Source organism: Dromiciops gliroides, chromosome 4 (assembly GCF_019393635.1).
Source record: "Dromiciops gliroides isolate mDroGli1 chromosome 4, mDroGli1.pri, whole genome shotgun sequence".
NCBI lineage: Eukaryota > Metazoa > Chordata > Mammalia > Microbiotheria > Microbiotheriidae > Dromiciops > Dromiciops gliroides.
This window is the reverse complement of record NC_057864.1, coordinates 76,047,543-76,110,248: the sequence shown is the minus strand read 5'-3', so window position 1 is coordinate 76,110,248 and position 62,706 is coordinate 76,047,543. Positions and strand designations below refer to the sequence as shown.

The 62,706-nt window shown below is 38.2% G+C and overlaps 1 protein-coding gene across 2 annotated transcripts; it reads right to left on the bottom strand.

The window, feature by feature from the left end:
- Positions 1–11,866: 11,866 nt before the first annotated feature.
- Positions 11,867–55,327, bottom strand: DHX9 (DExH-box helicase 9). 2 transcript variants are annotated; one of them, XM_044001966.1, is made up of 28 exons: positions 55,182–55,327; positions 53,646–53,773; positions 52,871–53,011; positions 51,658–51,760; positions 47,452–47,579; positions 46,672–46,820; positions 43,921–43,967; positions 40,501–40,637; positions 39,862–39,951; positions 39,603–39,764; positions 39,381–39,458; positions 38,812–39,003; positions 35,971–36,112; positions 34,583–34,665; positions 32,894–33,050; positions 29,227–29,327; positions 25,697–25,910; positions 25,399–25,493; positions 23,814–23,887; positions 23,230–23,382; positions 20,677–20,837; positions 20,129–20,240; positions 18,777–18,938; positions 18,508–18,635; positions 16,246–16,475; positions 16,011–16,126; positions 15,122–15,322; positions 11,867–12,454 (listed from the first exon to the last, which is right to left on the bottom strand). In XM_044001966.1, exons 2-28 carry the CDS (start codon positions 53,754–53,756, stop codon positions 12,148–12,150), a joined length of 3,774 nt encoding a protein of 1,257 aa, XP_043857901.1. In that variant the 5' UTR covers positions 53,757–53,773; positions 55,182–55,327; the 3' UTR covers positions 11,867–12,147. The 2 variants fall into 2 exon arrangements, with proteins under 2 accessions (XP_043857901.1, XP_043857903.1); XM_044001968.1 differs by lacking the exons at positions 46,672–46,820; positions 47,452–47,579; positions 51,658–51,760; ... (1 more) ...; positions 53,646–53,773; positions 55,182–55,327 and adding an exon at positions 44,797–44,925.
- Positions 55,328–62,706: the final 7,379 nt, after the last annotated feature.

Here is a 62,706-nt window from a genome sequence, read left to right as displayed (position 1 = left end):
TTTTTCTGTGGGACAATGAGGGTTAAGTGACTTGCCCAGGGTCACACAGCTAGTAAGTGTCAAGTGTCTGAGGCCAAATTTGAACTAAGGTCCTCCTGACTCTAGAGCCAGTGCTCTAATCCACTGCGCCACCTAGCTGCCCCCAATATGCAAGGGTTTTTAATCGGATTGAAACCCAGGATATCTTGGGGAAGATATAAATGGAAATCACCTATGAATAAGTGATCATATCATAGGAAGTGCCCTTAACATTATCTATTCTGACATCCTCATTTTAGATAAGGAAACCGAGGTCCAGAAATTGTAGAAATTGACACAAGTCCTACAGGTTTTGAGTAGCAAAGCCAGATTCAAACCGAGGTTTCCTTTCAAATCCAGTACTCTTTCTACTATGCCATGTTGTATGGTCCAAGAATATGAAATATCTGCCCCAAACCAGTATTTTCTTCTTTGTTTGACTTCACAACCATTAGGCAAACTATCATTCAAGATTGAAAAAGTCCTATTCTTTCGCAAGCCTGAATAAGGATATATCTGAGTAACTTGTAAGGATGGATCATAAAGGTACCTGCATTTAATTGATGGGTTTGGACTTATTTGTCCATATCTGTGAAATTTTTTTTTTAAAAAACCCAATTATTTCTTGAAAAATAACTATGCAAAGACTTTTTTTTTGTCTTTTAAAGTTCTTTTCCATTTTCCCTGATTACTTTAGAAAACAGACTTAATAGCTGGGTCAAAGGGTATATACAGTTTTATAACTCTTTGGACATAATTCCAGATTAATCTCCAGAGTGATTGGATCAGTTCACAGTTCCACCAACAGTGAATTTTTCCATATTCTCCAACATTTGTACTTTCTTTTAGAATTTTAGCCAATTTGATAGGTGTGCGACATCTCAACATTTTTTAAATTTGCACTTCTCTAATTAGTAATGATTTTGAGCATTTTTTCTTATATCTATATATAGTTTTGATTTCTTCATTGAAAAACCATTCATATCCTTTGACCATTTATCAGTTGGAGAATGACTTAGATTCTTATAAATTTGACAAAGCTTTTTTATCGAGTCTTTAAGGTTTACCTTATGTTTCTCCTAAATTTTATATGTCAAATTTTCCATTAAGTTCTCTTTTTGTCATAAATACATGAAAGTCTTTCAGTTAATTGAATGTACATCTATTTTCATTCAGGATTATACTCAGTTTTGTTGGGTAAGTTATTCTCGGTTACAAATTCAGTTCCTTCAACTCTTCAAAATATGTTCCAAACTCTTCAGTCTTTTAATGTAGAAGCTGCTAGATCTTTTATTGTAAAAGCTGCTAGCTGCTTGTTATCCTGACTATATCTCTACATATTTAAATTATTTTTTCCTTGTTGCTTGTAGTATTTTTTCCTTAACCTGGGACCTTTAAAACTTGGCTATGATATTTCCATGAGTTTTTATCTTGGGATCTCTTTCAGGTAGGGATTGATGGATTGTTTTTCTGTCCAATCCCATTTCCTCACAATTGTAGCAGCGTTGAGGTGGAAAGCAGAAAAAGCCAGAGAAGAACAATAAAAATATGACATAGGAGATATGATAAAGCACAAAACATTTTTGTTTTTGATTTGGGGTAATAAACAATATTTGTGTTGTTTGCTTTATACCCTCCTATTGTTAAAATAATACTACAAAACAAGGTTATTTTTTAACCTAGAGAAGTAACTTTAAAACCTTATCTCACAGTCTGTGTGTATGAATATAATCTGAGGGTTAACAAAGGAAGACAAATTTACTAGTTGCATGGGCTAGCAATATAAGAAGAGAGCCACTGGAGATAGGATTTACCAGTTGGTTCCTCTTGTTGCAGAAACAATAAAGGAATGGAGGAAAGTGTAAGGTTCTAGAAGATGAGAACCAGAAGTGTCCAGCAAGCAAAGAATATAAGTAAAGGACATAGACAGCAAGGTCAAAAGAAGCAAAGGTCCAATATATTCATATCACTTTTTGTGATATCAGAAGACTAGAAACAAAGTAGATGTTCATCAGTTGGAGAATACTTAAACTGTGGTATATGAATATGATGGAATATTATTATGTACCACAAAATGAATTTAAGAATTCAGAGAAAGTAAAATTTGTATGAGGTGATCCAGATTGAAGTAGTACGAAAACCCCCTCAATATATACAATTATTTTGACAATATAAAATAACAGATGTCTAAAAGGAATCCAATTAGAACAGAAAATGAAAAAAATCTTACCCCAAGAAGTGTACTCCCTGAAAAACATTTTTTGAAGACCATCTGCAGGGTGCTTTACTATGCCTTACAGAGAATACAGAAATTGCTGCCTCAAGGTAAGTTTGTTTAGTCCTTTGGGGGCAAATAGGGCAGAATTCAGATGGATAATAGATGTAGAATTGGAGGGAACCTCAGAAGGTAGTTTTGAAAAAACACTTTTTAGATTTGAAAACTGAGGTGTATGGTTCTTAGATGGCAGAACCAAGTCATCAGACCCATGATCCTCTGATTTCAAATCTCATGTCCTTTTCACTGTACTGTGCTGTGAATTTATCTTGGCTCTCTTCATAGTGGCACTCAGGACAATGTGGGTATTTTCCATGATGCTAACATTTTTCTTGAGAGTGACAAAAGCATTTTATGTCATGTCACTAATTCCATCCTAATCATCATCAGCCCTGCCAGGAACAATCCCCCTTCATTTCTCTTTTCTTTCTCTTTCCTCAATACAAATTGGGTGCCCTCCTTTTCCTTGGCCCCTAGGCCCTTAGCAGTATTTGCGGGGGACAGTTATTGGCTAGTGCACTTGCTGTGATTATTTCCTAGGCTGTATCCCTGGCATTATTAGTGAAGTTAATGGCCAAATGTTTGTTAAGAGTGGTATTACTGTAGTAATGATTTCTGATTAGATATCAATTAGAAATAACATTGATACACAAAGTATAGTTGCTTTTTAACTTCCTACAAATTTAAAAATTAATGTGCCTTAAATAATGTTTTTTCAAAGATAACACAAATATCATTTTCAGTCCAGACTGTTCTAATCCTTGTCTACCAATTTAACATGTGACTTTTTTCATTCCTGTAAAATAATGTACAAATATGAAGGCCATTTTTGGCAAAAACTTAAAAGGGAATATAGTATTCTTTGGAGGCAGTTTTCTAGAATGAATATTTCTAGGGTTACAGCAGACAAGTATGGGTCATATGATAAAAATGTTCAAAAAAAGCATTCATTTAAAATCAACACTTCACTTGTCAACGTAAATTGCAAAGTGTCTCATCGATGTCAAAATCACATTAAATCCTTGTAGAGTCTATGAGAGATAAACTATTCACCTAAAGTACTGATCTCAAGCCCTTACAGATGTGTATTTCCTAAAGGTGTTTGTCATTATGGAAAGGCAATCAATAAGGAAGCACTTATTAAGCACCTACTATGTGTCAGGCACTGTGCTAAGCACTGAGGATACAAAGAATTTTATAAGACAGTCCTTGCTCTCAAATTGTTTATAGTCTAATGGGGGAGACAATGTATAATTATACAAATGAGCTATATAATTGGAGACAACCAACAGAAGGAAGATAGTAGAATTGAGAGACATCTGCAAAGACTTCCTGTAGAAACTGCGATCTCATCATTGGCTTCAGTGAAGTCAGGAGGCAGAGGTGAAGATGGGGCGCATTCCAGGTATGGAATCAATACATGAAGAATGTCTGGTTTGGGGAAATGGAGAATGTTGTTTGAGGAACAAGTTGACCAGTGTCCTGATGCCAGAGTGACCGAACATAAAGGGTGTGAGGTGTGAAAAGACTTGGGGGAGGGGAGCTTGGGCTGTGAAGAGCTTGGAATACCAGAAGATTTTATTTTTCATCCTGGAAGTGATAGGGAATCACTGGAGTTTATGGGGGGGGGGAGGGGGGGAGGTGACTCAAAGACACCATAAACCCAGGCTAGTCTATCTTCTATTCAGCTGCTGCTGTTTCGTCCTTCAATCTTGAGGAGGACTATGACAGCAGGGTGACATCATGACTTGCAGTGAATTGGATTTAAGTGAGGGAGGGCTGTGCAAGGTCACCAACCTCATCCAGAGCCATCTGTGTCCAGTGGCAAGATATCAGGAAGGCTGGAGATGGCCCCAGATGATTAAGGCTATTGGGGTTAAGTGACTTTCCCAGGGTCACACAGCTAGTGTTTGAGGTGAGATTTGAACTCAGGTCCTCCCATCTTCAGGGCCAATGCTTTATCCACTGTGTCACCCAGCTGCCCATTCAGCTGTTAGTGTTTTTATAAAGGGTACCAGCAGGCTGTTGGAAGTCTGAGCTTGAAGAGATGAAAGCCTGCACTAGGGTGGTGGCAGTGTCAGAGGAGTGAAGGGAACACATGGAACACAATTTACCATAGAAAGGTAAATTGACAGGCCACAGTAAGATTTGATAAGGAAGGTGAGAGTGAGTCCAGAATGACAAGTAGTTTGTTAGCCTGAGTCACTAGAAGGATGATGGTACCCTTAACCAGTAATAGAGAAGTTAGGAAGATAAGAAGGCTTGAGGGAAAAGAGAATTCATTCATCTTTGGACATACTGAACTCAAGATGTTGTCCAGTTCATGATGTCCAGCATATAGTTGGAGAGGTCAGGGTCAGATAAGTAGATTAAAAAATTAGGGATGATAACTAAATCCATGAGAGCTGATGAGTTCACTATGTGGTAAAAAGTTTTAACAGTCGGTTAGATAATGGAGAGACACCAGGTTTTTTTTAGGACCACCCTTTTGGGGAGGAGACCAACAGCATGAGCTACACACACCAGTCCGCCTGTGACGCAGGCCAGACTGCCTGCTGAGCACTCGACTTCTGGGGTGCGAGCTTAAAAGGCAAGGAGAGAACGGAAGTGGGGCTTTTTTCCTGCTCCGCTGGTCTCCTGACTGGGCTACACAGACAGACGCGGACTGGAGTTTGACTCGGCCTGGCTCTCGGTTAACAGCATGTGCTTGACTCGGTCTCTCTCCCCAAAGGTGGCCTTGGGTTTTGGTGAGTTTTATACAGAATATAGACTAAGCCTAGACTTAAGACGATTTGTATTGTATTTCTACTTTCCTATCCTTCTAATCAACATCACCTTGTGACTACCATACAATAAAAGGTCTATCTAGAAAACCAGAAGCTTCTTCCATTTACTAGTCTGGGAGATAAATTAAGGGAAAGGTTAAGTAGGGGAGATTTATGATCTAATATCCAATTTTAATCTCACAACTACATGAAATAGAACAGAGAAGAGGGCCCTTCCTGCCTCCTTAGCCAAGAACCTTGCCTCATATTTTACTAAAAAAAATTGAGGCCATTCACTGTGAACTCCCTCGTCTCCTGCCTTCCTTATCTTACATCACACATGACTTCTCTCACTAAATCCTCCATCCATCTTACTGTGGCCTTAGAAGTACCCTTGCCAAGGTTAGCCCCACTACCTACATAAGTGATCCCATTACATCCTGTTTCCTCCAACAGATTGCTCCTCATGCAATCATTCTCTGTCTACTGGTTCCTTCCCTATTGCCTACAAACATGCACATGTCTACACTACTCTCAAAGAACCCTCACTTGAACTTTCTATCCCTGCTAGCTGTCGTTCTATGCCTATTCTGCCTTTTGTGGCTAAATTCCTTGAAAAGACCATCCACAATAGGTGGATTTTTCTCTCAACTCCTTACTTCTGATCTCATCATTCCACTTAATCACTCTCCGAAGTAACCAGTGTCTTCTCCTCCCCCTGTCTGCAGCTTTTGACATGGATCATCTTATCCTTAATATTCTTGTCTGTGTAATTTAAATTTCTAAATGTGGGTTCTAATCTGTCCCCCCAGTTTTTGGGAGAAACTGACTAAAATTACTGATAAACGAGTTTAGGTTTTTTAAGGGTTTATTGAAAGATAGTAAAAGAAAGAGAAAGATTGAGAACAGAATTCCTACAACCTGGCAATCCTATCTTTCCTCCACTCCTCTGTGAAGTCCTCTGCCGCCACCGTGATGTCAGGAACCAAAAAAGAGCCAGCTCCCTGCGCAGGCTCAGCTTCCCCCTTCCTGTCTCCTCCCAGCAATGGGAGGTTCTTCAAGTTGATTGGTTGACTGGGCCAGAAGGTGGTCAAAGTTCAAAATTGTTTGCTTCTGAGAACCTTGCTTTCTTAAGTACTCTCAAGTACCGGCCAATGTGCTTAGAATCTAGTTAACTAGAAGTCAGCCATTAATCCAGTCAACAGTCAAGTCCAATTAAATCAGTTTAAATCAATCTCCAGGTGGGCCCCTGAGTATCTGCTAAATCCATTATCTTAACACATGTCTAAGTTGTGAAGACACCACTCTCTCCTGGTTCTTCTACCTATCTGACCCCTCTTCCATATCCTTTACTGGATCCTCTCCAGAACATATCCTCTAACCATAGGGGGTCCCACAGGACTCCATCTTGGGCCCTCTTCTCTCTATATATACTACTTTACTTGGTGATCTCATCAGTTCCCATGGATTTCATTACCATCTCAATGCTGACAGTTCTCAAATCCACCCTATCCTACTTTAGCCCTTCTACTAACCTCCAATCTCAAACATTTCAAACTTGATGTCCAGTGGACATCTTAAACTCAACGTGTCCAAAATGCAACTCATTTCTTTCCCCTACTATAGTCCTCCCCACCTCCTGCTTTCCCTGTTATTGTAGAGGGGCAACAACAACCTCTCAATTTCAGGCTGGCAACCAAGGTATCATCCTCAACTCATCCCTATCTCTCACCCGTCCATATCTAATCTGTTATCAAGGCCTGTCAATATCACCTTTGCTACATCTCTCGAATATGTCCCTTCCCTCCTCCGACACTGCCACCATGTCTAGACTATTGCAACAGCCTACTTGTGGTTACCTCAAATCTTTGCTCATCTAATCCATCCTCCATTCAGCCACCAGTGATTTTCCTATAGTGCAGGTCTGGCCATGTCATTCCTCTACTCGATAAACTCCAGTGGTTCCCTATGGCCGCCAGGATAAAGTAGAAAACCCTCTAGTTGGCATTCAGGCCTTTCATAATCATGGCCCCTCCTACTTTCCAGGCTTCTGACACCTTATCCCCTTATCCTCTCCAATCCAGTGGCAATGGCTTTTTGCCTTTTCCATGAACTCCATCTCTTGGCTTAAGGCATTTTCTTTGGCTGTCCCCCCGGCCTGGAATACTCTCCTTTCTCCACTGTCAATCTTGCTGTCTTCCTTTAAGTCCCAACTAAAATCACATCTTTTACTGGAAGCCTCTCCCGAGCTCTCTCAATTCTACTGTTTTCTCTCTTTTCATTATTTCTGATTTATCCTGTGCTTATCTTGCTTTGTATATATTTGCATGTTGTCCCCAGTATTTGATTGTAAACTCCAGGGACTTTCTTTTGCCTTTTTGTATCCCCACTACCTGGCACATTGTAAGTACTTCATAAATGCTTATTGATTGGGAAGAACCAAGGGATGGAAGGATTGGAGTTCAGAGTGAGTATAAAGAGTAAGGTGGGCAAGGCAAAGGGAGCATGTGATCAGATTGTTGTTTGTCCTTGAAGAGGACTGACATCAAGGAGATGATGTCATGACTAGCAGTGAACTGAATTTAAGTGTAATTTAATTAAGTGTAATTAAGTGAAATTAAGTGTAATTTAAGTGAATTTAATTTAGGCTGTGTAAAGTCACCAATCTCTTTCCTCCAGAGCCATCCACATCCAGTGGCAAGATATTTATTGGGAGAACTGAAGATGATCCATTGTGATCAGATAAGGGAATTTCAGGGTTCATGAACTTGGAAATGGTGTAGTTGTGGGTGATGGTGAGATCAAGGGTATGATCATCTTTGTGTGTGGTTAAGGTGGGGTGGAGTAGGTTATATAAAATGAGTAAGTTGGGCAGCTAGGTGGCACAGTGGATAAAGCAACAACCCTGGATTCAGGAGGACCTGAGTTTGAGTCCGGCATCAGACACTTGACACTTACTAGCTGTGTGACCTTAAGCAAGTCACTTAACCCTCTGCCCCACTCCCCAAGAAATAAAATAAATAAAATGAGTAAGTTGAAGAACTATGAGGTTAGGGTGTAAACAGGAATATGGATACATTTTAGTCCCTTAGTATGAGGGCAGATGAGAGACTGGGCCAGGTTGCACACTGTAGAAGGGGAATGTCCAAGATGGTAGTAGACAACTACCAGAATTTTTATTGGATAGTGTAGATTGATTGAATCTCAAAGGAGACGTTATTGAGTGATGGGAGAAGGGGGGGAGAATGTGGAAGTGGCATTGGGGAGCAAGGTGTAATCTAGCTCTCTTCTACTTCGACCAGTGATTTCCGGGTATGCAGGAGTGCTGCAAAGGCAGGTTAAGAAAGTTGTCATCAGGAGGAAGCTAAGTCTCAGCGAAAGCCAGAAAAAAAAGTGATAAAGGAAAAGATTTAAGGTGAAATCAAGTTTGCTGCATATGGAGTAGGTATTCCAGATAGGACAGTAGGTGTGGGTAGCTTCAGAGACAGATATTAAGGCAATTGTGTTGATGGGGAAGGGAATAAAGGATTGGGCAGTAGGTGACAATCTAACAAACATTTATTAAGTGCCTACATTACAAATAAGAAAAGCCCCTGCACTCAAGTTTACAATTTAGTGGGTTAAGACAACACACAAAAGGGTGGGGACTACCAGGGTATACTCCACAGAGGGACATGATGTTCCTTGTAGTCAAAATATAACAGTTGCTGAAGGGAAAATTACCTGGTACAGAAGACTAGGTTTGAATGACAAAGAGTTCAGAAACACTAGAATAGGGACAGTAAGACCAAGAGGGGAGTTTGTTAATCACTGAGAAACTTCAAGTAGGTTTTTATTATCAATAAGTGTTTGGCCTCAAGGTGGAATTCATGAGGTTATCCATATGCAAATCACAAGTATTAACTTTATAAGACCCAGAACATTGTAAAGTTTTATTGAAATCCAGGACTGGTTCAACCATTCAAACAAAATGGATGAAAAATGTACATAGACCAGATTTTGAATACATTGTTTGAGAGGGCACCCTTTTAATTTGTCATTAAGTATTTCATGTACTGGCATGACAGGTAATATACCTAGGATTGGTATAGCTGGATTGATTCCATTTGGAAAATTGTGCTTTTTTTCAATGATCACCTAATAGCTGATAAGGCAATAAAAGCCCATGCTACGCGCCAAGAACACTGATCTTGCAAATCCTAAAATATGGATGCATTCTGACATTTCCATAGATAAACTGCCTCCATAGATAAAAGTCCCTCAACCTTCTAAGAACCTGTTTACTTATTTGCAAAATGAGGGTGATTATATCTATCTCACAGGGTTTTTGTGAAAAAATAAAGCATAGCAATCAACCTCACATATTAAAAATAACTCAAATAACAAAGGAAAGATGCATTGGTAGTGTTGGTATATTCCTGATGGCTTGAGTTCAAGAAATGTAAAAGTATAGGTGTGATCAAATTAAAAGGAGGTGCAGTGGTTAGGAGTGCAAAAATTCACTAAGGGGCAGCTAGGTGGTGCAGTGAATAAAGCACCAGCCCTGGATTCAGGAGGACCAGAGTTCAAATTTGACCTCAGACACTTGACACTAGCTGTGTGACCCTGGGCAAATCACTTTATCCTCAATGCTCACCCCCCCCTTCCCCCCAATTCACTAAATGCTGGTAGTGTCATACTGATGGGCTTCTAGCATATTGGGTATATCCTTCATGAAGATCTTGAGAAACAGATCAGAACCACAGGTGATGAATTCAGGGAAAGTTGCAGCTGAGCAGTGGAAGGAGTATTACAACCCAAGTATTCTTCCAAAAATCAAAACATGCCAGGCTTTCACAAAAGGAGAAACAAATGGGCTGTTACTGATCCTTTTGAACTTGTTACTGAAATTCCTAATGTCTTTTAAAACCCACAAAAACTCTTTTCTAATGCTACTGGATCCAGCCACTACCTGACTGTGGCTACTCAGGAACAGCCACACTAATGTTCATATGAGTGAAAGAGACAAGAATAAGCAATATTGTCCAGATTGTAGCAACCCATGACTACTACCCAAGGGATCTGGGGTTCTACTTCCAGCAATAGCTCTTGTGAAACCGACTACTTCTCTGGGAGAGTGATTCTCTGCCACACTGATCTTCCGGAACTGGCAAGCTAGGCAAGCTAATTCTTTGGAAAATCATCTTATCACTGCTGGACTGGCCTCCCCAGAGCACTTGAGAACATTCCAGGTTGCACATGGTGGCAATCACCTGTGGGCAATCTGGCTTCGGAGGCCCATGAGCCTGTCTAGCAAAACCACATCAGGCCTTCATCAGCAGCAGCAGCCAAAAGCTTCTCAAGTGGCAGGAGCTTCAGAATTCCACCCTTTTTCCCCCTACATTTAAAAACTATCCAAATCACATATGTACTTCCTAGCAGTCAGTCTCAGTAACTTTCTTCACAACATTTAAAACTAGTAAACTTTTAATACCTTTAAAAAAAAATTTCTCCCTAAACTGCTACCCCACCCTCCACAATTCTGACTTGTTTTTTCATCTCTGGCTCTGAGCATATTCATGATCTGTTCCCTGCCTGAAGTTCTCCCTACTCACCCTCCTTTGACTTCCTTAAAACCTCTACAAGCAGCTTGTCCTGATGCCTCCTCGCTGATCAGATCACCTCCAGTTGGTCTTGCCGACACGTCTGTACACTGGATGTTATTTCCCCCTTTGGTTCCTTGAGAATACGGAGCTGTCTTCTTTTTCTATCCCCAGTGCTCAGCACAGAATCTTAACAAATGTTGGTTGACCTGACCTCAACTGGGCTGAGAACTTTTTAAAGAATTTAAAGGATATGCTGATATAGTATTTTCATTTAAAAACATTCTGATACAGGATCAGTAGCCTTCACCAGTTTGTGTAAAGGATCTACAATCCACTACACAAAAAAGGTTAAGATCATCTGCTCTATCTACACTGTGGTCAAGTTAGTCTCTTGCAGATGTAAAAAATAATGTGAATGTTCTAGCTAGTAATATACTAGAAACATCTTTATTTTTTTATCTTAAAAGTATTTTATTATTTTCCAGTTACATGTAAAGATAGTTTTCAACATTTGGTTTTTTATAAGATTGAGTTCCAAATTTTTCTTCCTTCCTGCCCTCCCCCGTTCCAAGACAGAAAACAATCTGATACAGGTTTTACACACACACACACAAAATCACATTAAACATATTTCTGCATTAGAAACAGCTTTATTTCAAGGACATTTATGCTAACTCCCTGGTAACAATGCTTTGTATTTTGCTCTCCTCCAAAAATAAAATGTGAAAACCACAACATTTTTTACCTCTAATGTTCAAGAGATGCTTTTGAACAGCTTGTCTTTAAGTCCGAATTAGATTGTTTTGTTTTGTTTTGGGGGGGGCAGGGCGCCAGGGAGATGAAGGTTAAGTGACTTAGGGTTACACAGCTAGTGTCAAATATCTGAGGCCAGATGCTTAGATTAATTCTTTTTTTTTTTTTTTAGGCAATTGGGGTTAAGTGACTTGCCCAGGGTCACACAGCTAGTAAGTGTCAAGTGTCTGAGGCCAGATTTGAACTTGGGTACTCCTAAATCCAGGGCCAGTGCTCTATTCACTGCACCACCTAGCTGCCCCCCTAGATTAATTCTTAAGTTTAACTGGTAGAATATAGTTACTATTCCCCAAAGGCTTGTTTGTAAACATAATTCAATGTGTAAAAAACAATGATTAAACACATGACTTAGGTTCAGTGTAATATTTTTATTTTCCATAGTATTAAACTAAAGCCAAGAAAATATCACATTAATTTCAAAAAACAAAACTTACTTTATTAAGAACAAAATAATACAAACTGTGGTACTCTGTAATAGGAGATCATCAATATTTTACATAATAAACAAAATCACCAATTTACCTACATACTTAGTTTTCTTTAAACTACATTGAACAACACAGTGAGTGGAAAATAGATTTTAGCCTTAATGGCAGCAAACAAATCTCTTGGAAAAAAAAAAGTAACATGCATATTTTAGTATTGACTACTTGGGAGATGAAGAGAGCTCTGAAAGCAGTTGATTATTTCCTCAAAAGCCACCTCCAAAACCCATACCATAACCACCTCTGTTTCCTCGAGGGAATCCCCCAGACCCTCTGTATCCTCCACCCATTCCTCCACCGTATCCTCCTCCAGATCCTCTATAACCACCACCTGAGCCTCTGTATCCTCCTCCACTTCCATACCCTCCTTGGTAAGAATTAGAACCTCCACCATATCCTCTCCCACCATATCCTCCACCTTGATAGCCAGAACCTCTCTGGCCACCTCGACCTCTGAATCCACTTCCATTGTCATATCTAGCCATTTTGGGTGGGCGAGGACCATCTCCATACCTAGGAAAGGAAAAATACAATCTTTAACAAATGTAGAGATGTAAATAGTGGCTCCAATATGGTTGAGCTAATTCAATTAGTGATCCAATTAAAAAAATTTTAAATATACTAACGAGGCAAAAATAGAACAAAAACGTAGTAATTTTAATTTCTCTTCAGTTCAACGAAACTTAACAGCTTATTATTCTTGGTGCGCCTACTTGTCAATGCATTATTGGCAAGAAACAAGTATGGGTAAATAATTTTTTTTTTTGCTGGAAAAAAGCCAAATGAACATAGCAAACAAAATAATCTTGTTACTCAGTATCAGGAAGAGAGGTGGGATAGTAACCAGATCAGCCAGAGGGCTTTTTTCTTTTTATTAGGGCTGAGAGTATGAGTATGTAAGCACACACATGGGAAGGGGCCAGCGGAGAAGAGATTAAAAATGAGAGGAAAGATGACTGTCTGCTGGACCAAGAAGCAATGACTAGTCTTTCAGTAACTTTTTTTAAAAAATGTTTTACACTGTAAAATTGCAAGCTCAAATTCTAGCATTTTCTCAATAGAGGCTGGGATCAGTATAGCTAACAGTAAAGCTACAATTCAAATCAACCTTTTCTGTTGCCTATAAAAATACCTAGATCACACAATATATGCTTTTAGCGCTAGAATGAACATAAAATGCAATATAAATTTAATTGAATTCACTTGTTTGATGACACAAAAATTCTGATACTAATTAGCAGCTATTTAACAATTTCTAAATGGATTCTTATAAAGTCATTTGAATGGCTGCAATGAAGAGCATCTGGATTAAGGTCTTCAGTTAAAAGATAACTGAGGCTATATATAGTCACCCTACTCCTCAAAACCCTTTTCAGCATCATCACCCTCTCCCCACTTTCTCCTCAAGCAAAAGAGATCTTTACAATTCAGTCAAACTCCCATGTTCCAGATCCCATTCCTATCCACTTTCTTCTCAGGTGCCTACAACCACACTCAATGCTAAAAAAATTCTCCTTATTCCTCTGAATGCTTCAGCTACTTTCCTACCTGCCTTGTCATGCATGGTCACTGTTTCTCATATCTCAATACTCATCCTCTCTCCTAAGACCTTTTTCATTAACTTGGGCCCCACCACTCAACAGAAACTGCTCTTTAAAAAGACACCAATGACCCCTCATAGACAAATTCAATGGCTTTTAACTAGTTCTCATTTTCACTAATGCTTCTACCCTCCTCTGCTCCCCCTTCTACTTCCTTACCTTTAGAAACAACAATCTTCTATTCATTATCCCTCTTCTCATCTGGTTCCTGACCTCTAAAGTGGGTGGTTCCATTAAGGGTAAGATCACTTAAGACTTTTCTCCTTAGACAATCTGATTCAGTCACACCAGCTTCATCTACAAGTAACTCCACCTGTTTGTTTTTTTTTTTTTAACGGGGCAATGGGGTTAAGTGACTTGCCCAGGGTCACACAGCTAGTAAGTGTCAAGTGTCTGAGGCCGGATTTGAACTCAGGAACTCCTGAATCCAGGGCCGGTGCTTTATCCACTGCGCCACCTAGCTGCCCCAACTCCACCTGTTTTTTGAATCCTGACCTATACAACTAAGTTCCTCCTTCCCTCTAAACCTGTTGTTTGCTGCATGACTTTATGATATTTATCTGTAGCATCATCTAATTTACTTATACACACTGAATAAGGCAGGTGAAAGCTTTGATTTCTCCATTTTTTTCGAATATCCATTTAATTTTGGTCAATTCTACTTCCTGCTTTTGTGCACAGGGTCATCATGCTATATATATATATTTTTTTTTTTTGCGGGGCAATGGGGGTTAAGTGACTTGCCCACGGTCACACAGCTAGTAAGTGTCAAGTGTCTGAGGCTGGATTTGAGAACTCAGGTACTCCTGAATCCAGGGCCGGTGCTTTATCCACTGCGCCATCTAGCTGTCCCCTATCATGCTATATTCTTTATCATTTACCCAGACTATGACAATCATCTCAACAGTTAAGTTTTCCTACCACTTCCCCTCTTTTCTGACCCTTCATACGGTTGGCAGAATATTCTTGCCACCAATTGGGTACAACTGCAATCCCTGCAAATGCTTTACATCTTGTGTTCTGAACACCAACACTTATGTTTGTTGTAGTCTAACCTTCTGTTCCTGTTAAACAGCACTTTGTAAACAATTGCATTTGCTATAGGGCATGAGCTCTGGCAGGTCCTATTTAACTGCCAAGTCTTTGTGATAGCACTCTACAATTTACAAAAGCGCATCCACATACTGATGATACTGTTACCCTTTAACAGGGTAACTTCTTTAGCCAAAAAACACAAAATAGGAGCCTTGGATTAATGTATCAAAAATATAGAATCCCTTTAAAGAAAAACATTTGATTAATCCTAATATGCCCTACCAACTGAGAAAGCCATGTGATTTTGCGCAGACTTTCACTGTGCAGTAATAGAAAAGTACAGCACATCCCCAAAGGTCTAGGGTTTTAGTTCTCACCCAGTTACTAATCAATTTAGCTCTTCTGGGCCTCAAATCTCTTCAGGGTGGTGGCAGGGTGTTTAGTGGTAAGACTATATGATTTTTAATAAATGGCACATTAAGAGCTTTTTTAATTCTTATTTGATAGTTGTCATTACCTTAAAAGAAAAAAACATGGGACTTACCGTGCATTACCAATCATGAGACTGATGCCAGCAGCCGAAGGCCTGGATATTTGCCGAATCATGTTGAGCATGCGCTCATTTGAGGGATCCAAATTGCTGATTATTTCAGGCTCTTTGGTTACTTCAACAACCAGAGCCTCCATGGCTGCTCGGAGGGCAGTTATGCAAGCAGCAGCGTCATGGGACATCTGCAGTCTGATCCTAAATTAAAGATGGAATGGAAATTTAAAATGCTCTATGCAGAAAAAACCCTGGATTTTCACTCCCCTTTTTACCACATTATTCTAAACAGCCAAGAGTGAGACTAAGACTTTTGGTACATGATCTGTTATTAGTGGGGTTTTGGTGGGGAGGGGGGGACAGGCAGCAGGGGCGGCTCTGTGTGTGTATGTGTGCACACACGTGTGCTTGCTCATGTACAAGCACATGTGTACCTGCAATCACATCCCTCCAGAGCTTCTTTAAGCTTGGGGAAACATTTTATCATTTGTCAATGCTGTGAACATTGATGAAACTGAGAAACGTTAGATGGGGATTCCAAAGCTCCACTTATGAAGGGCTGACAACCACCCATCTACTTTTCCTCCTTAGAAGGGTAATGGGGACAGGGGGTGAAGGCAAACACACAAATGTGTTTCGACTGCTTCATCTCCAGAAGAATTGTAAATGACTATGAATTATTACCACTGAAAAAAGCGTATTATAAAAACTATGCTGTTTTTAACCCCACCCCCCAAAACTTGCGTAATCTCAGTAAAGGTGTCATTCTGCTACCTTTTCAAGCAGCAGACTGAATTCTTTAGTGGTTTTCTTTAATCTAATCTGAGGCAGACTCTTATTAGCCCTAAACTACCGACATTTAGACTTGATACAATCTGAAAGGTCGTACCAGTCATCGACCAACATGATCTCCCCGTCTGATTGGACCTTCTTGGAAGCGAAGAGAAGAAGCTGTAGGGGCGTCACTAAGGTCATGCCTTTGGCAGAAATGGCTCGAGTGCGGATCTGGAGATGGAGGACACTTTCGTTTAGGGGTGCTAAGCAATTTGACATGTGAGGAAATAATTCAATAGATCAAAACGAAGCCTGTTAAAAGAAACATTTAGAACATGCTCTTTTCTTACCTTTTCTCCAAATACAAAGAAAGGAGATGGGTACTTCATGTCCTGGCTACTGAAGGGGCAGTTAACAGATGATTTGTGGATAAGTGCATTTCGCCCTTCAGTAGTGAGAATTTTCCTCTTTTCCTTATGGTAGCAAACGTTAGGGTACACACCAAAGGCCAGAAGAGAGATGACAACATCTAAATTGTTATCTGGTCCCGTGTTATTAAATACTTGTGTCATCAGACATTCTGCAGGAAAAAAAAAAAATGAAAGGGGGAAGAAAATAAAGTTGGATTCTTCCCCATATTATTTACGTTGTTATCCAAAGTAGTAAAAAGACCTTGGACAATGTTTACCGATGTTATTTAGATGTTTCTTTATTGCAAGACTTTGAATTACAGACTAACTTATTATATAATGAAAAAATCTTGGGGAAAAGAAAATAAGTGCTTATTAATTTTTAAGTCTTAAAAAGCTGTTAGGTGCTATACTTTATCATCATTAATTTAAAAGGTCTCCAATGCTCTTAGAGCAAATGAAATTTTATAAGCTTTTAGCAAGTGCCTGGCACCTAGAAAGCATTTAATAAATGCTTTTTCCCTTTACTTCTCTGTTAGATGTCAAAGAAAATAATCCCTTCTGTTCTCAGAACAAGGGCTAAGTTTATACAATGAGAACCATAGTTAAAGGGCAGGGGTTTCTCAAGAAAAAGTTGATTTTACCTATCTTAGACTTAATAAGTATTATAACCCTGATTTTGAAATGCAATTATGAAACTCCAAGGAAGCTCATGCTTAAGTATCAAATGGTACTATCACCTAATAAATTATCTTAAAATCCAGAATATTTTCCCTCTTGCTTTCCTCTCATTCAAAAAAGATACCTTCCTTTCTATTAAATCTCACTATCAGAAAATTATTACCTTTTAATAAGGTCTCTTCAAAACAAGGCTCTTTTAAAACTAGATACAGAAAATGGTGAATGCCACACCATATGCAAATCATGTTTTGGCTTATTAAATTAAAAAGAAATGACTCCATGGCATTAGGAGAACCTTTTTCGATCAAGACAGTATTTATGGGGAAAGAGCCTCAATTTCACTAGACAACGATTTTTCTTTCACTGAAGAGCTCACAGCACTTTGGATCTCACTTTTGAATTCACATTATAATCCGTATGTATTTTTAGAATGTAAATTTATGAAGGTGGAGAGGAGTCATTTTATTTTCTATTTTCGCAAGACAGTAGGACTGAATAGTGGGATCATAGAATTATATTAACTGTTCAATGAATGTTCATTCTACAGAGTCAGAGTAAGCTCAGGTCCAGTTCAATCAATAAATGACTGTGGGGGTGTGTCATTATTTTGGCAACATAAACTATTATACTACTATTCTAATCCAGCCAACTATGAACTTGTCTGTATGTTTGAAGCCATTTAAAATTTAATAATAATATTTCAGTAAGTCTCAAACTTGGCAGAGAACAAACCTATCATTTTTCTTGGATCACTGCTGAAAAAGTGAGTTAAATTGTTTGCACCTAAGTTTCTGAATATCAAAACCAACGGTCCTCAGAAAAAGTAGTTACTGTAATACTGCAATTTGTGACAACTGGAGTGACGCCCCCTGCTGGAGAGACACTGTAGGAACGCTCTGCCACGAGGAGAAGGCATCTGAGGGCAAGCTATGTGGTTTGGAAGGTCAGTTCCTTGGTGTCAGGAAGTGACATTTGCTCGTGGGTACTGTCAATCAAAACTACCAGCCAATTACCTTGGGTGTGTGTGTGTGTATGTAGATGGGATGTTTCCAGTTTTCAGAGGAGGCTTATGGGGTGAGGCTCTCCCTTGTTCTCTAGCTCTTTCGCCAGGACCTCGTGGGGAGTGGGGCTGGAGATGCTGGCTCCTTGAGATAGACAAATGTAGGTACCTTGGCCTCTTTCTCCTCACCAAATTCTTACACTCCTTAATAAATGCTTAAAAGTCTAAACTCTTGCTAAAGCTTCTAATTCATTGGCGACCACTCATTAGGTTTTTAGACAGTAGAGCTAGGATTTTAGCCACCTCACAGAAACTATTCAGATGGTGACCATGAAGTATTCAAATTACTGTGGTGGTCTTTTAATGCTTACTTTCCACTTTGTCAGTGGGGCATGACTGTAAACACCTGCACTGAGTTCAAAACAGTTCTGAGAGGCAACCAAGCCTGAAGGCACAGAGAGGACTGTTAAGTCATACACATAATCACCCCAATATTTATCTTAGGAATTTATGAATCTTACCTTCTGGGAACCCAGAATTAACCAGAATTTCTTTGAGCTGAACTTTCGCTTCCCAAGTCATTCTGAGTGTGGCCATATTGAGTCTTTTGTGTTCACAAAAGCGGATCTCTGCCTCTTCTCCTCCCATTCTAAAAGGAGAAGAAAAAAAAAAAGACCCAGTAGAATGTGAAAATGGAACATTATTAAGATTATTAAGTTCCCACAATTAAGTTTTAGGACACTCTTCTAAAACCCCTTGCATGCACGGTCCTCTCATTTGATTAACATACCTGGCATCGTCCCAGGCTTGGAACACTGACAAAAGAGCCACATGATCTGAAAACCTGTTTCCGGCAAAATTGCGGTGGACATAACCCAAGCGTTTGCCTTCACTGATAAAGGGCTCTGGAAAGCAAGTGGCAGCAGAGATGGTGCATACAGCATCCCCCACGCTAAAATGAAGCAGAGAGAAATGGTTGGGAGCCTTGTTGTCAGCAGCCATAACAGAACTGTCAACAGTGGGTACATACAGTCATACTAAAGAATTCTTATTTTAACTAAAACAAGAAGTTACCTATTATCAGTGGCTACAACCTCTCCACATAACACTTACAATACTTGTACTACCCCCCTCCAAATACCCCTTGTTGTGAAGCTCAAATGACATAATTTAAGGCACTAATATGTAAAAAGGCAATGAGATATTACCAAGCATTATAGATTTCCTTTCTCATTTCACCTCTTAAGCAAAATGGACCTCCTCTACCACCCCACCATGACCTCTTTCTGATATAATTTCCGAATAACACCTCTACATCTCATTTTCCACTGTGCTACACAACTCCAGGCCATCCCTGCCTTCTCCACCAGGCCCTGGGAATATCCCATCAGCCCTGAGATGACTCTCCATCTCATCATCACCCTCAGTGTCTCTGACTAGAGGGTAGAACTATGATTTCTAAAACCTTCCATTTAAAAGGAGGGAGCCCAGGTCAGATGATCTAATTTTTTCTAGGCTGCACCCACTATTCAGAGCTATCCTCTGCCTTCTTCATCATGCCCTCAGATGGATTAATACCCTGGTCCCCCCCACCCCTTTTGTATATTGTCTTTCCCTATTAGATTGTAAGCTCTGTGAAAGCAAGTACTGAAAATAGTAGGTATTTAATGTTTACTGACAGATTAGCTTCTGCAGTATTTAGTATTCTTTTTGATGCAGCTCTACTCCAAATCAAATAATCCAGATCCAATTGGAGTCACTTATTTCCTCCCACTCACTGAATCTTTAAAAACAAAAACTCAAACCTATCACTACAGCCCACTTATATGGCGTTATTTATCCATATAAGCTATGTAACTCTATCTGTGTCCAATTATTTTTCCTCGAGCCTGCAACTCCCACCTCCCCCACCCTCCCAAGGTATCCTGTAATCCAGGGCTTCTTGAATTTCTTTCCACTTGCAACCTTTTCAACTCAAGAATTTTTTACACTACCCCGGTATATAAAATAGGTATACATAACCTTCTACTGTTGCCAAATTTTTCTCAATCCCCACATTCAGTTATGCAAGGACCCACAGTTTAAGAAATGGCTCTAACCTATTTTCCATTTAATTAACAGTGACAGGATAGTAATACTTACTAGAAAATACAACCCATTATCATCATCTTGCCAAGACGGGGCTCAATTGGGAGTTTAGCCAGGATTCGTCCAAGAGGTGTCAACTCATCATTAGCATCCAGTGCATCAAGCTCTGCAGGGATGATATTTTTGATATTTTGAAATAGGATTGCACAAACTGTTTAATGAAGCAAGATAAAAACTCTTCTGTGTAGAACAAAGGTTAGGGTTTTCTGGGAGAACAAGTTAAAATTCCTTCATTCCTCAAACTATCAGACACTTACCAAACAGAATGAATGTTACATTAACCTTTTATGCAAGTAGTCCATACTCCAGTACTTATTCTCTAAAGTGAACTGCCTTTCCTACACTGACTCATGCTTTATTTTTTTGACATTATGATACTTTTAACTCTTCATACCAAATACATATAAGGTGGCACAGGACAGTATGGCTTAGGACTACTGGTTTCATAGATTAATGAATGCCCTGAAAACTTTTGCCACTGATACTTTTCAAAGTTATTAGCTCACATAAAACTACCAATTAATAAGCATAGATACAGATACCTCTGAGGGTGTGCTCTGCTTCAATCACAGCATCCAAAGGTGGCGGTTCAATTGCTTTGGCCAGGAACTGACCAATTCCTCCCAGACGAAGCAGTTTGATACTCAAAGCAATTTCATGCAGTGGTGTTCGGAACATTTCAGGGGTCATGTGGGTTTCAAGTCTAGGAGAAAGCCAAAAGATGACCATTAACCTTTTGTCTATATGTGATCAACATTTTGGGTGAAAGGGCCCTCTTGCTACCTTAAAATTAACCACATCCCCATAAGACATTTAGTTGTTCATCCAGGGTAATGGGTTTGTCACGTGTGTAATAGTCACCACCTCAACCTACTGAAGTGATTCACGGGCTTTTCCAGATGAGGTTCTCATGGCAGGAATGATCAGAGCTTCAAGTCACTCCTAGAATTCTCAACACCAGAAAGGTGCAGGAGGTAAGGGATGTAGAAGGAGTGAGGACTATTTTCAAGCTTTGCTAGGTGAAATATCATGGGGTTCTGGAGACATCCTTGGAGTTAAATGCATTTTATTATTTTTTTTTTTATTATTTTTTCTTTCTTTTTTTTTTTTTTAGTGAGGCAATTGGGGTTAAGTGACTTGCCCAGGGTCACACAGCTAGTAAATGTGTGTTAAGTGTCTGAGGCCGGATTTGAACTCAGGTACTCCTGACTCCAGGGCCGGTGCTCTAACCACTGCGCCACCTAGCTGCCCCTAAATGCATTTTATAAATATCAAGTTTTCTAAGTAGCCTCCAGTTTCCACTCACAGTCTGAATTTACTAGATACTCTAAAAAAAAAAAAAAAAAAAAAGGCTAGAAAACTGATTTTCAAAACAACTGCTAAAAAACTACTGACATTTTAAGTAAACTGATTCTGATAATAACCTAAAAACCCTAAATTATCTTAAAACTTCCTCATGTTTACTATATTAATAGGAAACTTACAATTTCCTTTGTCATATTGATAGATTTTTATGAGTTGTAGCTCAAAAAATAAATCATCAAATGGTCAACTTTCTCGTAAAGTTAGGCTAGTATAAAGAGTGACTGTGATTCTAAAACAAGGAATAAGGAAAGAAAGAAGTTTCATTTTCCCTCCAAATAAAGCAATTCTACCTCATCTCATGTTTAAACATCCAGAGAACATTTCTAACTGACAGGTGACCAACATTTCCCTGGAAAAGCTGCACTGCTTTTTAGAGCTATACTCCCCAATATCACTAAACTGAGTATCTTTGCCCCAGGGGTAGTGCTACTAGGACCACACGCCAATAAAGAAATAAAATAAAAAGGCCCCATGTGTACAAAAATATAGTTCTTTTCAATGTATCACAGAACTAATTAGGAAAAAGTGGTAGATAAATATAATGAAATATCACAATGCTTTAAGAAATGATAAATGATGAAAATAAGTTGATGGAAAGTAAAGCAAGCAGAACTGGGAAAACAATATACATAATGCCTACAATTTAAGTGGAAAGTAGAACAGCAAAACAATCAAAACTGCAGCTAGGTGGCAAAATGTACAGAGCAGCCTGGAGTCAGGAAGACTGGAGTTCAAATCCAGCCTCAGATAGTAATTGTGTGACTATGGGCAAGTCAATCTGTTTACCTCGGTTTCCATATTTGGGAATAAAACAAAGACAATAGCACCTACCACCCAAGAAGATAGCAAATTTGAGGAGCAAATGAGATAACATCTGTAAAATGCTTAGCACACAGTAAGCACTATATAAATATTATTGCTAAATTATGTTTCTTTTTCTCATTCTTTATCATGTTTCTCTTGGAGCAGGGGGGGGAGAAAAAAGGATTACAGTAGGAAACATAGGTGACAAAAATAAAAGATTAATAAGAAAATGGGGTGCTGCCAAATTTTAATGAAACCTAACCCCAAGAGTTATCCTCCCCTTCTTCTTTGTGGGAGACTATGATGTGTAACATAAAATGTTGGACTTGGTTGATGTACAGGTTAGATCTGCTGAACCACCTTTTTTTGATTATTTTAAGTAATGGCACTGGGAAGGAAGACTAGACTGGCAAATATAGGTGGTATAAAAATAAGTTATTAATTAATTTTAAAATGATAAAACTGTTAAATCAGTAGCTGCCATCATAGAACTCACATGGATCCCTATTTTAAAAAAAAATCTCTCATTTGTGAGCAGTTTAATTTACAATATACTTTTATGTGACTTATTTGAGCTTTGTTGTGGAGACTGCTTTTCAACTGTCTCACTTATTCAATATGTCAGATGTTCCTTTTTGATTTTTTAGCATCTCCTGTCATATTTAAAAAACAAACAAACAAACAAAAACCGGGCAATGAGGGTTAAGTGACTTGCCCAGGGTCATACAGCTAGTAAGTAAGTGTCTGAGGTCACATTTGAACTCAGGTCCTCCTGAATGCAGGGCTGGTGCTTTATCCACTGCGCCACCTAGCTGCCCCCTCCTATCACATTTTAATGAAGTGATTTTATATCCCAGAGAAACATTAACTTTCAGGTATTAAAATAAATAGGAAACATCCTATCTAAACACAATGTATGATTTTACCGATCATAACGAGCTCTGCTGCAGAGATGAAAACAGAAGCCAGGTCGTACACGACCAGCTCGTCCTTTCCGTTGTTCAAGATTTGTTCTGGATGCCCATACGGTAGCATAGTTGGTCATATTATTGTGAGCAGTGAACAGTTTCACCTTCTGCCTAAAGATGAGAAATAACTGGGAGTTGGAAATTCTAGTTTTCAGAACATCACCACATTATTTATTTATTTGTTATTAAGTCATTGGATGTGACTTCCAAATAACCACAACTATACAGGATGCCATTATTTGATGATTCCTTAACTAATCCAAGACAGAATTAGGAAATTAATCCATTATTTTCACAGTACTCTTAAACACCAAACCCCATTTCCTGCAGATCTGTAGGCAAACACTTTCACACACCCTCTGGAACATACCGCTTAGAGAAAAATTAGGAACCATAATGGCAAATACTTAGAATACTAAAATGGCAATACAGCTAAGAACAATATGAGAAACTGTAAAGTGCCACAAATGGTGAAAATAATCTGTGTTCTAGACACATAGTTTATTATTTTTTAGGACAAACAGAATATATTAGGAACTCACTTGCAGGAGTCAACGACATAAACGACATCATTAATGGTAATGCTGGTCTCAGCAATATTTGTGGACAAAATAACCTGTGAAGGAAAAGTGGATTTTAGTTCAATGAACATTAAGAACCTACCATGTGCATATTACTTTGTTAGATATTTAGGTATGAAAATTAAGAGTCCCTTCTTGAAAAGAGAAGACAGAAAAAAACATAATATGAAATATAAAACAAGATTCAGTGTGACAGGGAAAATAAATCCAAAGAACTCTAGATCAGTTGTGAGAGATCAGGGAAAGCTTTGCAGCAAAAAATGGCATCTGATCTGAGCCTTGAGAAAAAATTCTGAAAATGACGAGGAAACACATTCCAAGGCATAGAAAAAAGCCTTAAAAATACACTGAAGTAGAAAATATCCATTTGAATTTGGGAAATAATTAGTAACAGTTTGGTAATAATAGCTAACATTTATATAATGCTTTAAAATTTGCTAAGTGCTTTGAAATATCTCATTTTATCCTTACAACCAGCCTTGGAGGTAGGTGCGATTTTACAGATATAGGAACTGAGGCACAGAGAGGTTAAGTAACTTAATCAGGGTTAAGCAGCCAGCAAGTGTCTGAGACGGAATCTGAACTCAAGTCTTTCTAACTACAGGCTCAGTGCTATCCATTACATCACTTGATATACTACACACCTCTGACAAGTGTTGCCTCCCGGTCCTGGGTAGAACAGAGTTCATGAAGAAAATTAACATGAAGCCAGGGCTACAAAAGTAGTTGGACCATGATAGTGGAGGATTTTAGATTTTAGGATTAAGTGTCTATGTTACCCTCTAGTAAACAGTTACAGCCACCAAAGGTTTTTGACCAAAAGAAACATCAAACCTTCACTTTGTATGTACTCATAATGTATGTATGTGTCTCTAGTTAGAGAGAGTTGAATGTGTACATTTATATACATGATATTTTCCTCCAGTGAGATATAAACTCATTAAGGGCAGGGACTTATTTCATTTTTGTCTTTTAATCCCAAGCATCTAGCATGGCATGGGACACACTAAGAGTTCAGTAAATATTTGAATTAAGCATTAGTATTATTTTTATCAAATTATACATCCCTAAATTTTGCTGCCATGTACACTGCCTAATAAGACAATTTTAATGTCTATATGAAGAATGGATTAGTGGAGAAAGCTGAAAGGGAACCGTTAACAAAAGTCTATAAGAGAGTCTGAAGTAAGGTGGGTGGCAGTCTACATGTAAAGGAGACAGATGGAAATATACCATGGAGGTAAAATCCCCAGCACTTGTCAACTGACTAGAGATCAAAGGATGAATGTGTTGAGAAAAATGTAATTTAAAACTAAATGCATACATATTTTAAGGGGCTAAAATAGACTGCTCCCTCTTAAAAACAGAAAAAATAACAAAACCGAAAATGCTTTGTTACTTACAGTGGACAAGACACTATGCTAGGACAGTCTCTAGCTTCCAATGAATGGTCTTGATCAAAAATCAAGCATAAGTATTGTATATATCACATAAGTCTATAAACAATGCTTACTGGATGCTGTCAATTTTATTATTTGATTTCTACCTTGGTTACTCCAGTCGGTACTGGATCAAACACTTTTCGCTGTTCCTCTCTAGGAATTTGAGAATGCAGAGGCAGAATCCGATACCGATGGCTTCCTAAAATACAAATAGCAGACCGAGTTGAAACCAAGAACACGATTTAAATTTCCTCTCCTACTACCTGCATTTTTGTACACAGTTTACAATCCCAACTTTGTCTTTTTTGCATTTGGTTCCCAATGCCTTTCCTACACTGTTTGGAATGCAGGCACACATATATTAACTACTGTGAGACAAGTGAAAAATTAAAACAGCCATACCAAAATGGGGATTCATTTCTAAATGCTTCTGCATAGTATATATCAAGTTCCAGCCAGGAAGGAAAACCAGCACTGCTCCAGGAACATTAAGTGTTTCAATGTATTTCAGAAGTGCCTCAATAAGTTCAAATGGCGTTTCCTTCTCATTCATCTGAGCCATACAACGCTTTGTTTCTGGACCATATTCATCACTGCAGATTAGGTTACAGTTTGCCTGAAAGATAAATATTTTTTCAAAATTGCAATTCATCAATATATCTTTGTCCTTTTTCTAGATCTAGCAGCTATCATAATCTAGCTAGTAAATTACACTCATCTGACTACAGCCATTAACTCTTTTTTCAATTGAAGACACTCATTTCTGAGGACTCGGATCTTTGCGATTTTTCAAACCTAGGCTGGTTCCTGTGAGAGTGAGGGACGTTTATAACCCAAAAGTTCTCTCTGCCTATTGGTTGATTCTAGTTTTTTTGAAAGGTGTTAAGACAAAAATTCTCCTTTTGGATTCAGTCTTAACTATGACTTCCTTCTACCAAGTAAAAACATATGCCCCTTTGAGGCTTTCTTCATGGAACCACTTATTTCTGTAATGTTTATTATTATTGTCCTATATCCTTTCCTGTTTGGGTTGTCTACAATCAGTATTTTCCTCTATGTCTTTGTAGTCCAGCTACAGACTTCACCATCATTCAATTAAAACTTGTTCCTCTAAAGTTACCCCTTATTAAATAAATTTTGACCTGTCTACATATTGACATTGTCAATTATCCTCTTCAGATTTTCTTGAGATTGCATCCTCTTGATTTGCTTCCTACCTGTATGACCATTCCATATCAATTTCCCATGATGGATATTCATCTAGACCATGCATGACTATTAAGTGCAGGTGTACCCCAAGACTCTGGTCCTAATTGTAATTTTTTCTCTATTTCTCTTGGTGATCTCTTCAGCTCCCATGAGTTCAATTATCTCTCTGGAAATGATTCTCAGATTTATCCAGTACTAACCTTTCGTGATCTCTAGTCATGCATCTCTAATTGCCTAGTCAACATCTTATACTGGATTTCCTATAGATATTTTACATTTAACATTTCTAAAACAGAACTCCTCTTTCACCCTAAAGCCTCCTTTCCATTTTCTTATTACTAGTGAGGCTCTCAAGTCAGCCAGGCTCAAAACCTAGTCATGACCCGTGACTTCCTGCTCCTACACCAAAGATCAAATTTGTTGCCAGGTTCTGACATTTTATTAGTAACATCTCTTTCCCCTCCCACACAGAGGTACAGGTCCTCATTACCTCACCCCTGGATTACTACACGTTGTCTTTTGCTCACATTGTGTGATGATCAACTATGAGAGACTTGATTTCTTTCAGCAATACAATGATCCAAGAAAATTCCAAAGGACTCATGATGGAAAATGTGCTCCACATTCAAAGAATTATGGAGTCTGAATGCAGACAGAAGCATGCTATTTCCACTTTTTTGGTTTTGTGTGTGTGTCTTTCCTTTTGTTCTGTTTCTTTCACAACATGACTAATGTGGAAATGTTTACATGACTGTAAATGTGTAACTATATCAGATTGCTTGCTGTTTTGGGGAGGGAGACATGAAGGAGAAAAATATTTGAAACTCAAAATCTTATGAAAAATGAATGCTGAAAATGATCTTTACATGAAATTGGGAAAAAATAAAATATTGTTTACCCACCTTCCCCACCAAATAGTCTTCTCTTCTCCCTGTCTCAAGTATCTCACCATCTACTACTCCTTTACCTATTCTGGAGCCAAGGTAAACTTTAAGTGTACTAGGCTAACCCCTTACTCAAACTCCAGTGGTTCCCTATTTGCTCCAAAATTAATTATACAATTATATTTAAGGAAAAGGACTTAGAGGCATAAAAATACTTATAGCAGGTCTTTTTGTGGTGGCAAAGAATTGAAAGTTGAAGGGATGCCCACCAATTGGGGAATGGCTGAACAAGCTACAGCATATGATTGTGATTGAATAGTACTGTGCTATAAGAAATGAAATGGGGATGGTTTCAGGAAAACATGGCCAGAGCTATATGTACTGATGCAAAATGAAGTGAGAACTGCGAGATTACTGGGCACAGTAACAGCAACGTTGTAATGAAGATTAACTGAAACACGTGGTCATTTTGATCAATACAATGAAACAAAACAATTCCAAAGGATTCATGATGAAAAAATGCCATTTACCTCCAGAAAGAGAACTGAATGATAATTTTCTCACTTTATTTTTCTTGCCTTTTTAGGGGACAGATGGAGAATTTGACTAATATGGAACTGTTTTTGCACTATTTCACAAGTATAACTGATATACTGTTTGTGTTCTCAATGGGTCAGGGAGGGGTAGGAGAAATTCTGGAACTCAAAATCTAAAAAGAAAGGAATGCCATAAATAATGAAATGAAAGGGGAAAAAAAAATCTTATTTAGCTTTTAAGGAGCCTTGCAACCTGGTCCCTTCCTAACTCTCCAGTTTTCTGACACCTTATGTTCCCCTCCCCAGTGATACAGTAACTCTGGGTTCTTTCCTTGGTGTTTGGAGAACAAGACACTATGTTTCCCAACTCTCTCTATTTTCACAGGCTGTCCCCCATACCTGTACTTTTGTCTCTCCACACCTCCATTTCCTGACCTCCTTTAAGCCTCAGCTAAAATCCAACCTTCTGTAAGAAGCCATTCTTAGCATCCCTTAATGTTAGTGCCTTTGTTGAGAGATTATCTCTAACTTACCCTCTCTCGTTAGTACTTAGTTTGCTTGCATGCTGTTTTCTCCATTAGACTGCTACTCAAGTTCCTTGATGGCAAGAAATATCTATTGGGGGGGGGGGTAGGGGGTGAGGGAGGGTTATTTCAGTCCCCCAGTTATCAGTGTCTGGCTTGTAGCAAATGCATGTTTAATGACTAACTGAAAAAAATATTTATTTTCTTGGTCAAGGTTATTCTGACAAAGTAAAACTTATAGTACATTATAAATAGGAATCATTGGTCTAGCATTTCTGGAAATCTGGTTGGAACTTTGGAAACAAAGTTACTGAACTATACATACCTTTCCTTTTCACCAATGATACCTCTAGATCTACATACCAAAGAAAGAGGATAAGAACCTTTGTGTGCAAAATCATTTATGGGAGCTCTTTTTCTGATGATGAATTGCCCATTATTTAATTGGGAAATGATTGAAAAAATTATATAAATATATATAAATATAAATTATATAAATATATATGATATAAATAATGAAAGTAATTTAAGAGAAACCTAGGAAGAAACCTAGTATGAAATGATGAGATAAATGAATAGAAGAACCAGGGAAACAAGTCAGAGATTTTGAGATTCTAACAGACAAAAATTCTTTTAACTGCTTATCTGTTATACAAGTTTGTCATATATATATTCCCAATTAAAATCTCCCTATATTTAAACTCTCTCTATATATCTAAAAATCTAACTAATCATTTCTATCTTGTGTAAGTCTAAAAACCATTACAAAATCCACTTACATCATCGTCATCACCGCCATCATCATCCTTGTCCTTTTTCTTCTTGTCTTTTGGTGGAGGAATGAACTGGGTCATCTGAATACAGTCTTCCAAAAAATATTCTGAAAGAACAAACAGTTACAGTATAAAATGACCAATCACTCTTCAACATGAAGCAGGTCTAGGTTAGCAATATGTCATATTCAATGTTCCTTCAATATCCTGCAATCCTAAAGCCAATTAAATTGGTTTGATGTCTGACAACTTAATGATTACTTCTCAGTTTTCGTCTCCCTGGAGAGCAAACATACATGTTTTATTTGACCCTAAATAAGGATAAATCTTAACGTAATTCTAAGGTGCTAAAGCTTAGAACTTCACTAAGACTTTTGGGACATATATTGGATTAAGTAGAAAGGTCTATAACAGCCAACCCTGACCAGCAATGTCTTTCAAAGAACAACTTGCCTTTTATTCAATTGAACACACTCAAGAGATACCAAACCATTTACTAAAGAAACCCTCATCAGTTACTCATTATTTATGAGTTGCCTTTGCCTGATTTTCTAGCAGGGAACAATTCTGAAGCACAATCCTTATCACCTCAGTTGGTCAAAAAATTCCTAGACTATCCTAATTGCCAAGGAGAGCTTTATATTGATGAATGATTCCCAAATATACTTATCCAGCCCTACACTCTTGCATCTCTAACTCCCTATTTAATAGACATGTCATACTTCATAATATATTTCATGCACAAGTATCTTCTGAGTGGAGTTAGCTCTAAGAATTTTTAATTTAAATTTAGATTTAAATTTTCAGTGAGAACATTTACACTTTGAAATTCAGAAAATCTTAAAAATCACGTCTAGTCATGACAGTGATGCAAATTAAACTTAAGTGTGTCATGTGCACATTTCCCCCCTGGACGGCTGATTGGTAAATATTTACTAGCACATCCTAGCTCATACAAGTCCTCTTTGTCTCCTTTGACCACGTTACCACTATGGTGCAGGTCTCCATCCATCACCTCTTGCCTAAACTACTGAAATTGCCTTCTGATTCACCTGTCTCTTTTTATACCCTATTTTCCTCCAACTACACGATGACACAGGCTTTCCATGTTGTTGCTCACAAGAAGACACTATCTTCAACTGCATTTTCACCGGCTATTTCTCTTAGATCTCCTGAGCTCTAATGTCCTAAAATTCCACCTTCTGTGGGGCTTTAATACCCTTTATAATGCTAAGGCCCTTTCCTCTGTTGCTTTTATTCAATATACCGTCGTCTATATATCTTGTCAATAGGTAATAAGCATTTTTAAAGTGCCTTCTATGTGCCAGGCACTATGCTCAGGGGTAGGGATACAAAAAAGGCAAGAGACAGTGCTTGACCTCAAGGAACTCAATCTAGAAGAGGAGACAAGAAGTAAACAAATATGTACACACAAGCTATATAAAACAAGATAAATAGGAAATGATTAAAAGAGGGAAGGCACTAGAATTATCTTGTTTTACAGAAATGTTTCTCCTACAGACTGTGAGCTCTTTGAGAGCAGGAACTGGCCTTTCTGGGAAAAAAAACAAACAACCTACTAACCAATCAACCAACTCCTTTCTCTGCATTACCAGCACTTAGCACAATGTCTGGCACATGATAAGCACTTAATAAAACCTTGTTAACTCAAAAGCATTCTTCTCTTTTTTATTTTTTGTATAAAAATCAATGGTTCTGAGAGGAGGAAGGTATATCATGGAAAATGAAGGCGATATAAAGCCACAAGCTTTTTTTTTTTTTAAGTGAGGCAATTGGGGTTAAGTGACTTGCCTAGGGCCACACAGCTAGGTAAGTGTTAAGTGTCTGAGGCCGGATTTGAACTCAGGCCCTCCTGACTCCAGGGCCAGTGCTCTATCCACTGTGCCACCTAGCTGCCCCCAACAAGTCAGGAGTCAGGAGGACCTGAGTTCAAATCCGGCCTTAGACACTTGACACTTAACTAGCTGTGTGACCCTGGGCAAGTCACTTAACCGTCATTGCCCTGCCCCCCCACCCCCCAAAAAGAAAGACTTGTTCAGGTTACCTCTGTAATTTACAATGAAATTTCTCAACAAGTTGGACTTCAAATTCCAATATGCCTACATCACTAATCTTTAAAAATCACTGTAGTTTTAAGATTTCATTACTTCACATATTCACCACCCTTAGTCTCCTAAATAGTGTAGTGTAGCAGAAAGAATATCTGACTCTGGAGACTGGTATCTCAGAGCCATGCTCTGTGCCATGCCTTTCTCCCTCTGAGAAGTCCAAGGATTTCTTTCATGGTTTCACTTCCCTTCCCCTGCCACTAAATACCTATCTTATTAAAAAAATAAAAAATAAAAAAATCTGACTGTAGCTAGAAGACCTTGGTTAAAACCCCTGCTCTAACCACTACATTACCCTAGGCTCTTCACCTATGCATCTGAACAAGAACGACAATAATACTCAAAGCTATTTCATTACACTATCTCACAGAGTTGTGAAGGGGTGAGGAAAAAATTGGGGGGCGGGGGGTCTTAAAATGAAATGCTGTTAACAGTACAATTATCAATTCTACTACGTGAACTAAATGACTGCTTCCAAGCAGTGGTTTGAGACACTCGTACCTAAGAAGCCTTTACTAAACTTTACCTCATTTCTTCACAGTATCCTCTACTTATATTTTTGTTGTCGTTCAGTTGTTTCAGTCATGTTCAACTCTTTGTTGACCCTATTTGAGGTTTTCTTGGCAAAGATACTGGAGTGGTTTGCCATTTCCTTCTCTAGATCACTTAACAGATGAGAAACTGAAGCAAACAGGATTAAGTGACTTGCCCAGCATTGCAACAGTATTTGAGGCCAGATCTGAACTCAGGAAGATGAAGCTTCTTAATTCCAAACCCAGTGCTGTCCACTTCGCCACCTACCTGCCCATGCACTTATGTGTGCTGGACATCAATTTGTAGTCGAGAATGTTGGTCTACAAATAGAAAGCTCTGGTTTTTAAGACTTAAGAAATTTGTTGAGACTATTAATCTAATACTTTTTAAGAAGAAACTGAAGCTTTAAGTTAGCCAACTTGCTCAAAGTGACACAATAAATCAGGAAGAGCTAGGACTAAGCCCCAGGTCTCATGAATCTTAAATCACTGGCACTTAGACATTAGACCACACATGCTCCTCCGTAGTTTCACAAGTCAAAGAAAGTTCTGCTGTCAATGCCAGGACTGCATCTTCAAAACTTCTCTTACTGTAACAAGTATTCCAGAAATATTATTCTGCAACTAAGATAATTAACCTCTAACACTGTTATTTTGAATATTTATTATCAGCATAAAGGCAGCTGGGTGGTGCAATGGAAAGAGTGCCAGGCCTGGAATCAGGAAGACTTTTCTGAATTCAAATCTGGCCTCAAACAATTACTAGCTGTGTAACCCTAGGCAAGTCACTTAACACTGTCTCAGTTCCATCTGTAAAATGAGCTGGAGAAGGAAATGGCGCACCACTTCAGTGTCTTTGCCAAGAAAACTCCAAATAAGGCTGTGAAGAGTTGAACAAGACGAGTTGAACAAAATTTTGTCAGTATCACTATTTAATGAAAAGGTTTTTAAAAAAAAGAAACTTCACAAAAAGTAGGACCACTGTATATTTTCAACTTAGTAATAACTAACCTTGAACTGGATAAGTTCTTCCAAAGACTTCGATGATAGGACAATTGAAGAAATATTCACAGAACATGCTGGTATCAATGGTAGCAGACATGAGGACAATGCGTACTTCAGGATAAGCCTGTACAACATCCCTTAACACCACCAGGAGAAAGTCAGTCTGAAAAAATTGGGGACAGAGGGGAAAAAAACAACATATCAGTCATTTTAGTACCAAAAAATCTTTAGTCAGTCGATTCCTCACTTAATTTTCTCAGTATTTCTGTCACTAGATATATGTATTATTTCTTGAAAAAAGTTAAAAGATATAAAAATGAATTAAGAACAATTTTTTGGTGTCTTGCAGGAGTGACTTGTAACAAATTAATGTAGCAACATACTTCACCTCTAGCCAACAGTATTTTCAAAGCTGGCCAATTCTGCTGCAATGTAGTATAGTGAATAGGATGTCATGTCTCCATAAAAATAACTGAGCAGCTTTATTTGGAAGAATACCAAAATGAGAATCAAGTCAAACAAATATATTAAGTCAGGACATGCTCAATGTATTTATGGAAATAAACATGAAGAGTTTTTGTTTGGCACAAATGTTTTGGAAAATGTTTGTAATGGGAGCCATCCCATTGTTACGGCCAAAGAAAATACTGAAGTGGTCTGCCCTTTATTGTTTAGAATATTTTTAAATGTCTGCTTAAAAAACATTCTGAGAAAGGTTAAGCATCCCGGAATTAATTAAATGGATGACTGTGAGGATTAAGGAACAATAATTTTAAAAAAATACTTACAAAGAAAATGTATATAAAAGTGATGTCAAATATTTCAAGAAGACAGGTATAGTTTATATTTGACAGATGTTTTAAAACTCCAGGGAAGAGACAAAATATCACTTTTGGTTTTTCTGTGTAATCTATTGGTCTTATGCAAAAAACTCTGAAATATTTGACAGACCCTGTGCCTTATTCACTATAACAATGTCACACTTTCTGTGACAATTTTTGCCAAATATGGTATTTACTACAGAGGCAGAATAGTACAGTATATGATGTGATGGGATTAAGAATCATAAAGATCAGGATTCAAATCTCTGACATATAATAGCTAGGTAACCCCAGGCAGTTCACTCAACCTCTCAAAGAAATCACGGGGATGAACTGTAATATGTAAGGAGCTCCTATACGTCTGATAAAATCACAGATCCTATGTATCATAATCTGCTAGATGATCACACTTAGCTATAGTTAACACTTGAGAATTACTCAAAATGAAATCCATCCTCAGAAGATGGAAGATGTCACTAATGAAGTTATTATTTGATAGAATAATATGACTTCTTACTGAGCTACTTAGGAGATGAAATTCAATATGCAGAATGAGACATTTTAAGACATGTTCAATTTGGGAATTTGTTTTAATTTATTAATTAAAAAAATAGTAACCAGAAATAACTTTCAATGATCAAGATGCATTGTTAAAATAACCTGTTTGGAAGAAATGCTATTCTTTTATGGAATGTAAGCAAGCTAAAAAGGTATAGGGTGTCTTGTTTAATAGGTCAGACAACACCATATTAAGGATGAAAGCTTTAAAAATGAGACAATATACACCTTTAGGAAATGAGGAAATTTCTCCATTTAAAGCATCACTTGTTTTCTTTGATGAAGTTAAGGATGAGGGAAAGCCCCAGTTACTTACATTAATGTCTCTTTCATGGATTTCATCTACAATTACATGACTGATTCCACGAATGCCTGCTTCTAATTTCCTCAGCAGTACACCTTGAAATAAAAATCAGAATAAACGAAACTGACATGTCATTGGTTGGTGTTTAAAAGCATACCAATTTTAGATCAATCACATATTCGTTCAATCCCTGCCCCCAAGACACAGCCTAAGCTGAGTGACCCTAGGTAAGTCACTTAACCTAAGTATCTTCCTTTCCTCAAGTTTAAAATGGGGATAATATAACTTAACTAATTTACGAGGTTGTTTTGGGGATCAAATAGGATACCATGTGCAGTGCTTTGCAAACCATAACGTAATATAAAAATGCTAACTATCATTACTAGATTAACATCAACAATAGTTAAGGAAACTCAAATGTGTAATGATAGTTCCAAATCCTGTGGCTAAGCCAACATTATGAACATGTAAATGGGCAAAAAGCACAGAAATTCAAGTGACTAAAAAATGGTGGCAAAATCTAAAATGAAAGCCTTTATTAAAAAGCCCTCAGGATGCCCCAATTTTTAGTCAGTTTCAATTTTAAATTTCTCCAATTTAAAAAGGAATTTCAATAGGTTTATTACATATCCTACTAGGAAAGCATTTAACTGAATAAGAGCTGGAAAACTCCTCAGAGGCCAGTCAAATATAAAGTGAAAAAGGATGCCATCTCTAACATACCTAACAAGGAGTGATCCTGCAAAGGCTTTGCAAAAAGACCCCAAGTTATTTGAATGAATAATATATTCTTTATTCCTGGATGAATTCCAAACCAGGATTACTCAAGCTAGTATTAACAAACGTCCTTTGATATTGCAGTTATAAGATTTTGGAGAGTCAGAAATCTTGGGGTTTAACCCAGCTCTGTCACTTATTTCCTCCCCTGTGTGCCCTTAGACAAGTAGCACTTCACTTCTGAGCCTCAGTGAAGTAAGAGAACAATGTATGATAAGTAGTACATGTCTGGAAATCCTGCTACCAGAGAGGGCTGGGGTCACAGATCATTTGGGCTAAGAAATGACCAGTGAGGGTCCACATCAAGTCTGGCACCCACGTGGTAAGCCTGGAGGGGAAGGGTGAAGGAGTACATCAGCAGGCTACCCAAGAAGAGGCTAATAGGCCCAAACCAATCATAAACAGAACAGGACAAGGATTCATGAAGGAAAACTCAAGGTGCAGCCTGAAAGATCCAGTCTCAAAAAAAGTGAGGGGACTAGACTGGATGACCTCTAGGGTCCCCTTTATCTCCAATTTATCGCTCTATGACATTGTTATCTGTATCTCTGAGGCACACACTACAATTTAACTATATGGCAACAATAAGACGAAGTCAAAGATTCCAAAGAGCTGTTACAGACCTACGGTACAGAACATGATACTGGCATGAGGCCGGGGAAGCACGGACTCAAAGCGTACACTGTAGCCACAGCTTTTTCCAGGTTCTTCTCCTCTCTCATAGGAAACTCGTTCTGCTACAGAAACTGCACTGATTCTCCTAGGCTGAAGAGAGGAAAAAATCAAACGAAAATTAACTCATTCAATGACTTTGCTTTAACTACTAATAAGTATTTCGGAACTATTAAAATTTGTTACATGATACACTGAGGGAAATGATATAGGACAAGAGAAAAACCCTGAAATCCCTATAATATATAAAGTGTTTTTTTTCAAATGTAGAAATTATCTAGCATTGATCAAGGCACTACGCTTCATGTTACAAAGGATTCTTTTACAGGATTTATTCCAGTGAATATCCCAAACAAGTAGTCCTTGGTATGCTGCGATAAAATTTATAAATTTTAAATAAAATTTTAAATAAAATTTATAAATGAAGGTACAAATCTAAATTGCAGGAATTGAGAAGTGAGGTTTTATGACATTTTTGAGTGGCCTTAGTGTGGGCCAACATAAATTTAAAAAAGGACAACCAGGCTATCTGGCTCTCTCAAATCAAAATTATGCTTCATACTATGGAAGAGAATGGCAAGACCTTTTCTGATACTGGTAAATCCTGACTAAGAACACTGATCTTAACTGTGATAGACTTGGCCCTTCTCAGTAGTGGAGTGATCCAAGACAATTCCAAAGAACTTTTTGTTTTTGTTTTTTTTTGGGGGGGTGAAGCAATTGGGGTTAAGTGACTTGCTCAAGGTCACACAGCTAGTAAGTGTCAAGTGTCTGAGGCCGGATTTGAACTCGGGTCCTCCTGACTCCAGGGTTGGTACTCTATCCACTGTGCCACCTAGCTGCCCCCCAAAGAACTCGATGGAAAATGTTCTCAACATCTAGAAAAAAGAACTGTGGATTCTGAATGCAGATTGAACCATACTGTTTCTACTTTTTTGTTTTTGGAAGTTTTCCCCTTGTGTTCTGTTTCTTCTTTCACAACATGACTAATGCAGAAATATGTTTAATGTGATTGTACATACATAACCTATATCAGACTGCTTTCTGTCTTGAGGGGGGAGGGAAAAGAGGGAGAAAAATTTGCAACTAAAAATCTTATGAAAACAAATATTGAAAATTATCTTTACATGTAACTGGAAAATACAATATTTTTATGATTTAAAAAACCCACTGATCTTTTAAATAATTTCTCTGAGATATCTGGAGTCAGGGTGACAAAGTGGTCTTCTCTCTGGTATAATTTCTCCAATTATGCCTGATCAAGTCTTCCTATTCAAGTTTTCCAGATGATCAACAAAATATTTAAAAATATGCACAGGGGAGAACAAATCCAGAAGGGATGGCTAGCTCTAGACTGTTTTTAAAGTTGTACACAACAGAGATTTGTGGTTTAATACACAAATCCTTTTTTATTTCTTGTGTATAGAAATGCTGGTATTGGTGTTTGTCAAATTCAAAACAAACAAAAATTTCCCTAAAAGACCTACATGTCTCACTTGACTTTCAACTAAACAAGTCAACATAATGACATGGCTTTTCCAAAAACTAATGCTGCAGTAATAATCTCACTGTATTTATACTACTTTAAATGACATCAGGAATTAATCCTTGTTGCTACTACATACTAAGAAGAGACAGTGGTAACTGAAGCAAATGGGGTATGAAGTGTCTGGATAGCACATCATTATGAGCAATGGACTAAAAAACTTAAGAGTAATGTTTCTTCTGGTGAAGAAGTGAGTAGGTAGTATTTTTGTGCAATCTTCAAATATTTATTTTATAGCTTCAGGGATCAAAAGTAGAATTAGTGGATGAAAAATACAAATTCCAACTGAATGTCAGGACAGAATTGCCCCAAACTGGAATGTGTTACTGTATCACTGAAAAGCGCCCCAAAAGGATGAGTGATTCCTAGTCAGCATTCTTTCTCCTCAAATCTTATTTGATGTTTTTGTTTAAATTTTCTTTGTCAGAACATTATGTAAGCTTAAAGAAAGGGACTTACTTCAATTGTCTTTGCATACTGAGTGGCTAATAAATGCTTTTTGAATTGGAAAGAAATTAGAGGGGCAGCTAGGTGGCGCAGTGGACAGAGCACTGGCCCTGGATTCAAGAGTACCTGAGTTCAAATCTAACCTCAGACACTTGACACTTACTAGCTGTGTGACCCTGGGCAAGTCACTTAACCCCAACTGCCTTACCCCCCCCAAAAGAAAGAAAAGGAAAAAAAAAAAAGAAATTAGAGTCCCTCAAGGGCCAATTTGCATGCCTTTCCTGATGAAGCATTTCCTAATGCACCCTAGTGAAAAGTGATGGTTCCCTCATCATTTCTTAGTCTGGGTATCTCTCCCTTTTGGCTTTAGACTTGTCTATACCTTCCTCTTATCAATTACTTGTGGATTCCTTTGCTTAACCATTAGAATATATAAATTCTTTGGGCAAGTCTTGTGCCATTTATCTCTGTACTCAGTTACTAACTCAATGTCCTGAATAGAAGACACTTTTTTATAGGACATTCAATCAAATCTAACAACAAACTTTAAAAGGGTTAATTAGTAAGAATATCAACACGAAAGCAATTAACAAGACAGTGAACCATACTGCAAGACACTCAGCATTTAGGCTTGCTAAGCAACGGGGAGAAAAAGGAATGATATCTCTTCCCCTTAGTTGAGGCCCATATGCAAGAAAGGGAGTCCATTTCTGCATAAGGGTATTCATACATTTAAAGATGAGTGACTACCATAAAACCTAATAAGATTAACTCAGACATGCCACTTGACTTAGCTTACCTGAGTCACTACTATGTTACACTCAGCGGCACGGTTGTTTTGAATACATTCATCCAGAATATACTGAGGAACCTGGGTAGTTTTACCACATCCAGTGGCACCACGAATAATGACAACTGAATTTTGATGTATTGCCCTCAAGATTTCATTCTCAAACTTCTTAACAGGCAGCATCTCCCTCTCCTGCAGGATCTAAAGGGGGAAAAAAGCAAACAGGTCTGAATAATCTTTTACCCCTGTTTTTAAACTAACATATGGACTGGTACAACTCCCACTCTCTATGTATTGCCATAATGGCTAGTATCCAAAATAACTAAAAGCATTTAATCCATGGAATGACAGATCATGCCATTTCACTAAAAAAAGGTTCTTTCTATATTGCAGAAGAAAGATCTTATCCTCTGGTTTTAATGGTTAAATTCCCAGAAAAGGGAAAATTCCAAAGTTAGAACACAGTAACTTTCCAGGATGCTCTATAATAAAGATCAAAGCACATTGCTTTGTCCATATATCTTAGGAAATTCTAAAGCCCCAAACACTACATTATCTAAATAAGCTCGTAGACTTACTGCCTGCAAATCATGATCCTGTTCCAGCTGGTACATGAGCTCATTCTTCAGGTCCATGCTTATTTGCTCAGGAGTGGCCTGGATAACAACAATGAAGGCACTGGTCATAAATGGCAATTCATAACTTCACTAGAGGGTTTTACAAAGAAAAATTTTAGATTTAAGTTCCAGTGAAACACATGTTCTACAATAGTTTCTTTTCCAAAATCAAGCTGTACTCACATATGCCAAAGGGCCTTCATCAATGTTGCTACTGGTCCACGGATTCCAGTTAGACTGAGGAGGTGACCAAGGAACAACTCCCACTTGGTTTTGTCGCTGTGATGGTTCAAAGGTGGCTAGTTTGCCAATATTGAGTATTACTGGAAAATTAGGATCTTCAGGCTGTAAGTTCAGAAAAACAAAAATCATGATGTATTTGTGGTGGTTCACTTGACAAAGTGTCATGAATTAAAGTAAAATACAAAAAACTGATACTTACGGGGGGCTGGATTTCGAGGCACAATTCCTGAACGACATTTTGCAACTGATGTTCTAAGTCTTGAGATAGGTTAACTGTGTAAGGTTCCACCTGTGAAAATGCATTACAGTGACCACAAACACCAAAGGCTCACAGAATATATTCTAAGATCTATTTATAATGTACTAAGATAATTTGTTCAACATATACTTATGCTCAGAGTCATTCCCTACATGTAATAAGTGTTCTTTAATATTCTTGTGGCAATCACTAGGACCAATTTTATTCCTTGGGATAGTTCCCACAACAATATTCTTTTTTCAGTTAAAAACTGAACAGAAGGAAGAAAACTAGCCCTCACGGTTATTTAAAATCAAAGATCACATATGTAGAGATGGAAGGGACCTTAGGGGTCTACATCTTCTATTCCAACCTCCTCATTTTATAGATGAGGAACAAAGGCCTAGAAATGTTAAGTGACTTATTTAAGGTCACAAAGTTAGTAAGCAGCAGAACCAGGATTTGTACTCTGATCCTGACTCTAAATACAACTGCATCACATTCTTGCATCATGATGCTCTTACTATAAACATGAGATAAGACAGAACAAAGATATAAACAGAATCCCCCCCCCCATTCTCTCTCTTTTGCAGTACTCACCGTTTCTCCTTCCTTCTTCTTTGTCAGTCCAGAGTAAGCTTCAACCACCCCAAGATGGTAGAGCTGCCTGACAAGGGACAGTGCACAAGACTGTGCTGCCAACTTTTTATTCGAACCATGTTCACGTGCAAAAATTCCTGTAATATAACAACATGGTTATAAGATCCACAAAGATAGAGTTCCTGGGTGAGCAGGCTTTTCCACAAGTAACTAGAATCTACTATGTTCAGAAGCAGCATTCAGACATTATTACAAAGAATTATGCACAGGAGGGATTCCCCTTTCTAACTCGTTTACCAAAATTTGTCAGATAACTCCACAGTATAGTAGTACCACCTGAGATATAAAATATGGTTTACTCAAATCACTACTATGACAACATAAAAGCATTAAAAAAAGAACATAAACATAACCCATTAATTGGCCAGATCACTTCAATTAACACTGGTAATCAAGTTGGTGACAGGCATCAAATCAAGTGCAGGGGCACTGCTGCTTAATCTATTAAATTATTTTTCAAGTCAGAAAAGATTATAGCATTCTTCAAAAGCCATTCCAATGTTCTATTTTATCAGGAAATTCTTGAAATATTATAATCTCTTGATTTAAAGAACCATAGTTTTGATAGAAGGAGCCTCAAAAGATCACACAAATTCCCTCAGATGAGGGAGATGAGAAAAAAAGTCTTGGAGAAATTAAAAGACTTACAGAATCATACTACTAGTTACCATTAGAATTAGAACTAGAACACAGACTACTTGACTCCCAACCCAGTATTTTTTCATTTACAACTCACCTTCATGTAATGCTTTAAGATTTACAAGACAATTTCTTCATAACAACCCTATGAGGTAGTGAGCACAAGTATACCTAAATTATAGGTTAAACTGAAGCTCAAAGAATGATTTGCTCATGGTCACAAAACTAGTAACTGTGATAACTGCATCCCTTGAGATCTGTCTGTATGTTTAGCGTAAGTACAATTATCATAGTAACAATCTTTTTTCTCAAGCAACCCTAAATTATTTGGTGTTTGTTCAAAAGGTCTAAATTCTCATTCATTCTTCACTTTTATGGCTTTCCTCTGAAGCTTAAGTTATGTCATGCCAGCATCAACTGGTAGGGAGAACTAGAAATATTATAGATTATCTCAAAGTTGGCACAGAGTAGGCACTTAAATTCTTGTTGATACAGGGTCCACTTGTATCTGAAATTTCAGCACTTTACTTTTATTCTCCCCCCATTCATGTCTTTTCTTTTTGGCAGGGCAATAAGGGTTAAGTGACTTGCCCAGGGTCACACAGCTATTAAGTGTCAAGTGTCTGAGACCTGATTTGAACTCAGGTCCTCCTGAATCCAGGGCTGGTGCTTCATCCACTGCGCCACCTAGCTGCCCCCAACTCATTCATTTCTTGTACACCATCTAGTTCAACTCTCTCATTCCACAAATAAAAGAAGGCCTAGGGAGATTAAACACTCAGGATCCAAGGTCCTAGCTGGTTAGTGACATAGCCAGGGCCTTGAGAATAGGTTTGTGTGGTTTTGACTTTTCCTTGAATCACACGTGGCTTAATTATGATCAACTCCCTTTGAACTGAGACTACCCACTAAGTTTCGGCAAATCCTGTAAAACTTAATGTCACCTAAAAACTTAGTGGGTAATCCCTTCTATTCTGTCACGCTGAAGTAAAAATCTATTTGGGGCAATAAACATAATCCAAAGAGTATTTTGTTTAAAAGTACTTACGGATTTAAAAAAAAAAAAAAGGGCAGCTAGATGGCGCAGTGGATAGAGCACCGGCCCTGGATTCAGGAGTACCTGAGTTCAAATCAGCCCTCAGACACTTAACACTTACTAGCTGTGTGACCCTGGGCAAGTCACTCAACCCCAATTGCCTAACTAAAAAAAAAAAAGTACTTACAGATTTGGGAAAAAGTATAAAGAGCTATAAAATGGAAGAGGAATTAACTTCCATGGCAGGTTTAAAATGTCAAATGAGTACAAAAATTCTGTAATTTTTAAATAGAAAAAAGAAAAAAAAAAATCCAAAGAAGGACAGACACCAACACCAAGAAGAACGTCAACTAAAGAATCAATGAAAAAAAAAAATCAGTTTTTAAAAAAATCACTGCATTTAGACTAACAATAATAAAAGGTAACAGCTAATTTTTGCCTAAGTGTAACATGCACAAAACTGGGAGAAGAGAAAACAGGGAATGAGACTCTTAATGGAAATTATTATGAACATCAAATACCAGTAACAAAACGTGCCCAAGAATAGTTTAGTCATAACTGAGTATCAATGCCCTATACCCATCATCTCTAAAAGCAGAGGGAAGAATAGGAGCTTTTACTTTTGCCTGGTTGTTTCGCAAATTCAGTGCTTGCAAATTTAGCAGAATCTGATACCTTATTTCTTTAAAAGCTGTTTTTATCCATTATTCTTGATATTTGTCATCAGAACTGGCTACCCTATCTTCAATCAGCGTTAAGTGAATTGTAGTCCATCACTAGTTGGCTACATTTAACTGAGAGTGGTTGTCTGTCAAAGTCCTTGCTAACCAAGGTCTGGTCACTTGATTCCTTCTTTATTTGGTCATTCTCAAATTATAGAAACCCTTAGTTGACCAAAGGAGATCTCTCTTCAATGACATTATAAGTAACACTGAATTTTGTTTCCTTTAAGGCAAGTCTTCTCAAATAGTTTGTCCCCTTTCCTTTGCTATTATGGAATGTTTTGCACCATGTATAGTAAGCTCATCAATTCCTTCCTGTATTTGATTCAATATGCCTAAACCGTTAACTAAAAGAATGACTGTGCTTAGAAAGGGTAAAACAAATAAGTATGCCCTGGCAGATTAGTAGGTATAAAAATCTGGAACACTCATTACTCTTTCACAGAACTGATATGCTATAGGAATGATATAATCATGGCTGTTTCAAAATGTAACAAGACTTATGCCTCTAAATATCTATATTAAACACACTACTAAAGCATATACAGTAGTCAAGTAACTGGTTAATAACAGGTCAATGAAGTCTCTTTTTTTGTTTGTGTGTTTTGCTTTTGTGAGGCAATTGGGGTTAAGTGACTTGCCCAGGGTCACACAGCCAGTAAGCGACAAGTGTCTGAGGCTGGATTTGAACTCAGGTCTTCCTGAATCCAGGGCTGGTCCTTTCTCCACTGCGCCACCTAGCTGCCCCAATGAAGTCTCTTAATGAAGCAGCAGGATAAACAGTGAGTGCTGATCTGAAATCAGCAGTACTGAACTTGAATGGCCTAGTTTTGTGACCACAAACAAATATCAAATGAAATAATCTATGTCAAGTAGTAGGTAAACCTTAAAGCAACATATGAATGCCAGCTATTATGAACTTTTAGTACCACTATAAAAGAGCAGAGGAATAGAAGCACTTACTTCTGCCCAGCTGCTTGACATAAATGGTCATTTCTGCAATAAAGCTCCTGTAACAACACATACACAAACGAGGTTAGTGATTCTACTGCTAAGAAAGACCGAAACCCAGGGTTCCCCAAACAGCCAGGCTTTCCAACTGCTTAGGCAAATCTTGGCAAAACCCCACTGTAAACAAATTTACTCCTGTTCAACCCTAGAACAAATTATGTGCATTAGCCTCAAATAATACAACACAGTATGAGACGACTGTAGTCTATATGAAGAGCCAATTGTTCTTGAAAAGAAATAATCTGGATTTTGGTTCTATGTTTATTTACTCCAATCCCAAAGAAAAGAACAGCCAGCATGGCTTCAGCGCAAAATGAGCTTTCCACATGGCCTGGGACTAAGGAATAAAAAGCAGGCTGACAATTCTTCTGCTAATGTAGACTGTGGTTCTTTCAACAAGATTCCTCTGTATGATACAGCCTATTATTGACTGTAGCAGTGACCTGTTTAGAGACAAAACACATACTCGCGCACACGCACACACACCCACACAGAGGCTGCACATCAGTGGCTCCAAGAGAGACATGATTCTGGGATCTGCCTGCAGTTGGAAGTAGCCCTTGATAGCACACAAAGAACCAGTAATATTCCACTAATTTAGTGTCCTGGAGAATAAAAAATAAAAACCGATTTCTAGAAACTAGATCTGAACTTGCTAAGGAATTAGGGCACTAATCCAGGGTTTAAAAAAGCTGCCCTCTGAAAACTTTTCTGGCACTTTTCCTACTCAGGTGGGACCTAGCCTTGACGTTGTGCTGTGAATAGAACAGGTTTCGTGAGGCTTTAAAACCAATGTTAGACTCCTTCCTGTACCACTTGTGAACTGACCTTCAGGCACAGCGGCTTCATGGGTCAAAGGCCACTGGCTCTCAGGGGCACAACATCCACCCTTTCATTAATGACACCGATGCCAGTATGTTTCTCAGCCAGGCTTATAGTCAGCACTCAATCTCATTCTCCTCCACCTAGGGGGAACAGCGACACCAGAAATCAGTTTACAATAGTCTCCCATGTGATTGCTTAGTACGGCCTAAGCAGCAGCACATGTGTGATTAACACAGACCTCTGGTGTTGCTGTCTGCTATGCTTTTTGTATAGGACATGAGGAGTCATGCCCATGATTGTTAGTGGATCCCCCAAATTGTTTATGCCTTCCACTTGGTGCCTCCAATTCTTAAATTCACATTCTTTGTATCAGAAGTCATTCAAAATATTACGAAAGCACATGTGCAACTATGAGCTTCAGTCACACTTGTATACCTTTTTAAAGTTATCAAGTGCTAAGCTCATTCAGTTCTGATGAACAGTAAACTTCCTTTCTCCTCCTTGGAGAAGAAACAAATCATCAAGAATGAAGATTCACTTTTTTCTTTTACACACCTTCTATTTGATCATTATTTTTAATCTTCTGATACCAGAAACAATGTGTTTTGAAATTTCTTAGGATTAACAAAACAGTTGGGGGGAGCCATGCTTTCAACATAGCATTTAGACACATTTTTTATTCAAAATTTTATTTCAATTTTTCTTTTGGGGTTGCTACTATCTGCATCCCAGGGAGTCATGACCCACAAATTTAATTTCCCTTGCCTTTTTCAAGGAAAATCTTTCAATATACAAATTTTGAAAAATTTGAAAGATAGCCAGATATTATTGGATATGCCAGAGTGTATTTTTATCACAACCTCCCCATTTTCCACAATATGCTGCTCCCCATAAGAGTCTAATCCATACGAGCCTTCCTGGGAGTAATAATTAATACACCCTGGAATGCTCTCTGGAAGAACAGCAAGCAGGCTGAGAAACATACTGTCACCACCACAACCACCTCCCCCCTACATTCACCATTATAACAATACTGCCACACACAGGAGGCCTACAGCACAAATGACTTTAACATAACCTTAACCACAAAGCTTCACCAAATCTAGCTTTTAAATTTACAAATCTGATAATCAGCAATAGATTTTTGAAAAGCATTCAATGTCATTATCAAGACTACTGAGGGAGATGGCCTCTAAAATCCTCATGAAAACAGCCCAGCAACTAACAGTAGACAAAACCATAAAGCCCCTACATATGCCAATTAAACACACATGCAAAAAACAAGGCTTCCCTTAATCACCTTTCAAACAAGGCTCTCAATTTCAACAGGGAACTTTAAGAGGACTGGCCACTTTGAAAGTGGGAAATATTGAAGTGCCATTTTGTTGCACATCTAGGTGCAATCTAACCTATGTTTGGGAAACCTAAGATGTTAAGAGAAAAAAGAACAATGAAAATACCACTTTAAAGGTCACCCCTGACCGTCTAAAACGGCCAGGTTATGAAGGTCAGTGGAAACCAACAATACAGGCATTATCTTTATAAATAAGTCAGCCAGGACCAAACCATTCAGATCCACCAACTTTGCCTCCAATCCCCCAAATCAGCACCTTGAAGGTCTGACATCACAGACAGCATTTCTGCTGAGAAATGGACTTCCATCACATCTAAAGTCATGTTTTCCAAATGCCGACATGACAACTTGAACGTTATAGACCAATGGAAATTCCTGTACTAAGTAAATGATCTTTTCAAATGTCACCTTTGCTGATACAGAAACCAAACCAGCCAACATGTACACAAAATAGACTTCGACAATACTATCCCCTAAACTTAATTCTAACTTACTAGAAAAGGAAAAGAGCGAAACAAGCAAACCTGTTGTGATCAGGACCCACTTGGGTGTATTTATATTCTCCCTGGACCTTCTCCTTTTGGAAAAATTGGTTCAGCCGAGCCTTGGCATTTTCCAAGGTCCAGTTTCCATGAAGACCAGCATTTAAGTCCACTTCTTCTGATTCCAAAGTCTAAGGATTAAGACAATTATTACAATTATACGTGGCCCCTGTTGTTAGCTATGTTGTCAAGCTCTCTGAATAGCTTATTATTGTTAAACTCCACTCATCAGGATATAACAAGTTTTAATCTGGTTCTAATACACTGTTGATGTCATACAGAAACATATACCTAACAAAAAGTTTCTAGAAGTAATCACAAAAATGAAGTTGTCCAACATTTCAGTCTATCAGTTAGACACTTCTACCTTCAAGGATACTGGCTCAGATTAGCAGAGCGATAAATCTTTCAAAGTTTTTTAAAAGAATAGTTAGAACTATTACTGTTTATTACCAAATTATACATTTACTAATTTTCTTTGGATAATTCCAGGTTCCTAATTCTCTAGGATATATCAACCAAGTTATAAACTGGTTGGAATCTGCCATGGTAAGGGGAATACTAATGAAATCAGAGATCTGGTGTGCTTAATTCAGGATGAATGCAAATTTATTACATCAAGTGGTTCCTCAAATTTCCATTTAAAAGAATTACCTTATTTAACTTGTAAATAACACATTAATTCTTAGCTAAGACATCTCTTAAAGAATTTAAAGGTCTTAAGTACACTTCTAGAAATGGAAATCACAGAAGCAGGCTTACTGCTTGTGCTTCTTGCTCCTCCTTTCTGGAGTAGTAATCCTTTAAGTTGGCTCCACGATCCCATGTGCCACCAGGACCAGTACCAGGACCATAACCAGAGCCTCCAAGTCCAGAACCTGGGGTACCATCTATAAGGAGAGAAAAATTATTACCTTTCAGAAAGTGAAAAAATGGGTATTAAAAAAACTGTTGCATTAATAATCAAGAAGAAAAAAGCAATCAGGTATTTCAAAGAGAAAATTAGAATCTCAGAGAAATTCTAACCTGTGTTACATATTTGGAGGATGGGAAAAGTGAAAGAAAAGGCAAGGTAGAGGACCACTGAACTTTTGGAACTACGCAGCAGATTCTTCCCATAGAGGGTAGAGAAGAATCTATTATAAGGAACTAGCAGCTCTTGGGCTCCCAGTAATGAAAGTGTAGATCCACAGGTACCCTCAAAACAAATAGCATTTAGTACTAGTCTGAAGGAAAAACCAGTGGCAAGAGATGATCCTTGATTAAGTAGCTATGTCAATGTGAAACAAAAGCAAAATATGCTGTCTTCCTGGGACAAGTTATGAAGGATAAGCTGGAGAGCCTCCTTAGAACTGTCATACTTATGGGGCAGCTAGGTGGCGCAGTGGATAGAGCACTGACCCTGAAGTCAGGAGGACCCGAGTTCAAAGCCAGCCTCAGACACTTTAACACTTAGTAGCTGTGTGACCCTGCGCAAGTCACTTAACCCCAATTGCCTCACCAAAAAAAACAAAAACAAAAACAAAACCTGTCACACTTACAATTACATAACTAGGGAAATCAGAGGGATAAACCATACCACAAGAAGCTAGAAAGCACTGAAGGGAAAAATGAAAAACTTTTAAGGAACTAGGTGATGCTTTAATCACAGCAGCCAATTAAAGTAGGGGTTTCAAAAGATCATTAGGAAGCTGATCTAGGGAGGGAGGAGCTGGTAAAGACTATATCTGGGGGCAGCTAGGTGGCGCAGTGGATGGAGCACTGGCCCTGGATTCAGGAGTACCTGAGTTCAAATCCAGCCTCAGACACTTGACCCTGGGCAAGTCACTTAACCCACATTGCCTCGCCAAAAAAAAGAAAAAAAAAAGACTGTATCTGGAAATGGAATTTGGATTTTTGGTCCATGATTTGGTCCACGATATAGGAAATGATAGGATGGAAAGAAAGCACCTGACAAAGACATTTTCCTGGTGTCTACGGATAATCCAAAATAGAAAGGGAGGGAAGGCAGAAAATGACCCACATGTCTACTAAGTTACCACTGAGTAGCAAGTATAACAAAGGAAAAAAAAAGTACCAGTAAATAAAAGCAGTAATTCACAGGTGATTGTAATCTAAAATGGTCTCGGAAACATACAGAGTATGCCCAAACTTTTAACTCCAATAAGACTTTGGGGACACCCTGCATACACATAAGCAATAAACAATTTGAAATGATTTCAAGGAGGTAAATTTGACATCCTAGGAACATGATTGAATTCATAACTAGGAAATGGAAAAATCTTACTGAAAATGCAGAAGTTGAAGAGGTGACAGAGTAGCTTAAGATGTGTTCTTGAGAAAATTCAGGAGCCAAAGGGGGAATCCACAAAGAAAGCAAGACAGAAGAAACAGATGTGCACAAATGCAGTGCAGTGTAATTAGAATACTAGATTTGGAGTTAGAACTTCTGTCTGAATCATGGTTCTGCCACTTAGTATCTGATTGACCTTGGGCAAGTCACTAATAATCTCTCTAAACCTCAATTTACTCAGTGGTAAAATGTGGGGGGATCAGACTGGATGATCCTTACGATTCTTTCCAGCTCTAAATTTATTATCTTAAGTCTTTACATATGTGAGCTAACATTATTCTACAATCTTTTACACTCTTTGAGCAGCCTTAAGACTAGTATTCACAAAATTATAAAAGACTCAGGATTCCAGTGTTATGAAGTCTCTAAAGAGAATTTATAGAAGGACATGGAAAAGAATTATATGGGATGAGTTGAGTTTTCTATAGCCATGTTTATCTGATAAGTTCATACACTATCTTTTCAAGAACAGCATTTACTAAGGTGCTTATTATGTGCTAAACACTGAATTCTGTTGGGAATACAAAGAAAAGACAAAAACAACTCCCCTGACCCTCAAGGAGCTTACATTCTAATGGGGGAAAATCATACAAATAAGTAAATATTAAATGGAATAAACTGAAGATAACCTTAGAGGTGAAGGTGGATGGGGAGAAAAGGGGGGAAAGGGAGGGGTACCAGGGAGGTCAAAGAAAGGTCTACAACCTGCGTAAGATTGGTTTCAGTCTGGCAGGAAGCCAGGAATTCTAAATGTGGAGGAGGTAAGGTCCCACACCAAGGTTCAAGAAGTCGACTTCATAAGTACAGGGAGGCATAGCTCAAAGTTTGTTGGGAAAAAATGGTCTGCAGGTTTTAGTGAATTCAAAGCTCAATGAGTTAATAGGCAACCAAAAAAGCTGAAGCAATCTTAGGATGCACCTGAGAGACAGTGTATTCAGAATCTCAGTATAGTTCCCAACAATCATATCTGAGGTACTGTGTTCAGCACTTAGAACAGGACTGACACATAGTAAGCAGCCTGAGTTCAAGATGCCATCAATTATGGAAGAACAATGACAAATAGGAACATGTCAAGAGTGTGACTGGGGTAATAACAGAACTGGACGGGGCAGCTAGGTGGCACAATGGATAAAGCACTGGCCTTGGATTCAGGAGGACCTGAGTTCAAATCCGGCCTCAGACACTTGACACTTACTAGCTGTGTGACTTTGGGCAAGTCACTTAACCCCCATTGCCCCACCAATAATAATAATAATAATAATAATAATAGAACTGGAGATTTTGGAACTGTTTGAAAAAAAAATGGGAAAGTTTATCCTGGAAAATTTACATTTACCTCTAAGTATCTGACAAGGGTTGGGGTTAGAGAGAGGGAGTGTCATATGGAACTAGTGTTGAGAAATGTTATATTTGGCCTCAGGGTATGATAGGATAAATGGGGTAAAACTGTTACATGTAAGAAAATATATAATCATTCAACGTATATTAAGAATATACTTTGTGACAGCTGCGATGCTAAACTTTGTGGATTAAAAAAAGGAGCAAAAGACAGTCCCTGCCATCAAGGAGCTAACAATCTAAAGGGAGATGATGACAAATAGATATATACAAACAAGCAATATACTGGATAAATAAGGAAAGTACTAGAATTAATAGGGGTTGAAGGGCTTCCTGTAAAAGATGGGATTTTAGATGAGGTTTGAAGGAAGCCAGGAAATGCAATAGGCAGAAATAAGAAGAGAGTATTGTAGGCATGGGGGAAGAGCCAAAAAATATTACAGGAGCCAAGAGATGGAGTGCTTTGTTTGCTGAACAGCAAAGAGGCAAAGAGGATGGAATACTATGTGTTGGGGAATAAGGTGTAAGAAGACTGGAAAAGTAGGAAGGGCCAAGTTCTAAAGGATTTTATACAACAGGGGATTTTGCTTTATTTGGGGGCCTGTAGGGAGATACTGAAGTTTACTGAGTATGGAGGGTAACCTGGCTGCACCTACACTGTAGGAAAAACACTATGGTGGCTGTATGGAGGATGGACTGGACTGGGAAGAAACTTGAGGCAGCCAGGCCCACCAAAAGGCTACTGCTGTGGTAGAGGTGTAATGTGATGAGAGTCTGTACCAGGGTAGTAGAGGTGTCAGAGAAGTTTAAGACGTCTACTGCACATCCACTTTGCGCTATCTTGGAGATCTGGAAGTTAGCAGAGAGGTTGGGGCATGATAGGTAGATCTGAGAGCACAGAGATGGTAATTACATCCATGGGAGCTAATGAGGTCACCATTATAAAACAACTAAGAGTAGATTACTGTTCTGGAAGTAATGGGTTTCCTTCCATTTACTGGGGAGGGACTCTAAATAGGAAAGTGGATTACCGTTTGGTGAAGAATATTGTAATGGGTCATAATTGACCTCTGAGGTCCTTTCCACCTCATTCAGCAATCTATTACTTAACTACTATGTACAAAGCACCATGCTAGGCACAATCTTAAAGAAAATCCTTAATTCACTGTCTTAAGACACAATTGTTACCCTATTTATTGTCTTTCTAAGTAACAGACATATATTAAGAAAGGAGTATTCTCATAAGATACATATAGACACAAATCTATGAGCCTTACCTGCTTGGAGAGCCAGATGAGGAGGAAGAGGTCCTCCCAATGTAGTTGGTAAATTTCCACCCCCCTCTGCTGAATCGGTTGTATCAGTAACTGGGGGTGCCACCTGCAGAAGAGAAAGCTATCAATTTAAGCGCCTCTAATTTCCTAAGGAATAGCAAATCTTTTAAAATCCTTGTTCAGAACCCTTGTGATTAATTTTTATGACAAATTTTAACTTTTCCTAGTTATATTTACTGGTAACAATATTAATTATGTACAGTTTCTTGAAGACTAACATTCTGCATACTCCAGCTTTCCTCAATTTGGTTAGTAACTACCACAAAAAAAATGGTGGGGAAGAATCAAATGAGATAATCTATTGTATAATGAAGCAACTTTAATAGGACCAAGATCCATTCCATAAAAAGATTTCAAAATATAAAATGTCTTTTGATCACTTTCTTTTATTCGAGTTCAGAGCGACACAGAGAAAGATTAATGGAGTAGTAATATGAGAAAAGTACTAGTAAGGAGAAGGAATAATTAGGAGGTAATTATAATAACCAATCTAGGAAAGTGGTATTAAGGCCTAGAATTACGGGATGCTAGAGTATGTTAAAAGGAAGAATATAAGAAATATTGAATAGGTATAATCTAATTTGGGGATAAAAGGGGGGAAAAATGATGGTCAAGATTTCTACTCTGGGGGACTAGATGGATACTAGTGTCACATAGGGAAATAGAAGCTATGAAGGGAGTTGGGTTTGGGAAGATGATGATAACTATATTAATAAAGCTAGAGAAGGGTTATACTTAAGAATCAGCAAAAAGGAAATAGTTTATAACATAATTCTGAAACAAATGTTTATCCCCAACCACATTAAGTATATGTAGAGATGTACAGAAAAACCCCAAAAAGCAAAAAGGGATTACTATTTTTGTTCACAATAAAAATATCTTTTACTAACTTATTTTTCATAATTAAGCTCTTAATAAACATTATTTTGTTAACACATAAAATATAAGAGAGGAATGCAGGGATTTCCTCAAGAACACAAAGCAGGTAAATACCAAAGCAGAACAAAACTCAAAACTTCTGAAACCTAGTTTGGGCCTCTACTGCTATTTGTAGCAATGCTAAAGTATCTGAAGCAAAGTTAAATGCTTAAAAGTAGACAAAATTAGTATCCCAGAATTTCCCCATGTAACTGGACCACAGTACCCCTATACTTACTCCAATAGCTGGAACTTCTTCACTCTTAACTTCATTCACTCGAACCAAGTAGTTAACAAAGTCTCTGGCAGCATTGCTCTGGGCATCTTTCTTGTTGGTGGAATTGCCCATACCAGTATAATTAAAACCTTCCACTCGAACCTGAAACAGAAAAAAACAAAAACTTCAAGAGCTAATAAAGAATCTGGACATTAGCACATGTTAACAATAATCTCTAGAATAGCTCTCTAAAAACTTCTTGGCAAATATATAGATCCATTTATGCAAGTACTTGAATAATCATGCACAGCATTTGGCTAGGGAAAAAAATTACCACATGATAAGAGTCTAGAACCTCATATAATAGCACATTCAATACCAAAATTTGGATAATAGTAAAAGAAAACTTCCTTTATATCTTACAAAGCAAACACTTAGCTATATAGTATATCAGAAGTGCTCCAGCTCCTGCAAGTAGTTAATAGAACAAGTCAGCATATAGCTGATAGATTGTTACACTTTCATTAGTCTCAATTCCCTTGTTCTGCCTTACTGTTTATGGACAAGGGAGGCTCCTGCCAATACTTAAGTATATATCTAAGCAGGCATCTCAACTTTATCAAACTAATAGAACTTCTCATGGACACAGTTTAGCAGGTAGACACACACACCCTTAACCTCTACCTCACTTCTTGACTACATTTCTAATAACTGTTTTGAAAGATAGGATTTCCCTTCTTTGAATATAAACCTTATTTCTTATAGATCACATAAATCAGAATCATTCTTTTAGTACCTCACACATGAATTTCTGTCTGTTCTTGTTCCCCACTGCTCTTATTTCATAGGTTGGGGTCATTTTTCTTTTCCCACACCAGGCATACAGGAAATTTTTGACGTCCCCCATGATGTGTCTTTTTAAACCTTGAGAAAGAAAATATATTAAAATGTAAATAAATTCAAAATACCAATGCAATGCATATCACTATCATATACAAAAGAGCAAGGTACCTTAACATACAATAATTTGGCAAAATTTAGAAAATGTATAGAGAATATTTTGCGTTATCGAACTATGTGCTTTCATTCTGACTAAAGACTTAGGCTAAAGTTGATTACTAATTTAGCAAGTTAATATTCTATTTAGTCCATTAAGTACACAAACTATAGGTTCTGGACAACTGCTACTCCAGTGTAAGTCCCATACCATTCACACTCCTGGGTCATCAAACAGTTACTGAAATATTTTTTAAGTGTACTTGGGGAACCAGAAAAAAGATACCCATGTTACATCATCTTTATATTACGAAGAGAGGTGATGTAGTCAATTGAGAATTCTCTTCTAAAAGACATTGGATCTAACTTTTTCTCTGGCTGAGATGCCTTGGGCATACTTTATGCTCTGGAGCAAGGGGTGGCACTAAACTAAATATCATCCAGAAGTCCCTTTCCAGCTCTATGACCTATTAGTTTACAAGTAATCATCCTTTTAAGTTGTTTGTAAATTAACAATTTATATAAGAAGTTTTCTTCTGGGAAAAGAAGATTTTTATGGTGGCCTCCACTGTAAAAGATACAATGGTTTCCTACATGCCCAAAATCTGGCCCTAAAACATAGTTATCACAAGATGCTGAGAAAAATGCCTTTCTTAAATTACTGGTAGAGAAAATCTGAACCATGGTCTTACAACCATGATTTATATCTGGTTACTTACAAAACCAGTGGAAGCCACAAAATTAATAATAAAGATCTAGACCAAAGAGTGCGTGGCCCACTACAAAACTGATCTCGAGTTTCAAAAAGCACATGCTGTTTATGTGGTTCAAGTGTCATATTCGTTTATTTAACATAATAATAAAACCAGCACACAGCGCCCAAGCCTGAGAAAGGGGTGGGGGGGTGACATTCGCCAGGCCTACCAATGTTTGTTGCTGTGCGTATATTACAGAGACTAAGAGCTCACGTAAACGAACAGAGAACCCGGTGCCATAATGAAAGATTAAAAATACACAAGTTCGAGTTTTTATGTGGGAGAAAGAGTAGACGGCCGAGGTACCTGATTCCCAAAACACGCGTCCATTCCTCTCACACAAACTTGAGGTAGTAAAAAAGCTATTGAATTGGGTGAGCGAAGTTCCCTATCGGCGCATGCGCACAGGCTCGAGAACGCGCATGCACAGTAACATCCGGGACTCTGCGGAGGCTACCCCACCCCCACCCCTCACCCGCGCTTAGCGACAAAGCGGTAACTGCAGAGGAGCAAAAAAAACAGCAGTCTCCGCCCACTCATCCTCACCACGTCGAAAGGCTGGAGTGATTCCCCGGTCTTACCGTCTTTCTCTCCTTGTTCCCAAGTGCTGCTCTTCCGAAAGTCGCGCGTGGCTCGGTTCCTTCAGAGAGGCCCCACTGACACACAACCACTCGCGCGCAGCCCGTCGCGAAATGGCTCCTACTGCAGCGGAAGACAGGAAGCGGAAAGAAAAGTTGCGCGTGCGCTTAAGTGCTATGGGGGCTGGGAACGTGACCAGACACCAAAGACGCAGGGGTGGGCGTGGCTAATTGGGAAAACGAAGCCAATAAGGGGAGCTATCGTCCTGGGTGGGCGGGGCTACCGCTCGGGAGAGCCCGTTATTCCTCTGGAGGCGGGGCCGATGTTCGTTTGTGGCCGCTCCCTCGGGGGAGGACCTTGGACATCGGACTCGAGTCCCACTGCCTCAACCGAGGCCTTTTTCTGTTTGCTTTAAGAATGCCTTTAATAAGATTGCGTGGCACGCACTGCGCGAAGACAGGCCCGGATTTTTCGTGGAAAGAACACAGGCCCAGGAAAAGCTACCAGGCCCAGCTCTGCAGCGAATTCACCACGTGACCTTGGGCAAGATGGGCCTCAGTTTCCTCCTCTGTCCACACCGTGGGGGTTGAACCAGATGATCCCCTAGGGCCGAAATCCCGCGATTCTTTTTCCGAGCTAAAACTGTAACTATGGGATGTTAAACCCCAGAAGGAACGTTAGTGATGAAATAGGTTACCCTCCCCCCTCCACTTCTACAGATGATGAAACTGACGCTTAGATAGGCTCGAGTGACTTGCCAAAGTTGCAGAAAAAAGGATTCCAGTTGTGGTCCTTTGATTCCCCATCAAATGCGGCAAACTGCTGAGGATATCTCCTGGACACGACAGAATTTACCCACGTTCTTATAAGGAACCGATTCGGTTCTATTAAAAACAAACCTGTGCTAGGAACTGTTCTTGGTGCTTAATATAGAAAGACGAAAACAGAACAATTCCTGCCTTTGAGGAGGATACTGGAAGGGTAAAAAAACCTGTGTACAAAAGATAACAAAGTAAACATGGAATGATTTTAGTAGACAGAAAAGGGACAGCCTCTTAGGGGATGTGGCACTTTAAGCTGACGCTTGAAAAGAGTCAGAGGTGAAGAGGACAGGAACTCCAGGAAGAGGAGGCAGGAAATGGAATATCTTGTACAAGATGACAGCAAGTAGGCCAGTATAACAGGAACATAGAGTTCCTGAGAAGTAAAGTGTAATCAGCTTGGAAAGTAGGTTGGAGATAGATCGTGAAGGGCTTCTCTACTAAATATCTAGTAAATACTGTAAACTATTACAACTGCAATAAAAATAATGTTGTAGGGTCAGTTGACACCAAATCCCCAGCAAAATGCTTATAAAAACTGTAAACAATGGAAACAAAATTAAGACAGTGTAAAAAATAGAGCAGGAGCAGCTAAGTGGCGCAGTGGATAGAGCACGGGCCCTGGATTCAGGAAGGCCTGAGTTCAAATCTGAATTCAAACACTTAACACTTACTAGCTGTATGACCCTGGGCAAGTCACTTAACCCCAATTGCCTCACCAAAAAAAAAAATAGAGCAAACTCTGAGAAAAATTATCTTCTAAGATGCCCTATAATTCTTTTTATCATATTCTATAATCATGATGGACTAATTTTCACTACAAAAGCTAAATAAGTATACATTATTATGCATGCATATTTAGGTTAAAGAGATAGTGATAGGGGTAGCTAAGTGGCACAGTGGATAGAGCACTGGCCCTGGAGTCAGTTCAAATCCAGCCTCAGACACTTAACACTTACTAGGCTCTGTGACCCTGGGCAAGTCACTTAACCACAATTGCTTCACTAAAAAAAGAAAAAACACAAACAAAACAAACAAAAAAAGAGATAGTGATAAGTAAAAACAAATACTTTTCACTCATTTTTTTATTCTAGACATCAGTGTGGGGAAGCCTAGTATTCTGGGATTTCATAGTGTAAACTCTGAGAGGGATCAAAGAAAGATTGAACTTTTGGGTCAACCCTTAATATTGGAACCTGTTGCTTTCGGTGGCTGAATAGCTAAATGATATTATATGTCAGTCTTTGCAGAGGTGGAGGACCATATAAATGGAATATTACATATTGATATAAATACTTTTGATAAGTTTTTGAGTTTTCCCAATTTTTTTCTCCTATTATTCTTTGTTATAAGGGATGGCTTCTTACGTATTGGGAAATATAAACAGTATAAAAGTAAGAGCTATCAATAAAAATTTATTTTAAACAATATTTTGCATGGCTATGAACGGATCTATTTGGTTAGAAGAGCTGTTTGTCCCCCAAAAAACAAAACTAGGAACAATGGGTAAAAATTAGAAGCACATTTTGGCTTGATGTCACAAAAAACTTCCTAATAATCAAAACTATCTACAAATGAAATGGGCTGCCTCCAGAGGTGGTGGATTCCCTCTCCTTGGAACTCTTCAAGCAGGGAGGATGAAATATGATGACTCTTAAGGGATTAGAACGGGGATTCTTAACCTTTTTTGGTTAGGGCCCTCCTTGGCAGACTGGTGAACCCTATTGACCCCTTTCAGAATAATGTCTCTAAATGCATAAAATAAAATATATAGGATTACAATGTAAACCAATTCTATCAAAATACTGCTATATTAAAAAAAAAAAAAGGTCAGAGGCCTCAGGTTGACTTTGGTCTTTCTGAAGACATCTCCAATTTCAGCTACACAGCCAATGAAAAAAGGGTTTTCAACCACATTGTTAATAGACTAGTGCCAGTTCCAAAATGTCAAGGCATTTCCATTATATTCCATGGTGTCACTCTGCATATTCCAGTCATCTTACATATGCAAAGCATTTTTCAAACTATAAAGGACTATATCAATGAATGATAATGCAGAATATCAGATGATTGAGAAAGATGCAAATCAAGTATCAATTGAGGTTGAAGATGGAAGACTAAACATTTCTTCTAATACCTATAATCTCTTAAACCTCTCCAAAAGAAAAACTATGCAGCAAAGATAAAGCAACTTCAGCTGTTTCTGTGCTCTAGCACACCTAGAATCCAAAAAAAGGTTAATAAAACTGTACCATGAACTGATGCCTACCCTGAGTTCACTCTGCATCCTTCCCCTACCTCCCATGCTCCTAGCAGTGAGGCTATACTAGAAGACCTGATGACCTAACACATGGACTTGAAAAAAAATACTAACTCCACACTTTGGTTCCCCACCTCCCTTTTTCTAGTGACTTGGAGATCCTGGCTCCATGCTGTATAAGTTTGCTTGGACTGTGACAGAAACCTAGGATAGTGGGAGCCCTTCAGAAGCAGAAGCCTGCTGTGGGGCATGACAGACAGTGCCATGGCAGACAATGCTATAGCACCAGACTTCAAAGCTCTGAACTGCCAGTGTCAGATCAAAGAACTGAGGAATAGAAGGAATGGGACGATTCTGAAACAGTATACTTTGTGTGTGGAGGTACTGTGTAGCATTCCACTAAACCCTAGGGAAAGAGCTCATCCATCTGTAGCCATTTTTGTCAACCCAAAAGTTACTTGGGACAACAGAGACCTAGGCTAATGAATAATTGCACAGTGCAGGAGGAGGTTCAAGCACTTTGAAATCCAGCCCCCAAGGAAACCACCATCAGAAGGGACAGAGTCAGAAAGTAAGCAATAGGGGAAAATAAGGGGGAAAAGACAGAAATGAACTCAGGAAGTAGAAAACTCAAAAGACCTTGAACATAAGCAGATAAATCAACAAGGAAAAAAATTAACAACAGAAGGAAACATGACATTCAGATAGAGTGAATTAGTTCAGGCATCTATAAATAAATACTATAAAATAAAGGAACATGATCCAACATTTAATGAGACAGAAGACCTTGTAGCATGTAAGGAGAACATGGAACACACTATTCCTGAGTGGTTCAAAAGAAAAATGAGAATTAAAGCAGAATATATGACTTGCATAGCAAAAATAATGTGCAGAGTAGGAAAACTGGCATCTGTGATGGCAAGTTTCATCAAAGAAATAAAAGAGAGAAAAATAGATTGGAAATGCAAATATATAGGATAATATAGAAGAAAAATAAAAAACTATCACATTAAAAGAAAATAGGCTTACTATTATTCAAGAAAAACATACAATCTTGAAGAAAAGCCATGTAGAGACAATGTAAAAATCATAAGTCTTCTAGAAGAACATAATAAGACACAAAGTCAACACCATAATGCAGGAAATAATAGAAGAAAACCACACAGACTTCTGAGCATAGGAAATGAAATACCAATTGAAAAAAATTCACAAACCGGTCACCTCCAAAAAAAAAGCCCAAGGCTACAAATTCTGAGACAGATAGTAATTAAATTTAACATTTCAATTAAAAAACAAGTTCTGCAAGTAATCAGAAGAAAGATCTTCAAATATAAAAGAAATATAAAGGAAAAGAAATTTGGACTATTCTCCACCCATCAGAAAACATAGGAGGGAATGGAATAGTGTGTTGATCATCAAACAATGTTGCTGTTACTTTGTACGATGTTCTCCTGGTTCTGTTCACTTCACTCAGCATTAGTCCACTTAAGTCTTTCCAGGTTTTTCTGAAATCTGCTTGTTCATCATTTCTTACAGCATAATAGTATTCCATTACATTCATATACCACAACTTGGACATTCCCTTGATTTCCAATTCTTTGCTACCACAAAGAGCTGCTTAAATATTTTTGTACATGTGGGTCTTTTCCCCTTTTTTGGTGATCTCTTTGGGATACACACCTAGTAGTGGTATTGCTGGGCCAAAGGATATACATAGCCCCATACCCCTCTGGGCACAATTCCAAATTGCTCTCCAGAATGGTTGGATCAGTTCACAACTCCACCAACAATGCATTAGTATTCCAATTTTTCCACAGCTTTTCCAACACTTAATATTTTCCTTTTTTGTCAAATTAGCCAATTTGATAGGTGTGAGTTACTACCTCAGAGTTGTTTTAATTTGTGTTTCTCTAATCAATAGTGATTTAGATGGCCTCAGACACTTGACACTTACTAGCTGTATGACCTTGGGCAAGTCACTTAACCCTAATTGCCCTGCCAATTAAAAAAAAAAGTTAAATAGTGATTGAAAGCATTTTTTCATATAGCAACAGAAAGCTTTGATTTCTTCATCTGAAAACTGCCTGTTCATATCCTTTGACCATTTCTCAATTGGGGAATGACTTGCATTCTTATAAATTTGATTTAGTTCCCTATATATTTTAGAAATGAGGCCTTTATCAGAAATACTGGCTATAAAAATAGTTTCCCAGCTTTCTGCTTCCCTTCTAATTTTGGCTGCATTGCTTCTGTTTGTGCAAAACCTTTTTAATTTAATGTAATCAAAATGATCCATTTTGAATTTCATAATATTCTCTATCTCTTGTTTGGTCATAAATTCCTCTCCTTGCCATAGGTCTGAGAGGTAAACTATTCTTTCCTCTCCTAATTTATCTATAATATCATCTTTTATGTCTAAATCATGTATCCATTTTGACCTTATTTTCATATACAGTGTAAGATGTTGGTTTATGCCTAGTTTCTGCCATACTATCTCCTGGATTTTTTTTTTTTAAGGCAATTGGGGTTAAGTGACTTTCCCAGGGTCACATACCACAGTTGGGGAATGGCTGAACAAGTTGTGGTATATGAATGTAATGGAATACTATTGTGCTGTAAGAAATGATGAGCAGGAGTTCAGAGAAACTTGGAAGGACTTACATGAACTGATGCTGACTGAAAGGAGCAGAACCTGGAGAACATTGTACACAGTAACAGCAACATTGTGTGATGAACAATGGTGATAGACTTGGCTCTTCTCAGCAGTGCAATGATCCAAAACAATTTCAAAGGACTCATGATAGAAAATGTTCTCAACATCCAGAAAAAAGAACTGTGGATTATGGATGCAGATTGAACCATACTGTTTCTACTTTTGAGCTGTTTTTTTCCTTCTTTTTTGAGGTTTTTCCCTTGTGCTCTGATTCTTCTTTCATAAGATGACTGATGCAGAAATATGTTTAATGTGATTGTACATATATAACCTATATTCAGATTGCTTTCCATCTTGGGGAGAAGGGAAGGAGAAAAATTTGGAACTAAAAATCCTATGAAAAAAATGTTGAGAACTATCCTTATATGTAACTGGAAAATAATAAAAATACTTTTATTTATTAAAAAAAAGAAAGAAAAGTTTCCCTTAAAAATTAAAAAAAAAGTATGAGGCTGAAATCCAAATCTAAAATATATATATATAATATATATATATATAAAGCCCTCTATAATTTTTATAATATACAAAGTAATTTCAAGAGGGATGGTTTGCCAGTAGTGCATTTTGAGGGAAACTAGTTTTCTAGAAGGTAGAGCCAGAAGAGTGTCTTGTTCCTGGAAGAGCAGGCAGGCCAGTGGCACTGGATTGAAGAGTACATGACAGAATATGTAGCAGGTAGAAGACTGGAAAGGTGACTCATGAAAAGCCTTGAACAGCAAACAGAGGATTTTGTATCTGATAAGATACTTCCTGTCTTGGTCCTCTAATCTAGATTATTGAAATTTCCAATTGATCTTGTCACCAGGCTCTTTCTTTCCTTTCCAATCCCTCTAGCACATAGCTATGAAATTGATATTCCTGAAATGCAGATCTGACTATGTCACCCCTCAACCTGAAAGACTTCAGTGGCTCCCTATTGTCTCAATGAAAAAACTCAAAATCTTCTGCCTAGAATTTAAAGCTCTTATAATTTGTTATCCAGCTAGCTACCTTTCCAGACCCATTTCATGTTATTCCCTTCATGCACTCCTTATTCCAGTCAAACTCTTCCCCATACATAATATTCCATTTCCCCTCTCTGATACGTTTGTACAAATTATCTCCCATACATTCTCTGCTCACCTTTGTTGCTTGTATTGTCTAGTCTCCTTAAAAGCTTGGGTGCTAGGGGGCACAGTGGATAAAACGCTGGTCCTGGATTCAGGAGGACTCTGAATTTAAACCCGGCCTCAGACTTAATATCTGTATGACCCTGGGCAAGTCACTTAACCCTCATTGCCCTGACCAAAAAAAAAAAAAAAAAAAGCTTGGGTGCTAGATACCTCCCACACTAGGCTTTCCCTTGTCTACTGGCTCATTTCTTACTGCCTACAAGCATGTCCATGTCTCTACCATCCTCCAAAAAACCCCTCATTTGATCCTTCCATCCCTACTAGCTCTCATTTTATGTTTCTTCTGCCCTTTGTGACTAAATTACCTGAAAAAGCTTTCTAGATAGATGTCTCCACTTTCATTTCATTCTCTTCTTAACCTCTCATAATCTGGTTTCCAACCTCATTATTCCACTAAAACTGCTTTCTCCAAAGTTACCAATGATCTCGTCAGATTCAATGAATGGCCTTTTCCCCCCGTCCTTTTTCTCCTTGACTTCTGCAGCCTTTGACACCCTCTCCTTTTAGAGACTTTCTTTTCTCTAAGTTCTTAGCACATCACTCTCCTGATTCTCCTATTTG

What these genes read in the sequence shown, in the direction of transcription:
- DHX9 (XM_044001966.1), bottom strand. Translation starts at nt 53,756, where the DNA reads ATGGGGGACGTCAAAAATTTCCTGTATGCCTGGTGTGGGAAAAGAAAA. An exon ending in TCCATGAAAGAGACATTAAT is followed by an intron (nt 33,051 to 34,582) that starts GTAAGTAACTGG and finishes CAATTTTTTCAG; the next exon opens with ACTGACTTTCTCCTGGTGGT. An exon ending in AGCAGAGCTCGTTATGATCG is followed by an intron (nt 20,838 to 23,229) that starts GTAAAATCATAC and finishes GCTTTCTCCTAG; the next exon opens with ACTTGAAACCCACATGACCC.